The 72,089-nt window shown below is 37.8% G+C and overlaps 6 protein-coding genes across 7 annotated transcripts; 3 read left to right on the forward strand and 3 right to left on the reverse strand.

Annotated features, from left to right (window-relative positions):
- Positions 1-9,280: 9,280 nt before the first annotated feature.
- Positions 9,281-14,008, reverse strand: LOC113522406 (nucleic acid dioxygenase ALKBH1). Its single transcript, XM_052894407.1, has 4 exons — positions 13,371-14,008; positions 11,775-12,107; positions 10,512-10,705; positions 9,281-9,650 (listed from the first exon to the last, which is right to left on the reverse strand). The coding sequence occupies exons 1-4, from the start codon at positions 13,518-13,520 to the stop codon at positions 9,317-9,319; spliced, it is 1,011 nt and encodes a 336-aa protein (XP_052750367.1). The 5' UTR covers positions 13,521-14,008; the 3' UTR covers positions 9,281-9,316.
- A 4,464-nt stretch (positions 14,009-18,472) lies between these two features.
- On the forward strand, positions 18,473-21,423 carry LOC113512715 (N-alpha-acetyltransferase 38-B, NatC auxiliary subunit). Its single transcript, XM_052894409.1, has 3 exons — positions 18,473-18,825; positions 20,035-20,167; positions 21,212-21,423. Exons 1-3 carry the CDS (start codon positions 18,781-18,783, stop codon positions 21,355-21,357), a joined length of 324 nt encoding a protein of 107 aa, XP_052750369.1. The 5' UTR covers positions 18,473-18,780; the 3' UTR covers positions 21,358-21,423.
- Positions 21,424-21,708: 285 nt separating this feature from the next.
- Positions 21,709-30,655, reverse strand: LOC113514833 (uncharacterized). The gene is made up of 7 exons (XM_052894406.1): positions 30,524-30,655; positions 30,367-30,451; positions 27,888-30,092; positions 27,611-27,752; positions 26,735-26,925; positions 24,216-24,457; positions 21,709-23,406 (listed from the first exon to the last, which is right to left on the reverse strand). The coding sequence occupies exons 1-7, from the start codon at positions 30,580-30,582 to the stop codon at positions 21,897-21,899; spliced, it is 4,434 nt and encodes a 1,477-aa protein (XP_052750366.1). The 5' UTR covers positions 30,583-30,655; the 3' UTR covers positions 21,709-21,896.
- Positions 30,575-31,861, reverse strand: LOC128200571 (cytochrome c oxidase assembly factor 6 homolog). 2 transcript variants are annotated; one of them, XM_052894411.1, is made up of 2 exons: positions 31,749-31,861; positions 30,575-30,911 (listed from the first exon to the last, which is right to left on the reverse strand). In XM_052894411.1, the coding sequence occupies exon 2, from the start codon at positions 30,880-30,882 to the stop codon at positions 30,634-30,636; it is 249 nt and encodes an 82-aa protein (XP_052750371.1). In that variant the 5' UTR covers positions 30,883-30,911; positions 31,749-31,861; the 3' UTR covers positions 30,575-30,633. The 2 variants fall into 2 exon arrangements, with proteins under 2 accessions (XP_052750371.1, XP_052750370.1); XM_052894410.1 differs by lacking the exon at positions 31,749-31,861 and adding an exon at positions 30,996-31,153.
- On the forward strand, positions 31,311-33,156 carry LOC113514832 (zinc finger protein 227-like). Its single transcript, XM_026898923.3, has one exon. It carries the CDS (start codon positions 31,610-31,612, stop codon positions 32,990-32,992), a length of 1,383 nt encoding a protein of 460 aa, XP_026754724.3. The 5' UTR covers positions 31,311-31,609; the 3' UTR covers positions 32,993-33,156.
- Positions 33,157-34,098: 942 nt separating this feature from the next.
- On the forward strand, positions 34,099-41,137 carry LOC113513598 (uncharacterized). The gene is made up of 2 exons (XM_052894408.1): positions 34,099-34,346; positions 38,333-41,137. Exons 1-2 carry the CDS (start codon positions 34,338-34,340, stop codon positions 39,230-39,232), a joined length of 909 nt encoding a protein of 302 aa, XP_052750368.1. The 5' UTR covers positions 34,099-34,337; the 3' UTR covers positions 39,233-41,137.
- The last annotated feature ends 30,952 nt before the right edge of the window (positions 41,138-72,089 follow it).

A 72,089-nucleotide genomic window follows, 5' to 3' on the forward strand; every position in this document is an offset into this window, starting at 1 on the left:
ACACTTTAAAAAATTACAAATATGATACTACAATTTATCATCTTATCATCTCCAAATGATATCCACGATTGGTTTGCAAAAAGTGCATCAATAGCAACTTAAGCGATCAGCAGACAATAAAATACAGTCCTCGAATAGCTATGATGCTAGTGATCAATGTGGCAGTTTTTCTTAGAGCCTTCTTTGGCTCGTTTTGCGCTCGCAGTGCTTATTAGGCCCATTATGACAAGACGTCCGCCACCCTATGCCTTATTAAGGCGTTGCGTCAACAAACTATATTTTCAAGTCGCGTTTACACAGATCAAGTAGGTATTATTGCTTAAACAATAACAAGTCGATTTAATTTATTGAAAAATCAAATTTAATGCGCATACTATTATGTGGCAATAATTGACAAAACAATTATTATTATGTCTAGTAACGCACATTAATAATCTTTCTTTTTATAACCTCTTAAAAACTTTCTGCTTATCTCGTAAATTACAGAGAGCAATTTTTTAATGAGTAAAAATAGAATGATAACCCCGCCCCCTCCCCCGCGCTATTAATATACACCGACGAGGCACCAGGAGAAGATGATAGATGAGAATGAATGCAATTCAGTTGGTCCACCACAATGAATTCGACAAGAATTAACCACGATGGTTTCCAGAAGGAACCGCGTGGATATCGACCTGATAAAGTTTATTCCTAGCAATTGTTTAGATTCCATTGCTAACAATCCCTTCCCCCTCTTCCTCCTGGATTGAACATTAGTACCTATCATTCTCTTTCTGTTTACATCTTATCCCAATTGGAAATAAGCTATCTATAATTTTCTAAATCATCTATAGGTATATAACTATAATTATAACCGCCTATAATTGTCTATGGTTTAGAAATAAATATTATATTAATATCAGTTGAAATTCATCTTTAATTAATTTTTAACACACCTAATTATTTTACAATTGTTTATTCCGAAGTTGGCGAGGACTAAGTTGTTGGACGTCTGTCGAGAAGTTTGAAATTATTTTCAAAGCTGCAGACTTAAACCATAGATTTACAGTTACTGTCTACTTGTTTCTTAATTTGTATTCGATAAAATATCCCGCTTTAGTAGGTAATCATTCAAAATAAATGTCTGTGTAATAAATAGAGTACTGACGTCAAACATATTTGTCGCCTGTCAACTACTTTGACACAAGGGTGGGGTGTTATTATTACGGCGGAGCAGTAACCCTTTGTTAGCAATAGATCGTTTTAGGTCGATCTCCACGTTGTCCCCCTGAAAACCATCATGGTTCTTGATGAATTCTTCACGATGAGCCACCTTAACTGCTTTCCTACTCAAGTATCATCATTCACCAATATCTCACGGGCTATACCGATATCGCAGGCGGGTATACTATTCCATTTTCATCCCATAAAAAATCTATATTGATCTTGTCAAGTTTTTTTTCTTTATAACACAGGATGGTAAGTGACTACCACCGCCCATGAGCACCCACAACACCAGAGGTATTGCAGGCGTACTAAAAAGGAAAGGCCTTTTAAAAAGGAATATGCTCTTTTATTGAAGGTTACAATGTCGTATCAGTTAGGAAATACTGCTGCTGGTAGTTGATTCCAATGTTTGGTTGTGCGTGGAAAAAAGTGCCTTGATATACGCGTGGAGGAGCGCCCTCATCGAAATGGTTGAGATGGAACTTTAGTTTGTAACGAGCTGTATGGTGGTGAAAATCAGCAGCCAGTATCAATTCAAACAATTCCTCAGAGCATTTCGTATGATATATACGATAAAAATACATAATATTGCATAAAAGACTTTGAAATGGGTCAAATCGGTAAACCAACTTGACCCGTGTAAACGCGGCCTTATTCCCTAACAAAAACACCTCATGCAATTCAATAGATACTTAATCAGAGGCGACTATGTGATACGAGTAGTTCATTTTTATCTTATTACCAAGCCAATAAAGTCGGTAATTGAATGATATTACCCATGGGGTCTAAATTCTCCATATTATGTGACAACTATGTCGGTTCACAGTATATTTTATCAGATTATATGGAGCTGATTGCTTTGTTCTATCTATTCCTTCTTTGCAACGGATAGTATATCAAAAATAACTGCCTAGTCAATTAAATATAGACGTAATATATCTATATCATTAAGGCATTATCTTTACGAGGTAAGCAGAGAAAGTTGGAGTATCAATAACAAAAAAAAAATTACTGGATACAGAAATATAAAAACTTAGTCTTCAGAAATGGCAACACATGAGCGGTACCTACCATTTGGTACTGGAGCGTGTTTTTTTTATATGAGGTGAAAACCAAGCATACGGTCCACCTGATGGTATGCGGTTTAGCGACATTCTGCACGCGTTGCCGACCCTGAAGAATGACAGCAGGTCAGTTGGCCCATCATGGCAAATTCATTACCACGATGATTTTAAGGAGGACTACGTGAAAATCGACCTGACTAGATATATACTAACAATGGGGACTAACTAAAAATTACAGCATTGCTAAAAATCACTTCCCCCCTGTTGAATATTATTGCCACTTCTTCCTTCATAGGATTAACAACTTGTTTGCAATTTGCAGTATGTAATTAGAAATTACGAGTAACAGGTATAAATTCTTTTTCTAGTTGTATAAATGCATGGGTTTGGTATGAATTCAGGATGGTGCCAGCGAAGGTGGGCAACACACGACTGCAGCTTGAATGTCTCAAGTTCGAATCCCAGTTTGAACTACTGAATTTTCTGTTAATGTTTCGGTGATTTAAAAATTATTGTAAGTTATTTCGTATTTTGTGTTCGAGTTACCTGCACAAGGAAGATGGCCTAGAAACTCTTTACACCAGATGGCACCACTGTCATACAAACACCGCATAATAGGCTCACGCCTTTTTTTAAAGAAAATATTATTTTTAATGTTTTAGATCCATTTACAACAAAAAAGAAAAAGTCTTCAAAAAAGAAGATTCTTAATTCGATTGAATTTTTTATGTTTGTTACATCGTAACGCCATCATTTATAAACCTATTTAGAAAGTTCCTTTTTTATCTGAAAGAATATATTTTCAGATCAGTACCATAGAAATTTTGTCAAAAACGGTTCAGTAGACAATTTTAAATCACAATTTTATATAACACAGTAACCATTCTAATGTTTTCGAACCAATTAGGTTTTGCCTTTTTGGACTTTTTTTGTGGAACTCCTAAATATTCTATATCCTATATTATTAACAATAAAATATTAAATAATAATAATAAATGTAAATGTAAAAACAAACACAATGTATTTTATTTATTTATTTTTATTTATTTATTTATTCATTAGTACAAATATGTGTACATGGCGGACTTAATGCTAAAAGCATTCTCTCCCAGTCAACCATATTAACTATATTTTAACTATATTTCTCTTTATTTTTTATTTTTCTCTACGGAATTTCGCTGCTGGCTTTTGGCCACAATAGAATATGTTTTGCTCTTTTGAGAGCAAAGCAAAAGGCGGAGTTGTGACCATTTTGTGTTATTGTGGCACACACATGAAAGGGAAAATTGTTACTTATTTTATGCATTTTGTTTTTTTTTTTATTTTTTATATATGTATTCTTTTATCTTTTTTCACTGTGAATATATATCTGTTATTGTATGTGCGCTGTAAGTAATGCAAATAAATTATCTATCTATCTATGGTTTTCAAATTAGTATAAAATAATACAAAATACATGTCTAAACTAACATTTGAAGGTCGAAACCTCCTACCGCGCAAAAACCCCATTAAAACGACAAGTTTTTCAATAAGGGTTTTAGCAATCGCTATAAACGAAGGCTGTCAACGGTCTCCATTGAAATCGGTCTCCTTTAATTTTGAATCCAATAAATCTCGTAATCCGCCAGCGGAATTTATATCGCCCATTTAACGTCAATAAAAGAGACAACGAAGCTTTTTGCTTTACGCTGAACCGCTAAACGTCGCCGCTCATTTTACATACAAACCGAAGTGATGGCGGGAAAGGGATTGTTGGTAATGGGGTCAAGTAGCCTCATTACTAGCAATATACCCTATCAGGTCGACCTCCACTTGGTTCCCCCTGGAAACAATCGTAGTTAATTCTATTTGAATTCGGGCTAACCGAACTGCTTTCATCCTCACCTGTCATCACTCACTGGTGCCTCGCCCGTGTATACCGATAGCGCGGGTGAGGATACCATTCGGTATTAGTTGATTAATAAAAAAATACCATATTTCAGTAACATATCCTAAATTTTGTATAAATCTGTTCAACCGTTTATGCGTCATTTATATCACATTTATTCAAATTCCGAAAATGCGATTTTAATAGGAAAGTAATTAGTCGAAACAATTGTATCAAACACCTACTAACTTTCTAAGATAATTTGACAATTTAAAAACGACAAAATTGAAATTGATTGACTGTTAAAAATGGCGCCAAATATATTTTTTACCTAGAACAGCAAATTCATTAGATCCGGCACTAAATCCAGGCATTTGTAAATCCAAATTGAAAATAAAAAATTTCACGCAAGAACTCTATCGTAGCGTTTTGAGTAATCTTCGAAAAATAATAGAATTGTAATACTAAAAAGCATAGTCCAAAACAGTAAAGACTACAGAAAACGGAACGGCAAAATTGTAAAACATTGGACGCCGATTCCACACACATTTGTACGTAAGATCAGACTTTAATGATGGTGATATCAGTCAGATTAACTGTCCACTGCTGAACTTAGGCCTCCCCCTTAGGGGGATTTTCCGTAGGGCGTAATTCCCACGCTTGGTTGGCGAGATGGAAACCGCAGTTAAGTGATGTTTTAAGAAGGACGCTGATGCCTACCTCTCGGCTATTAAGTTCCCTTAATCGCCTCTTACAACAACCATAGGAAAGGAAGCCGTGACCCATTCTATGCTGTGATCACACCGCTTTATCTGACTCTAAAACAATATATACCCCACGAAGCTCCATCGCAACATCTTGACGAATAATCACCGAAACGTATTTGAATCGAAATGCCAAATGCCATTTCCATTGAGGAAATGCCAAAATGGCGCTTTGTCGTCAGCTATTCGACGCGGATTGAAAGCCTGGATTCGATATCGTATGGAGCAGCTAACTGCCGCTCTGAATGAATGCCTCCCGATACAAAAGCGCCCGTACTCGAGCCTTCATCTACGCGTTGCTATATGAATGATTTGTAGAATTTTAGTTAAAGTAGATACCTGGTACAGGTGAGGCGAGCAATATTAGTAAATTTATAAGACAATCAGGGCCCGAAATAATTGAATGAATGGTTTATTTTCTCTTCACAAAAGGTAGAATAAAGTAACAACATGAGGTACAATTTGATATGAAGACCAATTTTGTGAGAGACTGGTGCTTGCGGCAGGTTTAGAAGAACCTGTGTTACAAGTCACCAGTTATGTAAGTTCTAACCATCAGTATTCAAATATACTTGTTTACAAGCACTTATAATTATTTATCTTGCATGATTCTACTGGGTTCGGAATATTGTTATCTAATGATAAGAGTCCGCAAGAAACTCAACAGTTTCTCATTATTATTTATTATTACCAGAGGGAGACTTTGTACAAAAGTCGTTTGCTTCGGTACCTTTGTTCCATTCGTGTTTCAATCGTAAAGCAGTTGTTTGCATGGCTGTGTTTCGATTTGAAGGGTGGGATATGGCGTGAATTTACAGGGTACAGAGGAATAACACCTGAGTCCTCAGGAATGGCAACGCATGGAGAGTATCATGGGCAAAACAATATACTATGTTATGTCCATGGTACTGCTCATGTCTATAGGCGGCGGTTACCACTTTCCATCAGGTGGGCCGTCAGCTTGTTTGCCATTCTAAGTTGTATAAAAAAAAAGATAATATATTTGCTGAAAATCAGGGTATACGGATGCTAGTAATAATATGCCATTAATACGCGTGTTTTTTTTGTTTTGTTTACAAAGTCTTCCTCTGGTAAATAGAAGTATCATCGAATTTATAACTATGCATTGAAATCGTTTACTTGCAATAAAAAATAGACGTCTGATTCTATCTACACCCTTTCACTTGATACCTAATATCACCTGAATAGAAAAGAACTATACAGAACTTTTGAACGTTTGTTTATACACTTACACGAGAAAACTGTGCCTAATTGGGTTCGTTGAACAAATTTGAATTGAACTTATTTTAAGCATTAAGTAGATAGACAGAATTCGAGTCAATATTGGGCAAATTTAATGGATTGTTAAATCAAGTATTTGGTGTCTAATCTCGTTTTAATATTACCTACAACAGACTTAACGTTTATTAAGCATGTAAATATTCAATTAGACTTAAAAAAAAACTACCTAGATAGGTAGAGTAAAGATAGGTGCCTAATTTTTTTATAAAAATGTTTTAATAAAAACAGTGACAATCAATTGACAATAGGTAGGGATATTTTGCTCCATAAAAATATTTCAGTCATAAAAAGATATGAGTTTTAACGAGAAATTGCGTTTACAAGATTTTGATTCATAACAAGCAATTTAAAAACGGTATGTCTGACGGTCACAAAATGAATATAGAACCAACGCTTAAGTGAATCCTTTCAGTTACAATATAACTACTGAAGGGGGAAAGAGATTGTTAGTAATGGAGACTAAAAATCCCATTGCTAGCAATATACCTAACCAGGTCGACCTCCACGCGGTTCCCCCTGGAAACTGTCATGATTAATTCTTCATGATGAATTCATCATGATGGGCTAACTGGCCTGTTTTCATTCTCATCTATCACCCTTCACTGGTGCTCCGCCAGCGTATCCCGTTAGCGCAGGCGGGGTTACCATACCATTTTCATCCAACAAATATGACTACTGAACGACGACAAAAATACTACGCGACATTAACAACTATAAATTCGAAAGACGAATGACATTTCAAAATGGCGGCATTAGTTCCAGTTTTGGCCTTTCACACGCACAACGGCCCAAATGAGAGGCTAAGTGCGGAAAACAGAGTCTTTCTTACATCCAGTTTTGGCCACCGGGTCAGATAAGTTTGTAGCACTGTACAAAAAAGTATTGTACAAAAGATTCAAAATTGACGACGTAACCGCGACCACAGCCACAAAAAATACAGACGAATTCCAAAACATGCTTCTTCCACTCATACTCGATCCCCTTGCATTGCGTAGATAGGTATGTTGTCTCGCATTCCGTTTTTTATCGCATATATTACGGGGAGCGTTCAGAGGAATTGTTCAGGTTAATGTCAGGTGTTGAATTTCATTACTGTACAAGGATTCGCCATCTGGATGAGTGTGGGGGGTCCTTGTTCGCGCATTACTGTAGGCATTTTCTTCCACGCACAACCAAATTATGTAACCAACTCCCAGTAGCGGTATTTCCGAACAGATACATGACAAAGGAGCGTATTCCTTTCTAAATGTTCATGTTTTTATTCACTTGAAGACTATTTTAATGTAAAATTCTAAGAACAAGTTCCAAATGAAATATTTGCACGCTACATGGTTGAATGCAAAGTCTTTTCTTTAATATTAAATACTTCTAATCCGAAACACGTAGTCAGGCAAATAAAATTATCATTTTTTTTTTATACAACTTAGAATGGCAAACAAGCTGACGGCCCACCTGATGGAAAGTGGTAACCGTCGCCTATAGACATGAGCAGTACCATGGACATAACAGAGTATACTGTTTCGCCCATGCCACCCCCCATGCGTTGTCATTCCTGAGGACTCAGGTGTTATTCCTCCATACCGTGTAAATTCACGCCATATCCTACCCTTCAAACCGAAACACAGCCATGCAAACACAACTGCTTCACGGTTGAAACACGAATGAGACAGAGGAGCAAGCAATCGACTTTTGTACAAACTCTCCCTCATTCATTCATTCATTAAAAAGCTGGTAATACACTTGCAATTTCTCTGATGACGTTCCAAATGCCTTTGGGCTGCGGTAATCACTTACCATAAGGAAAACCGCATGCTCGTTTGTCCATGTTATAAAAAAAAGATGTCACTTAAAAAGAACCTTCGTGGTGATAAAACAACTAAATGTTTTAGACATTGCCAACTTTTCAACCTCCCATGTTTGGCATTTTCAAATTTAAATTATGAAAATAATATAAAAATTATAAGTTTATATTTTAATTATATTAGTTTATAAATTAAATGATGGTGCTCAAACGGCGGACGGCGTGCGGGGGGTGCTACAAGCCGCCTGAACGACGGTTGGCATCGTTCGAGCCGCAAGGACAGTACCAGTGCTACGCGGAAAGTTACGTCAAGTGCTTCTGGGGTCTCTGTGACCAGCACAAGAGCGTTGATGACTTCGCACCGAAGGCCAAAAATAATGGTTAGACATGAAAAGTATAAATATTCGTGAGTGAAAGAGTTAGAACACAATTTGTCGTCCCTCGGTTTGAGCTATAAGAGGCAACTAAAAGAACAAAGCATACCGGGCTGACCTTAAGAGTGGGCAGTCCAGCGACACCACGTTCCATGGGAGCACTCATGTCATAAGAGGCTAGAAGGTATAAGGGTTACGTCAAATTGTACGTTACTAGTTTCGACTCAAAAATAAAAACATTTCGTCTGAATTGTGGAGCTGTGCCACCAAGAAAAACGGTTGCCAACTAGGTACTTTTGAATCCGGTTGTATTATGTTTGTTACCTCCTAACTCCGTCAACTATAAATCGATTAAAAAAAAATCTTTCTTATCTAAAAGTATATACTTTCAGATTAGTTAGCAGTTTAATTTTTAAAATCAAATTAGTTTTGCCATAATTGAACGCGGTCTTTTTATGTAACAAGTTTTTTTTAATAGATAGTATGGTACGCAATATAGACTAATTGACTCATTACTAGCAAGACCTGTCAGGTCGACATCCACGCTTTCTGCCTGGAAACCATTATGATTAATACTTATTGCATTCGTCACGATGGGCTAACTGATCTGACCTTTTCATCCTCACCTATCACCTCTCACTGGTACCCCGCCAGTGTATACCGATAGCGCAGGCGGGGTTACCATGCTATTTTCACCCATTAAAAAAAATCTTGTGTGGTATACTAATCGATTGCTACATATGAACTATATATGTAAATATGTAATACATTTCACATTACCTTCTGTACATTTCAGTTGTAACACAACAGCCTAGACAGCAAGAGCTACCATTCAAGAACAACGCAATGGCCAAAGATATTTTTGTACTAAATTAAACAGTGTCAAGAAAGCAACGACAGTATTGTTTATATAAAATTTATTAACAATAGATAGAATATCAATCTTTCAAATTACATTGCGTTTCATATAATACTTGTCGTACATTCATATTTATTCTTGACTCTTTTATATAATTTTCGAATATACTCCATTCATTTAATTTAAAAGGTGGACTCCTTCGAGTATCTTTCATATACATTATGTCCAACTGATCATCAAATGCTTCATCATTCCAAGGTGTTGGTGCGTATGGCAATATCTTGGGTACAGCGTGGTAGCACAGTCTCGCTTCCTTGGACATCACCATGACGTCGCCACTGTTGAGGAGGATAGCTGATGGTACGGTCGTCTTGTCTCTACCACCAATTAGAAATATTGCTGACTGGCCAAAACTGAAATAAAATAATTAGAATCCTTACTAAAATTATAAATGCAAAAACAAGTTTGTAAATTATCCATTGGCGCCTTAACAAGTCAAACCGCGACCTCCACGCGGTTCCACTTGGAAACTATCGTGTTTAATTCTCGTGGAATTCTTCACGATGGAGAATGACTTGCTTTCGCCTTCACCTATCATCGCTTACTGGTGTCCCGCCAGCGTATACCGATAGCGCGGGCGAGGTTACCATTCCATTATCACCCATTAAAAAAAAAAAAGAAAAATATATATATAGGACTTTATTTTCAATCGACTTCAAAAAGGATATTTTCAATTCTATTGTATGTTTTTAGGTTTGTAACCTAAATACTCCATCAGTTGTAAACCGATTTGGATAATTCTTTTTTTATCTGAAAAATCTACTCCTTACAGATTGGTCCCATGGAAATTTAAAACAAATCCATTTACATGTTTAGTATTTAAATCAAAATAGTTTTGCCACAATTGAAGTAGGTTTTCTTTATGGGACACAATTTCAAAGTCTATAAAATTTCATAAACATTACCAGAGGGAGACTTTGTACAAAAGTTGTTTGCTTGGGTACCTCTGTCCCATTCGTGTTTCAACCGTAAAGCAGTTGTGTTTGCATGGCTGTGTTTCGGTTTGAAGGGTGGTATATAGCAGTTAATTTACAGGGTACAGAGGAATAACACCTGAGCCCTCAGGAATGGCAACGCATGGGGAGTATCGTGGGCGAAACAGTATACTCTGTTATGTCCATGGTACTGCTCACGTCTATAGGCGACGGTTACCACTTTCCATCAGGTGAGCCGTCAGCTTGTTTGCCATTCTGAGTTGTATAAAAAAAAAATACCTGAATGAAAATAATGGCGCCTCCAAATTGACCTCTGAGTGGTCAGTGTGAGCAGACAGGGTGGAGTTCATGTGGTAGTAGTTCACAATAGCTGCTTCTGCTCTGAACTCCTCATAGCCGAGGTACCTGGCCACTACGTCACACAGCGCTGACAACTCCTCGGGGAACACACTCTTATTATCATCACTGTATACCTGGAATAAACCATATTTCGAAATAAAAAATATTTTCAGACCACAGATCTTTATAATCTGTATCGTTCTTTGACGGAAATAATAAAGAGTTTTCATTCATTCATTCACAGATCCAACTAACAAATAACAGACTTGGGGGGAAAGGGATTGTTAGTAATGGAGACTGAGAATACCATTGCTAACAATACCCAACCAGGTCGACCTCCTCACGGTTCCCCCTGGAAACTATCATGGTTAATTCCTGATGAATTCCTCATGATAGGCTAACTGGCCTGTTTTCATTCTCATCTATCACCCTTCACTGGTGCTCTGCCAGCGTATACCGTTAGCGCAGGCGGGGTTACCATACCATTTTCACCCATAAAAAAAAAATAACAGATTTAAAATTATGTACTTTTTTTTATGCAATATGGAACAACGAGACCATAGCTCATCTGATAAGTGCCAACTGTTGCCTATAGACATTTTTAACTCCATATGTACTCATGCATTGCTATTCCTGAGGAACAAGATGGTAAAGTTTTATTGTTAACAATTTCGTAAGCACACATTATATTTTAACTTAATAACTACTAATGTAACTTACATGTAATTAGACCGAAAAAGCTAGACTAATTTCAGAATATTTGAAAAATAGTAAACCTCCAAAGTGCGTAATCTCACTACCATATTAAACTAATAGCTATGCAAACACAACTAATAATGGAGCTGCTAGATACTAGCTGCTAGCTAGTAAATCCCCAGTACTAGCAATGTCAATTTCTTTTATACCACTGAGGTGGCAAACAAGCATACAGCCCTTTTGATGGTAAGTGGTTACCGTAGCCTATGAACACCTGCAATACCAAAGGTATTACGTATGCGTTGCTGACCCTGAAGATACCTCTTTAAGCAAATATTCATCTCAAACAAACATTATGGCCTATCAGATACTAGACAGTCACCTCTAGACATGTAGTATAGATGAACATAGAAACATGTTACGAGCAGCAATGAACATCAATAGGTTAGTTTCATTTAATAACTAAAGCTGTAGTATGTAACAAAAAAGATAATATTAACATTTTACTTTGGTGTCCCAGTTGTGATGATAACCCAATGTGGTCCACCTCAGCTTCTTCATCAACTGCTTATCACATCTCCCGTGACGATGACAAGCCTCCCACCAGTCTTCTACATTTGTTTCCATGTCTATATTCCTTTTATTAGGTTTTCTAGGGTACACCTGTAAACATTTTTGTATCCAATATCTCTGGCCATTACTTGTGAATGGATTCCTTATTAAAAATAAACCAGGGTGCTCCTTGAAGGAGTATAATTGCCAACTCTTGAGCTCTCTGAGTCCTAATTGTTTGGCCCTTTCATCTTCCTGTACTGCATTCTTTTGTGTTAATAATAAAATCTGGAAATGTGATAAAATGTATCAATTAATAAAAAGCACATTAGTATATTTTCATCATCATCATAACAGCCCTTAACTGTCCATTGCTGAACATAAGCTTCCCCCTTGGGGGGGTTCTGTCCATAGTTGCCATGCTTGACAGGTGAATTGGCAATTGCAATTAGGCTTTAAAGATGTTTAAGTGGAATGCTGCCGCCCATCCCGCATCCTCATTTAGTCGCCTCTTACAACACCCATGGGAAAGGAAGGGGTGGCCTATTCAATGCTGGGTCACACAGCAATATATTTTATAGTATATTTTAGTCCTTACTAATAAATGTGCAAATGTTTATTTTACCTCTTAGCATTTCAATAAATCACCTGATTACTTAAAAAAAATTTTTTTTATACAACTTAGAATGGCAAACAAGGGGACGGCCCACCTGATGGAAAGTGATAACCGTCGCCTATAGACATGAGCAGTACCATGGACATAACAGAGTATACTGTTTCGCCCATGATACCCCCATGCGTTGCCATTCCTGAGGACTCAGGTGTTATTCCTCTGTACCCTGTAAATTCATGCCATATCCCACCCTTCAAACCGAAACACAGCCATGCAAACACAACTGCTTCATGGTTGAAACATGAATGGGACAGAGATACCCAAGCAAACAACTTTTGTACAAAGTCTCCCTCTAGTAAAGTGAAAGTGAAGTATTAAAAAAAATTCATGATTTTTTTTTAATACTTCAAATTTTATGTTGCTTAGTATGACAGATCTTAAATGAAAAATTAAAGCCAAATCATTATATAATATGATTAAAACATATCACACTGACCCCAATATTTGGCATAAGAGCAGGAAGATATTAATGACTTAGAATGGCAAACAAGCCGATGGCCTACCTAATATAAAGTGGTAACCATTGCATATGAATAACACCATAGGTGTCATAGAATACTCTGTGATACCCATGGAACCCCTCTTGTATTGCCATTCTTGAGGACTATGGTGTTATGCTTCCATAATCAGTTTCACTGCCATATCCCACCCTTCAAAGATAAACACAGAATTTTGGCAGACAAATATTATTTTGGAAAGAAAAAGACAAACTACATTTTATCTCATTCAAAATCTGTCAATCACATAAAGATTAAAAAGTTTGTTAATAAAAAAGTACTATTTTATGGATTAGCCTCTAGCAATTTATTCTCAAACTGATAGCTGTATATTGATATAAAAAAAAAAAATACTACCAATACTTTAAAATATAATCTTACCTTATCAGTATTATTGATATCCTCAATATTTATTACTTCAGCCAGTAATGGTGGTGGCTTATTAGATTTGTAATATTTAAATGTTTTCATAAATTGATCTTCCGTTTTATCCCAAAGGGTATCGACTGACGGAGGTACTTCATTTATCATAGTGATTTTAGGCAGAGTGCATACACACAAAATAAACTTTGGTCAGTATGTATTGTATCTACCTAACCTTAACCACAACATGACCACTATTGACTTCATCACACTTGATTAACATAACTCTATACAAAAGAAACAAGACAAACAGCCACCAGACGTAATAAGGTTACGGTAGCCAGAACACAAACTAAATAAAAAACATATAAAGTAAATAAAGAATAAATAGAAGTTGGCAGAAACAATAATCATAAAATGAACTCGGAATTAGATAAAATTACAGAACAGAATCCAAAATGCAGAAATACAGAAACCCAAAATAAAATGTAGATGACAACCAAGAGGAATAAAAAATTGAAACTTTAAAATTGAAATACAGTAAAAATCTTTGTTTACGTGAAACACACGGATAGAGAGAATATATCGAAAAAGTTACCATACAGTACTATAAAAGTAAGAACATGATTGTTGGAATGACGTTTTTCTATGATACTATGTTACCAAACGGTATTCCAACACAGCAGGCGATCATAGCCTTCTTAAATAGATGCCATAACGGTTAATGTTATGGCACCATTTCAAAAATAGGGCTTTACTTATAAATATATTGTTTTAAATATTAATTAACTAATATGTTTTTAATCAATTATGCAGTAATAAAAAAATATAAATATAGTTGTGTTTAATGTGATGACAAAGAATAATTTAAACATAATTTTTAATAAACTTGAATAGTGACTAAAGATTCATTATAATTAATTTAGTTAGATTTAACTATAGTGAAAACGGCAATGGTAGAAGAGGAGGGCAGCGACAATAATAAATAATATTAAGAGAGAGGCTTACCAGTATATTTTCTTAGACGTACACACTTCATACAATGTAACAACAATATGTCAATCAAATAGAAAAACAAAATAAGTATCAAAAAGACATATTCATAATATAAAAATATAATGCTAAAAAGGTAAATTATATAAAAAGAGGTCTGTCGCCAACATGGCACGCCCCGGTGCAGAGCACCAATCTAAGGAGGCGACAAAAGCAATATCACCATGTCAATCGGACTTCCATCTTGTTGTTGTGGTGACGGTACAAATCTGTGTCGGTATGGGGCGAACAGCTTCAGTCGACGGAGTATCCAACAGCAAATGAAACACTGTGAGAGCTGGCGGCTTCTCAAAATCTGCTGGGACTGGACGTGGATTTATTAGCACCTCTGCTTCTAGTAGTAGAATTAGGTGTACTTCTTCCGTTGGTGCTTTCTGTAGCAAAGTTATGGAAAAAGTATCCTTGATAAATCTGAAAAGACGTCCCCAGGAGCCACTCATTGATAGTGCTGTTGGACTCAATCATCATTCATCAATCTTGTTGTTGGCTGTAAAAACAAAGACCTTGGCAAGTTGGTTCGCTGCACCGACAAAAACCGTTAACCGTTTCGGAAACAATCTTCGACGATAAATCTTCTAAGATTATGTCGACAGCATCCACTGAAAGGCATCTCATGATTTCCAGGTAAACAGCTCGGGCGGTGAAACATGTAAACACAGCTACCTAGCACGTTTCTCGCTTGCATCTAATAGTAACCTCCACCGGGGCAAAGTTATAGAGACCGGTAAAAAAGAACGCCGATGATGCGATAACTTATCACCGAGAAGGTCACCAAATTGTGTCGCAGACGGGAGAAGCTTTATAACTATGCAAAAAACTACATTATTTGGCAACAGACCTGATGTTAGAACACTGCATGGGAGGTTCTAAAATTATACCTACAATATTAAACATTAACAAAATATTAAACATTTACAATAAAATATTAAACATTTACAATAAAATTATACAAATTCTTCGATTCAAATGGATAGAATCATCCTCTCCCAACATCAAGATTAGGTTTTTAAGCCTTCTTGATTGGTTGAGAAAAGACCTGCTGTAAAAAAGTGCTTTTCAGCCTCCAAAATTTCTTTATTTAAAAGAGGAGACAAAATTTCGGAAGAATCCTCGAAGGCGGCGCTTTATAATTTTTAAATTTGGAGGCTTTTCTAATAAAAAATTAAAATTCTTGGCAATAATGTGCACGAACAGTTGTCCTAATCAACAGAATTCATCGATCGAAATGATTAGGATTCGCGACCACCGGAGATGTTAGTGTCGTTGGCTTGTAGTGCCAATGACATCTATATCAAAAAACTTTCGATGGTGTGCTTCCACGATATAAGTTGAAAATCGAGTAGCCATGTTAGCCGTCTGTAGCTCCAATTGTCTACGTGTGCCACAGTCATAGAGGCAAGTTCACCCTCTACTTTTTTCTTACCTCTTGGTGGCATCGAAAGGCATTGGATAAAATTAGGTCGGCTACGAGGCAACTCGTGATAAAAATTTCCACTAAAATAAATATTATTTTTAACCCAATGCCATCTATCGTTTACAGCAGAAATTTTGAATAGGTCAGTAGCTACGATAGATGACACTACCTTACCTTTTGGGAAGATGGTGGTATAACATACGCCATTGTTGACGTATTTGAACAACTCTGGGGAGGTGAGGAACTTCACAGAATCTAATATATTTATGGGGTGGACACAATTGTGTACCGCACAAGCTAACTGGTGTAGTTCCTTACCACCGTCAGATGCAAGCAGCTTGGTCAAGCCTTTCGGTTGTGATACTAGTTGACGTATCAGAAGGTCAGGCTGGCCAAATTGCTCTTGCAGAGCCGCCATGATCTCTTCTGGGTCTTGTGACAAAGCCAGAAGAGAAATAACAGCGTCACGAGCGGCTCCAGGAAGAGCAGAGAGAGAGCTCGACGAAGCAACAGCGTCTGGCTGCTGCGTTCCATAGCCGTAGTGCTGAGAGGATGTCATGCCGTGGACATTTGAAGTTTCAAGGGTAGTTAGGGCCGGCGCGGTAACAGGCGCACACTCGCGCACCGCGGCTGATACGCCGGCGGTGCCGGGCGAGTATTCATGCGCGCGCTCGGCCAATTTCAGTACCGTATGCGCCTCCAATGCCGACTGAACAGGCGCGAAAGAGGGCACGTGCTCGCGCGTTGCGACACCAGCCATACCGGTGGCACAAACGCCAGGCGAGACCACGGGCTCGCGTTCTGTGGCCAGCACCAAGTTGACCTGTCTCTCAGAGAAAGAATTGTTAGTGTAGGTCACCAATTTTTCTAGTCTAGAGTTTCTAGATGATTGTGAGTGTGTACTGGCGGCCTCATCAATAGCCGCTAATTTAGCCTCTAGTTCTAGAGTCGCTACAATACGCTCCCGCTCAGCTGCAGCGCGTTCCCGCTCAGCTGCAGCGCGTTCCCGCTCAGTTGCGGCGCGGTCAAGATCGGCCTCTAATTCGGCTAAGCGACGTGCATGTAATGCTTTCGCGGCAAGTCGTTGCGTTTGAATAGAGGTTGATGAGCGATGTGGACTATAACGCGAACTAGGAATATTAATATTATGAGAAACGCCGGCGGATACCTCTGAAGGAGGAACGATTAAATCCGCTGGGGCGCTTTGTGCCGCTGCCATACCTCTTATGAGAACCATTTGAAAAAATTTTTATAATTTCGAATTTTTTTTAAATATATATCTAATAATTTTACCGGGAGAAGGACCAATGAAAGCGGCAATGGTAGAAGAGGAGGGCAGCGACAATAGTAAATAATATTAAGAGAGGCTTACCAATATATTTTCTTAGATACCAATTACCAATATATTTATATTTTCACACTTCATACAATATAACAACAATATGTCAATCAAATAGAAAAACAAAATAAGTATCAAAAAGACATATTCATAATATAAAAATATAATGCTAAAAAGGTAAATTATATAAAAAGAGGTCTGTCGCCAACATATAGTTTGTGAACAACTAGGTATAATAAGTCAAACTTAAGCTCCCGATAGTGTCAAATAAATTTACCACTTCAGTAGGAATGATAGGGAACTTTGATAAATTGTCTGATAAGGTCAACAAACAAAAAAAAATTTATTGAAATATATACATAATTAAGAATGCCATTTAGTGACTAATTTGAAAACGAAAATTTCAATATAAAATACTTTTCTGAAACAGATTGCATATACTTGTATTATCTAATTATTTATTCCATATTACCACATTTGATGAACTTGTAATATTATTTTAGTTAATTTGTAAAATTGACTAAAATTCTTCAGTGTTATTTCTACCATGATTCGCACTATTTATTGAGATGAACTAAACTTGAATTATAAGTTATGATATATTACAAAGATAAATAGTACTGGAAATTATGTATGAATAATTAATTGCATTTGAAGTATACAGTTTCTCGGTAAAATATCACTTCTTAAAGCAATTTTAGTCATATTATACATGTAATTGTAATAATAATATAACTACAAATATATGCATTTATATAATAGCCCTGTTTGTCGTTAACAGAGGAGGACTTTGCACAAAAATCGTTTACTTGAGTAATTCTGTCCCATTCGTGTTTTTACCGTGAAGCAATTGTGTTTGCATGTCTGTGTCCCGGTTTTAAGGATGGGATATAGCAGTGAATTTACAGGGTACGGAGATAATGCCTTAGTCCCCAAGAATGGCAACGCACGGGGGTGTATCATGGGCGAAATAGTATATTGTTATGTCTATGATACTATTCATGTCTATGATACGAAGGTTACCACTTTACATCAGGTGAGCCTTCAGCTTATTTGCTGTTATTAGTTTTTTTTTTAATTGATGATAATGGAATGGTAACCCCGCCTGCGCTAACAGTATACGCTGGGGGGGTACCAGTGTGAGAAGTACAACAATATGGATAATTACTCATTTATTTATATTAGTGTCATTGTATTGTTACTTCAAAAAGGTAACATGCATTATTTTTTCCAGGTTTCGCGGATATAAGGCCATTACCAATTCTTACAACTATCTTATGACTGTGACAGCTACATGACAATATTGATGTCACTGTCAATGAAGTCAGTCTTGAATGTATACTTGATTAAAAATTACGTATAAATGACAAATTGTTAAATTAATTTTATTGGTATTTATTGATTTTATTGTTATTCTGTGATTTTATTTCAATTGCAATAAATATTGTAAAATTGTAATACTGAAATGCTTATATAAATTGCAAATTAATATAAATCTGTCAAAATATAAAATATAAATCGAAATAAAGAAGTATGTATCACGAAGCTTAATCAACTCGACATTTCATATACTTTTATTGTATTAAAAACAAAATATTATCTTAGCCACGGTAAATATTAAAATGACTGACACTGGATCCGAACAACCGCAGCCCGATACGGTAAAGGTAAGATTAAAAAAAAACTGCTAATAAATCTACAGCCTGTCCTATTCGTAAACACACTAGCTTATCTGACAAAATAGTCATAGTAATGTACTAATGCAACCACTGTACAGCAGCAAAAAGAATATTTTTTATTGAAATCCATATGAATTTTAGTTTTTATTTTTGTTAATAAATTAATTAAATTATATGTACAATACATCAATAAATTAAAGTTAATATACATTTCCTGTGGCCGGTCGTAAAACTAAAAACCAAGTCTTTTTGTAATATGGACAAAATCATATTACGCCGACCCCAAATTATTGGGATAAGGGTAAAGAAGATAATATAAAATACAATTCCTTAAATACTAATACTAAATATAAGTAATCTCCCAACGCACCACATTGAGGCAGCGTACCCAAGATACTGGCAGCATTATTCCATTTTTAAGCTTCCATCGCGTGTGCAGGCTAAATGGCCACTTTTTAAAATGTGAAAATGTCCACCCATGCGACGCCGGGACGGGCCGCTAGTATTATATAATTATATGTATTGATAATAAAATCCTAACTAGTCGCTGTCTGTACATAGAAGATATATAAGAAAATCTTTTATAGGGTGGCTTTATGAACACAATAGAACCCAAAACAAAGATTTTTAGAATTTTTGTTTTTGTCTGTATGATTGTGCATGCTAATCTCAGAAACAGCTTAACCAATTTGAATGCAGTTTTTACAATTTTTTTTTATACAACGTAGAATAGCAAACAAGCTGGTAACCGTCGCCTATAGACAGGAGCAGTACCATGGACATAACAGAGTATACTGTTTTGCCCATGATACCCCTCATGCGTTGCCATTCCTGAGGACTCAGGTGTTATTCCTCTGTACCCAGTAAATTCACGCCATATCCCATCCTTCAAATCAAAACACAGCTATGCAAACACAACTGCTTCACGGTTGAAACACGAATGGGACAGAGATACCCAAGCAATTGACTTTTGTACAAAGTCTCCCTCTGATAAATAAATAAATATGTTGTATGTAAATATGTTGCAATTTGCTCCACTTAACATTTAGTGTTTGTTTTATTTCAATCGGTTCATATATAAAAAAAATTATATCAATCTGAAGAATGCCCACACGTATGAAGCTGGGGCGGGTTGCTAGTGATAAATATAAATGTAGTATCTTTGTTATTAAGGTGTGTATTTAATTATATTTTTAGGATATAGACATCACAGATGGGAAAGCCAAGCTGAGGAAATGGTTGAATGTGAACTTTAGAATTGAAATGACAGATGGCCGCGTACTTATCGGTGTATTCCTATGTACTGATAGAGACGCTAATGTTATTTTAGGTGAGTATTTATATATGCTTTTCAATGATGTATAATATGAATAAAGGATGAAGTAAGATGTAAGGATAAAGGACATTGTCACTTGATTTCTTCATATCCTTTCAATTTCCTCATTTTATAATGAAACTTTTTTCTGTGATAAACAAAATAGTAAAAAATATAAATCACTGGTTGCGAAGAGTACTTACCCACTGAACTGATATGTTTTCTAATCCATACATACATGCAGAAGAATAATTATTTTTTTTATGGCTGAAAATAGAATGGTAACTCTGCCTGCGTTATTTGTATATGCTGACGAGGCAACAGTAATTGCTCCACTCCAGATTCATTTACTAACACCCCCATTTCCCTAGAAAAATAGGTTATTGTCCATAGCAGTTGAATATGTATATTTATTTTGATTAGGTTCTTTATTTTGTGATTAAATAATTGATATTTAATATAACCATTACTGGACCAAGTATATAGATATTGTAACTACAATATATAGGTATTGCTATATATTACCTACTCCCAAATATTAATACTATTATTACATATAGCCTCCATAGAATAAATAAATAAATATATACGGACAAATCACATAGATTGAGCTAGCCCCAAAGTAAGTTCGAGACTTGTGTTATGGGATACTAACTCAACGATACTATATTTATAATACATACATACATATATAGATAAACATCCAAGACCCAGGCCAATCAGGAAAAGATCGTTTTCCATCATGACCTGGCCGGGGATCGAACCCGGGGCCTCCACGTCGCAGGCAGGCGTGTTGACTGCTGCGCCACGGAGGACGACATGATGAATGATCTAACACTTTGAAGACAAGGGGAGAGGATTGTTAGTAGTTCTGACTAGCAATCCCATTGCTAGCAATATATGGTATATTATCAGATCATCTTCCATGTGATCACTCCTGGAAACCACTTAATTATTTATGTCTTTGTATATTTTTTAAGTTATAACCATCTTAGCTTATTTAATTAAATTAATGGTACATCAACTCAATACTAGCTCATTATTAAAACTGTTTTTTAGGTGCCTGTTCAGAGTACCTCAAGAGCAGTGGTGGTGAAACTGAGGAGCCGCGCGTGTTAGGCCTGGTCATGGTGCCCGGGCGACACATAGTCTCCATACAGATAGACGACACCAACCCACCACAGAAGTTTTACTATGACGAATGATGTCCACTGCACACTGACATTGTGTAATCATTGTAAATATAATAAATATAGTTATTGTATATAATATTATGTACTTTATGTATGTTACCATACCATACCAGCCGTTTACTGTCTACTGTTGAACATAGGGATGTTTTGCCTCTAGTTGCCATGCTTAACCCGCCTGGGGTTAGCAACCACAGTTACGCTTTGATGGCGTTTTGTGGTGAAGCCCATCCCTCAACCATTAAATCCCTTTAATCATCTCTTATGACATTCACGGGAAAGGAAGAGATAGCCGATTCTATGCTAGGACCACACCGCAAATTACATAAAATTTTTACATATTTTGTACAGTAAAAAAACTTTTGTATGGTATTGATCGATTTTTATTGATAATTAATTTATTATTCGCCATGCTGATGTTTATTATAGTGATCTTGATTACCCAAATCCCTTCTCTGACATAATTTGCAAAATTAACATATAACTAAAACGTCTAAATCATGTTCATTTACAAGTACTATTGAAATAAAACTCTCAGGAGAGTGCTTAATAAATTATAATGCATCCTTCTTCAATTTTTCAATTAACTCCAGCAACACATCCACTTCCATGTAGATATTTTTCGAATCATTAGTAAATGGATTGTATTCGTCACATCCTTTACACTTTGAATCCAATGATGTAACTAATAAATCCTGAACTAGAGTTTGTATACTATTTTCTGGAGTAACAAAGATTGACTGCAAAAACTCGCGTGTTACAATTTTCTGCAGTACTATATAGGGCTGTAATATAACTTTCTCTTTTTTTATATTTCTATAAAACGATGCACATAAACATCGAATATCCTCGTCCTCATCTTGCAAAAGTGTTACAGCAGATTTTATACTATTAATTTTAACTATATCTGACAGTGTATTAAACGAATTAGCCAGTTCATTGTTAGCCAACGTTGCAATGTATCTCATATCCACATCTGTAGTTTCGGGGTCACTCAAAGAGTAAATAATCTTCGATAAATACAACAAACTATGTGCTTCTATAGTTCTAGACATTCTTGCAACAAAAGGCAACATGTACCTCAATTTATAAGGCACCCCATTAATTCGTATATGTTCTATAATTTCTTTTATTTCATTAAATGCAGTAAACTCAATTTTCAAAGATATTTCATAAAGTATCTTCCAAATAGTACTTATAGTAAATTTTTTCCTGAATACTAACAACATATGAGCTATTGTCAGAAGAATGCCTTTATCTTTTGAAATGTCGTAATTATTTTTTATTTTATGTAATATAATTTTACAGTAATATTCACAATCCGCTTGTTCTTGAATAATTTCTAAAGTTTCAGTTACTCCATTCCAATCCATTGTTTCTATGTATTTCTCAACGCGCCTATTGGCCCACGACGACGCTCCCGGTTTATGCGAATTATTCGCCACTTCTAATAACGTCTCCCTTATATCTTTCAGTTGTAAATTGTCACTAGTAAACAAATCTTCAAACAGCTGTCGACACAAATATGAATGCCTATCATCCATTATAATACTAAATTTTCTTTTTAAATTCACGAAATACGTCTGTTTTGAACAATCCGTTTTATAATACGTCAACAAGATTAGATTTCCATGTAGAACATTTTCTGATGTGTATTCTTGATTAATAACAACTGTATATACATTTTCAAATGGGTAAATATTATAAATGCATTTAGCGCTCAAACGGCGAACAATATACAGGGGACTCCCTAATAAGGACACGAGATTCGTAAGTAAACTCTCGTCGGCTTCCTTCCTCGACTCTGAATCATAAGCAAAGTTATATCTCCTCGCAATATTGGCTAGTACATTTAATATGGGGACGAGATTAGAATGCGCAAGTACCAGGTCGGGCTTGTTGCAGTGTTGTAAGCTCTGTTCGATATGTGTCCACAAGTTGGGAGAATGTGTGCGAAATTCATCGCAGGCCACCGTGGAAACCGTCTCGTCTTCCGATCCTGATGCTTTCTTCTGTCCTATCAATTTGGGTATTAACGCACCGTACAACTGAAGGGCTGCGTTTCTGTAAAATATTAAAGTAAGAAGTTAGTAAAGATTAATAATAGACTTTTTATTCCTATCTCGCAGACAAAATCGCCGGTAAAAGCTAGTTAATATTTCTTTTTTTTTTATGGGTGAAAATGATATGGTAACCTGCCTAACCTATGGTGGCCTGCGCTAACGGTATACGCTGGCGAAGCACCAGTGAAGGGTAATAAATGAGAATGAAAACAGGCCAGTTAGCCCATCTTGATGAATTCATCTGGAATTAACTATGATAGTTTCCAGGGGGAACCGCGAGGAGGTCGACCTGTTTGAGTATATGTTATGTTAGCAATGGGATTCTCAGTCTCCATTACTAACAATCCCTTTCCCCCCAGCTAGTTAATAATATAAATGCACAGAATACTGTTTAGGCGATAAAACTACTGAAAACATTGAGTAATAAAATTTGGTACATAAGTAGGTTATAGCCTAAGTTAGCATATAGGATATTTGGTGTTGATTTGAGATGAAGACAGCTGCCTCCGACATACACGAAGAAAGAAGGGGCGGTCTAGTCTATGCCCGTACCAGATGGCTTATTTATTTATTCATTAGTACATATATGTGTACATGGTGGACTTAATGCTAAAAGCATTCTCTCCCAGTCAACCATAGGGAAGTGTCAGAATACTCGAATGCGGTACTAGTAATTATTGATATACATACATACTAATATTACATATATAACAAATATACTTACACATATATAAAATATACTATATTATACACGAAATTGAGAATAATATAAAGTATTCACTGCTTATTTTATTATAAGTATAAAATTACCTTATCTGCCAATAAGCACTGGTCAAATTACTGAACGCCAGTTCCGCCAATTTCGCGGAATAATGCATCATATCTGAGGCCAAGCTGCTATCAGTGACTACTCTTGTCAAAAAGTGTACATAGATAGCTTTAGGCAGGTCCCTTTGATTGTCTATATCTGTCTCTTCGTTCTCTGTAGTTGGTACATCCTCAAGATTGTTGCATATTTCTAGAAGCGTTTCCATAAAATAATGGAATAATGGCTGGAAAGATAAATTTTTATTATTCCATACGCTACTACAATAATATAGAAGACACTCTGAATGAGAGCGGTAGGCTGACCCTAGCAGTAGGCTGGCCATAATACCACACAGGATTCTTATATATGTACTAGGCAAAATGTGTATTATTCAAATTGTATCAAAGACAATAAATACCTCTGACAACCCCATTAAAGATTAGGTACTGTCGTCAGTATATTTTTACATACATACATATCTGTCACGCCTGTCTCCCATTAGGGTAGGCAGAAACAATGGAATGCCAAATGCTTCGATTCAAACAAACCTCTTTCGTTTCTTCCACATTCATCAATCTTTTCATACACGCTCGCCGGTTACGGGTACTTTTAATTTGGCCCTTCTTCAGCACGTCGCCTATTTGGTATATTTTTAATTCTCCTTATATGCTTTATTGGTCTATCCATATACAGGGTGGCCCAAAAGTCCTTAGAAAAGTAAAATTTGAATTAAACGAAAACGGCGCGCGTGAGCGGTGCAGGGGAAGCGGGGGCAGTAACTTCGGTTTCTGGGAATTTAGTCGCGATGGAGCGTTTCACCGGAGCGGACCGTGCGTTTTGTGTGCGCGAGTTTTATCAAAACAACAATTCGGCAACCGTTGCGAGGCGTAAATTTCGAGAACACAAAGGTTTACACAACTTTGATGACACCCCAGCTCTCCAAACGATTAAGAATTGGGTTGCTAAGTTCGAGGAGACCGGTTCGACGTTAGATAAACCGCGGTTGGGTCGCCCAAGGACATCACGTACGGAACAAAACATCAACACAGTGGAACAATCTATTCGTGAAAATCCTACACAGTCAACTCGTAAGCGTTCCAGTGCATTAAACGTATCCAGGATATCGTTACAACGGATTTTGAAGAAAGATTTACTTATGCACCCTTACAAAATTCAGTTGGTGCAAGAATTAAAAGAAACTGTTGCTATTCAGAGAGTGAATTATGCTAATGAAATGTTTAATCGGTTTACTTCGTTCAATAACATAATGTTCTCTGATGAGGCACACTTCCACATTAACGGACATGTTAGTAAACAAAATTGCCGCTATTGGAGCCCGATTAATCCAATACTTAAGCACCAGAAGCCCTTACATAGCCCTAAAGTTACAGTTTGGGCCGTTATGTCAGCCCATGGCATCATAGGGCCTTACTTTTTTGAGGACGGCAGAAGGCGTGCTTTTACTGTTACTTCGGAGCGATATGTGGCCATGATCGAGGAGTTTTTCACACAAAAATTGCAAAACTTTCCAGGCTTTAATGCCCGAACATGGTTTCAACAGAATGGAGCAACTTCCCACACCTCCAATACTGCTATGCCCGTTATCCGTCAACTTATTCCAAACAAAGTTATCTCTAAGAGAGGAGACATTTCCTGGCCACCACGTAGCCCGGATCTGACTCCAATGGATTTTTTTTTGTGGGGCTACCTTAAGGCTAAAGTGTACGACTCTAACTCGCGGTCAATTAATGACCTAAAAGAAAACATCCGCAGAGAAATGGCAAGCATTTCAGCAGTGACGTGCCGCGCAGTCATCGACAATTTCAGAAGGCGTTTGCAAGAGTGCCGTGACTGTAACGGATTACATTTGGACGACGTTATTTACAAAAAATAATTCCCGTTTTTCTAGCTATATTTACAAATAAAAATATTATTCATAGTGTAATTAGTTTTATTTTAATTAATTTTTTTCATTACTAAGGACTTATGGGCCACCCTGTACTATTCACCTACAGCAGACTATATAATTTTGCCTTAGACAATTGCTAATTAATCATGGTATACAAATATAAAATTATTTTGTATATAAATGGAAAACTTCCTGCTTCTACATTCTTGGAGATCTTTAATGTTTGGATATCTTCTGGGTAACCCTTTCAAACCCAAGACTTTTTTTTCTTTCCGATTAAATATATTTTCGTATTTTGGAGCCAAGCCATCTTACCGGCACGCACGAGACTACTGCACCACCTAACGACTAAAATGATTTCTTATTGGCTGGTTTAGAATCTCACTATCATGTTATTTCAGCTTCGTGCGTAAAAATGAATTGCGCGCGGTTTTAGAATTTTTTAAAGTTACAACTTACACCCGTATCGTTCAGGTCTGAAAGGGGTAAGCGTATTTCATCTTGGGTCCTGTTGTTACTTTGCATTAGGTGAGGCAGGGCCAAGAACAAGTCAATTGTTTAATGAAAAAGAAAACTAAAGTCTATTTAAATCTATTGTTTTTTTTTTTTTACCTTGCCCTTTTTCATGTCGCTGGAAACGATTCTGTGAACCATTATGGAGAGGCCTGCGCCTCGTCTGGTCACAGAGGACTTGGCGCCCGCCTCTGATATTAACTCCGCCAGTTTGCATCTCAACAAAGAGTGTGGTAGCCGTGCAACCTCTGCTTCTTCAGGTAAAGATGTCAAGTATTGGATTGCTCGACCTGAAACAGGTTAGATATCTAAATTAAAATTTTAGAAGAAGTAGAAAATAAATACTAAGGTTGAAAAATCTCATTAGACACTGCAAACTAAACAAGCATATGGGCCAACTAGGCTTATGCCCAAAAACTGTTTGCAGATTTTGTCATAATGAAGAAGTAACGCCGCAGCACTGAATATGTGGCTGTAGCCCACTCATACATAAACGATATATCTCCTTTGGAAAACACACTATATCCCGAGGAGATAAAAAACATCGCTAAAGACATCTTAAAATTTCTATCATTGATAGGAATTAGCAGCGAACTTTAAAAAAAAGGGCGAGCACAAAAAATCATAAAAAGGTCGCCGTGTCACACATTTTTCTGCCTGAAAAAGTCGGCCTTTTAATAATAATAATAATACGTTGACAAAGAATAGTTTGTATAAACTGTGCATGATGATTTACGCCACATAATTATACAAATTATTCCGTTCTCGAGCTAGGATACCATTTGAAAAGAGAAACATGTAATATCTATTTAAAATTTCGTAAATTGGTCTGACCAGGACGGGAATACGCATGCTTGGAGCATTATGGCTAAGAGCACCTATCACTGTATGATTATAAAAAAATCTCTATGGGTTTCTGATTGCGACGCCTATTCTATTACACTATATAGTAATGTTATCAGTGACCATATGTACCTAGTGCAGCGCCGGCCGCTTCGATGGCACCCTTGTGACGGGATGTCTCTAAAACATGTATTATTATCTTTAGACATTTCTCGCATATCCCAATATCTTTCTCATTGAAACGTATCAACAGTGACGCTAAATCGCAACATGCCTAAAAAACCATAAATCCATTATTACTCAGCAAAAAATAAATTACACTTGTTAATGATAGATGAGGAAATAAAAAACCAAAGTGATATCAAACCAGAAACATTATCTAATTATATTGATTAAATTTCTTTGTTACCTTCACATTTAGCCAAAGGCAGTTGAGCACAATTTGATGTAACCCAGAGATTTTAGTGTGATCAACAGCATCAAGAGGATCGTAACCAGATGAAGTGATCATGTTTTGCACCATATCATTCATCTTCGAGAAATCTGAACTTGTCAATGCTTGCTGTTCCCAAGCAAAATGATTGGAAATTCCTTCTAAAGTTTCTAAAAGTTGTAGTATATTGTTGTATGGCACAGCAATTGGATGTGTTTTACTAACACATACATCTAAGACCACATACAGAATACTTATAAGAGAATGCAACTGTTTGCCGTTCTCTATTGACTTAACAATGCTTGTTTTTAAGCTATATTCAGTTATAAGGTCATTGTATGCAAAAAAGAAAATATCTTCAACAGTCTTAAAGTTTGTACCAATAGTTTTCTCATTCTCTCTTTCTTTTAGAAGTATATTAGCAATGAGTTTAAACATACTTTGGCTACAACTGATTTGATAGAAAAATTTGCTTCTCATAGCTGTTTGTGCATCATCTACCAAACTGCTCCATAACCGAGGTCCTTTGATTTCTTCATTGTAATGATACAATAATAGTTGCAACACATTTTCTCTAACATCATCAGCTGGATCTCTCAAGAGAGTTAACAATTTCAAAATAAAATCCTGTCCGTGCAGCATCCATTTTCCTTCATCCTTCAATAGCTGTAACATTGTCCTATAAGATGGTTTAACCTGCTGCTGTTTCTTCTTTGGTAGCTCACTCAAACAACTCAGTACTATTTGACATATTTTGATACTTGAAATTTTCCTTTGATAGTTACCATTAAAATTCAGTGAATTAATGATAAACTGTTGGATATTTGTGAAGAAATTCAACAAATATTTCATATTACTGTTTTGTTCACTTTTATGAATATTTATAAATATGGTATGTAACCAAGTCAAGAATGATTTCAAACTGCTCAGCATACTCAATCTTAATACAGTACTATCAGAGTTTATATTATTATGTATATATTTTAAAATTAAATCATATTCAAATTGTTTTGGTAATAATTTGCTGTGAGATATACAAACAATTTCAAATGCCAGCATTCTAACATAAGGATTACAGTGTTCAATACCATGCAACACCATAAATTCTGTAGTTTTGAATTCAACTGTGTTCCAATTTTTAGTTACAAGGCTTAACTTATTAGCTTGCTTCAGTAAATGTAAACTACCATACAACTTTTTTTCTAAATCTTGGTACTGATCCAATCCATCAAGTATAACTTTTAATAATGATGGAAATTTCTTTAATGTTGCTATACACCAGTAATTACTAAAGTTTTCAATTGCTTTAGGTATTGAGCCAGTCAATATCTCTAGTATATCACACAGGAATATTTTACACCATTGGTCTTCTGCTATTAATTGATTTAATATGGCAAAGTACATATCAGCACCGGCCGATACTAAGCCAGGTTTGTGTAGGCTGTTAATGAGTCCATTTCTCCAATTGTTAACAACAAAAGCAGCTGTAATATCTCCTTTATATTTCACTATTATTTCTGAAAGCATCAAATATTTAGCTTTACTCCAATAAAAGTTACCAATCTCCTGAGCTATTAAGTGGTATAGGTCATCATTAAGAATTCGAATTAAAGTTTGGAATATTCCTTTGTTTAAATCTCTCACACCAGTTATAGGATTCTCCCAGTTATGGTTGACCAAGTTCAGCAACCTTATTAGATTGCTTTCATTATACATATACTTTTCCATATCTGTACCTAAAACTTTCTTGAATGAGTTAATTGTTTTGAAAACTAAAAATGTGTATTTTGAGTATTCATATGCCATAGACATTAATAGATCAAAAGTAGTTTGAAAGACATTCTCTATGATTTCAATGCTACCTGTTCTTTTGTAGGTTACAAAAGAAGATTGGAACATTCCATACATTAGAGATACTACAAGAGATGATCTTAAATTATTTTTGCAATTTCTTTCTCTCAAATGTAATCTGTTAATTATCAGAGAATTTATTTCTTGTAAGTAATCTTGTCTTTCCATTAAGGCAAGAACAGCATAGAAGCATGTGGCACAAAGTAATTGGTCATCAAATTTTACTAAACCAACATGTAAATGTGTCCACAACAATTTTGTTATTTTGTCCCACACATGTTCATGTGAGTTTGGGTGGGTTGAGTATTTTCTGGCCAATGTTAAAATTTCCTGTAAGTAATAAATACACTTGTTAACACTTAACTGTAAATTAATTGTAACCTTTTTGGATAATAATGGTTTAACTAATTGTAAAGGCAAACATACTTACTCATAATATTTAAAAATAAAAACAATCAAAATTAACTTTGTCTTGTTACATTGTTGATGGACAATGTAACAAGATGAAGCCTTAGCTTATACCTTCGCCATGTAGGCAAAATAAAAAAATAAAACGAGTATTTAGGAAGCAATATAATTTATGAAATAAAAAATCAATATGTACCTGTATAATGTCTGATGACAATGTATTTGTGGGTACATCAAGTTTCATTAAAATAACACTGAATTCATCCATGATTTTAAATTTCCTGAAATGAAAATAATAATAAAACCAACGAGAAAAGGTTATCTGATAAATACAATTTAAAATATCTATTTACCTATTGAGCCCGATAAGTTCAGTTATGGTAAAGAAGGTAAATAAAACCCAATTAAACATTAATATTAATTTACTAATATTTACAATGCATTACTACTTAGGTAACAAACATTATTGAGTGTCTTTAATTGGCTCATAGCCTTCTTTCTGTATTTTTTCTTTATAAACATTAAAGTCCCTTTTCCTGTCGAAATGCAACACCCACTGTGTCGGGCAGGATTTCTCGAAAGCCCTCCTAAATTCAAGGCAAGCTTTAGGCCGTATTGTGCTATCTTTAATATTTTCTTTATCTAGACATTCCCAATAACGATCTCTCGAATCCCAACAAGCTTTTCTTTGTTCTTTATTTGGATATGACATCTTTAACGCCTATTCGTCAGTAAAAAGACCTAAAATGAAAATAAATTTACGTGTCTAACCTTGGATATATTATTTAGCCTATTATCATTTTTAATAAATTAAAAATAACTTACTCTACGTGCAATATCCTAACTATACACAATTATATTAAGAAACTGAAACTAAATTTCTCAGTTATTAAAATAAATATTTTATAATTTACAGGATATTTTAAATTTTATCCAAAAATTCGAAACAATTTAAACAGATGCATGGACAGGATAATTCATTTATAACCTCAAAGTTATTGACATTGACAATTATTTTCTTTAAATCAAGAGATGACAAAAGTGTCTGTACAAAGTCTTTGCCTATTATATATCTCTTAAATTAATATTTTAATTTGATAGTTTCGCGTAATTACTATCATCCACTAAATTTTTAATAATATTTAATGTATTACAAATTTAGTTTATATTGGTCCTTAGAATCACAGAAAAGTGAACAATGACAATGGCATGATATTGACATTTCATTAAATGTCACGATAGCATATACCTCTACAAAACAAAATACTTTTCTGTTTTGTCTTAGATTCGTAATGATTTTTTATTATTCTTTATAATTTATTAAATTAGTTTGTAACAAATTTGCTTTAATTTTCAATGTTAAATATTACACTACAGTGTAATATTGAACTAGAAGTTTAGATTTCAACACTATTCATTGATTTGTATAAAACTCCAAAATGGACTTGAAACTGTGCAGAATTTGTTTAAAAGAAAACGGTAGGATCTCATTATTTGAAAAGTGTGAAAATGCTATGATATACAGTGCTAAAATAATGCAATGTGTTAATATAAACATAACTGAAGGTGATGGTTTACCAAACTCCATGTGTGATAGCTGCGCCAACGAACTGGATGTGTCGTACAGATTCGTGCGAAAGTGTGAGGCATCCGACCGAGCTCTCCACTGCCTGTCTGTCATTGAAGTAAAACTGGAAGAGATCAAAAGCGAAGATATTAATAATGAATTAAATCTCAGCGTGGATAGTGATGTATATTTGGACGATTTTACGAAACTCGATACGCCGGAACCAGAGTCAGATGAAAGTCAGCATCAAATAAAACACAAAAGAAAAAAACGTACTAAGAATGGACCAATACAGTGTGTCGTATGTGGCATGATGAAGATCTCCCATTCAGCTATGGAGATACATATGAGATCACATACTGGTGAGAAGCCATACCCATGCCAAATTTGTAAAGCCATGTTTAAAACTAAAGGCTCCTTAAAAAGACACAACGAAACCAGGCATTTGGATAGGGAAAGAAAATTCACATGTGAAACTTGTGGCAATAGTTTTTATAGGAAAAATGATATTATTATACATATGAGAGTGCATACTGATGAGAGGCCATACTCTTGCACGTTTTGCACTAAAAAATTTAGACAAATTGCGTCACTGAATCGTCATAAACGAATACACACTGGCGAAAAGCCATACTCTTGTCCGATTTGTGCTAAGAAATTCTCAGACTCGTCTCTCGTGAACAAACATCTGACTGTGCATACAGATGAGAAGAAACATACCTGCCACCTGTGCAGCAAGTCTGTAAAGAGCAAAAGTGCACTCAGGACTCATTTGAGTCTCCATTCTAATGAAAAACAGAACATTTGCAACTTTTGTGGCTTAGCTTTTTCAATGAAAGGCAACCTACAAACACATATACGAAGGATCCATTCAGAGAAATCGGGTGAATGTTCAGTATGCTTTAAAACATTCTCCGACTTGGAAGTTCACATGCGAAAGCACACTGGAGAGAAGCCGTTCATTTGCAAACTGTGTAACCAGGGATTTGCTACTAAAAGAAGCCTGTCACATCACAAGGCCTTCAAACATGAGAATGCCAGTAAATATAAATGTTCTATAGGAGACTGTAGTAGGACTTTCCCAACTGTTATGATGCTAGAGTTCCACCTTCTCAAACAGCACACAAATAATACTCCGTATGTGTGCCAACATTGTTCTAGAGGCTTTTTTCGTACCAGTGATCTGTCTCGACATCTTAAAGTTAGCCATATGGATACCCTAGCAAAGATTCCATTAAAATTAAATGGCACTTAATTTATTGTATTTATTTAATAAATATATTAAAAAAATTGTATTAAGGAATATAATATTATATAAAGTCATAGTATATGTAATTGGAGAGAGTTATAAAACTGTTTAGTTTTAAGTTATGCTGTACTAGTCATCATTAAAATAAATTTTTCAAGTTTTATATTTTTCATATGCTTAATTTATTACAATTCTTATTTAAAAGAACTATGCCATTTTCAACCTTAAAATCACCAGAAAATATGCAATCAATGAAACATGAATCAAGCATTGGAAATTAAATAATTGTGAAATATTATAATACTAAACAATAAGTTAGCATATCTTTATATTGTCTATGGATAAATGAAATATAATTGAATCCATATTTGTATTAATTTAAAATTAACATACTGAATATTATGACATTTTTTAAACTGGTTTACTAAAACATAATACAAATCAAAATAGTAATTCTTATAAACAATACAAAATTGATTTATATTTTAACATAATTAACCTTAATCATAATTATTATGCTTTATATATTTATAAATACATACATACATAAATTCATACATTTATGGATTGAGCCATATTCTAAAGTCTCTATTATCAGGTCTTTTAGAGAGATGTGAAAGGTTTTTTCAGGCTTGTCAATGCTCACAACCTGATTCAGTTGCATAATGGTGGGTCAAAATTTTTTTTATTAAAGAATGAAAATGGAATGGTTGCCCCGCCTGCGTTATCGGTATACGCTGACAGGGCACCAGTAAAGGATGATAGGTAAGGATGAAGGTACTTATTTATTATCAGGCGGACCGTATCCTTGTTTGCTGCCATCATGAAAAAAAATGAGTACTTACCTATCACTTGGTTAATATAACATATGGCTTCACACAACTTCCCGAACAGACCCCCATCCTGTCCGATTGGGGAGGCGAACCCCAAAATCAACGGCGCGGAAATCCTCGCCGGCTATAGTTTCAAAAGCGCGCGTCTGTCCGCCACAGACAAAGCAGCACGCCGTCGATAAAGCTGCACCAGGTGAGGTGTTATGCTCCTTTCTCTTTTCTATAGGTAACAATATTGTAATGAGGCTGTCTCACTCTCGCGCCAATTAGGCGAGCGAGGTGAGGTGAGCGATACGCGGCCGCGACTCGCGAGTGTACGTCGCGTCTATAGTACAGTGCTGAGGACGTTAGCCCGCGATCGTTCGCCGCAGCGGACGTCTCGTCACGCTCGCACAATCGTTCCACAACCGTGGCAGGTGTCAGTGTCGTCATGTCCAAACCGTGAAACAGTTCTTCGTGTGTGCTTCACTGTTACTTCCTTCCTTTTCGGATATCGGATTGTTCTTCGTGTTTCCAGTATGGGCGAAGTGAGTACCGTTCGTTTTATTATCCGCTTGGATTTATTTGGCCGGAATGCGAACGCGCGACCGTGCTCCAGTTTGCCGGGCAGACGGAGGCTCGCGCTTGGTCCTGTGGTTGTGCCGCCGAGTTCGTAGGTCGTCGGCATAGGATACAGTTGGCCGATTCTCGCAGTGCGGCTGCGGTGGCGTCTGACCGCGCCGCGGGTCGGCGCCATTCACGAATCTCCGGATTAATTAGCACTTTCGTACGCGAGAATAATGGTGCGAGTTTGGAAATGTATGCCGAGGTGCTCTGTAGAAAGCTCAAGAGGCCCCAAATAGAGGTTCGATCGGCCGCATCGTTAAATGGACACGAGATTAGCGGTATACTGTTATACCTACATCTGATAACAATAGTCGATAGTTATTATCTTCGATATTGTTTTTCTGTTTGTTCCTATTCTATCGAACGTTCCTGCAATAATAGGCTATCTGCCTTATCTCGGTCATTATTAGATAGGAACCTAATAGGAATTAACAAAGTTAAAACCAACCTTATTGGAATCATACCTTATAATAGTTTTAATCTTTGCTACAATTATAATCGAGCCCTATCTATGTTACCTACACAGATATATTTAATATCTAGAAGGGTAGATTCACAATACTAAAACAAGTAGGTATCTAGTAAGTTATTACCTATCTATTTATTATCCAATTTTTAATATTACTTACCTAATTTTAATCAGATTGGTCTACTAGTTGTCTTCCATAAGCATAATTTACATCTTTTATAGAAGAGGTAGTGAATAGCAATGAAGCATACGATCAGCCTAATGTTAAGCGGCTATTGTTACCTTAACACGTGAACACAACACCAAATACATCATTCGTAATTTGACCCTCGTGACATCAAAATTTTTAAATACACTAGATACTTATTTATACCCTTTAATTTCCCTTGACAATATGTCACCTTTTAAACCGGAATACCAGAAGAACCGGAATACTTGTAAGTCAGCTGTCTGGTGGCAGAAATAGGTAAGGCAGGCAGCCAAATAACTTATATTACTTAATACTCCAACTGGAGTTCAATGCTCCATATATGTACTTAGTGGAGAGTCGTCTCTCAAGAATCTCCGTCAGTTATTGTCAATTATTACGAGTATTTAAGTTTACATATTTTTCGGACCTTTTTTTAATGGATGATAATGGACGGCGTTACCGTCTGTGCTACTGGTATAGGTTGGCGGGACACCAGTGATGGATGATAGGTGAGGATAAAAAGTATGGCCTGCCTATCGTGTAAATACACCTACGATTCAGCACAATGGTTCCCAGAGGGAACCGCGTGGAGATCAACCGGACAGGGTATATTGCAAGCAATGGAATGGCTAGTCTACATTACTGGGGGGAAGGGATTGTTAGCAATGAAGTTTGACAGACCCATTGCAAGCAGTATGCCCTATTATGTCGACCTCCACGTGGTTCCCCCTGGAAACCATCGTGAACAATTCTTGTTGAATTCGTCACGATGGGCTAACTGACCTGCTTCATACTCACTTTTCATCCTTCATTGGTGCTGCGCCGGTGTATACCGATAGCGCGAATGGGGTTACCATTCCATTATCATCCATTAAAAAGAAAGTGTGCATTACTAACAATCCCATACCCCCTATTCTTCGAGCTGTATTGGTTACATTTGTGGATATCCACACCAGATTCTATAGCTCTGACAGTTTAACTTGAATCATAAGGCTAGAAAAGTAGAACCACAGTATAAGTAATTTGTATAGTAGAACTATATTTCGATTCCGTAAGTATTAGGTGTCAGTATTCATATTTTAGTGTTTATTTTACACTACACTAGAATACGCACTGATAATCCTATTAAACTAATACATTCCATATATTTATTACCAGTCTTACATAAGCAGTTTGTAAAGTGGTACACTTAAATACTGGCCTAAATAGGTTGCTATTTCTGGCATGAAGCAGCAATACCGATTTTATCATCTATGTATGGTAAATACATGCGTTAGGGATAACTGTTTGTCCATGACCTGTGTAATCATTGATAGATATTCTTTATATTTTTTTTAATTCAATTTATTTATTGCATTCTACAATATTATTATGGAAGATGTTAATAATTGATACAGTACATCGTAGACCTTGTCGGACACAGCAATTTGAAGCGAGGAGGGCGCCGATCCTTAAATTTTCATAAAGATTTCAATAATTAATTCAATTTCATCAATGTAATTAAATTCTAATTAATATCCAAATTTATTTAATGATTTTAACGATTTTTTTTTATTTCCATATGTTTTATTTTAAACTACATTAAATTTTAATGCAATTTAATGTAGTTGTTCATATTTTCCGAATACTAGTCAGATTTTTTTTATATAATTTAGATTCAATTGTTACCTGTAATTGAGTACCTGTGTCCCATTTGTGTTTCTATATTTGTATTTGTATGACTGTATTTCAATTTGACATGGCAGTGAAAATATAGGGTACAAAGGCATAACTCATTAGTCCCCAGGAATAGTAAGGTATGATGGGTATCATATGCGACACGGTATACTCTGTAACATGCATGGTACTGTTCATATTTATAAGCGACAATTATAAATTCCCATCAGGTGGGCTGTCAGCTTGTTTGCCATTCTAAATTACGTAAAATAAACTCAAATTTTAATATAATTATCTGAATATAAGGTCCATTACATAGGATCAGTACCAGTAGATACTAAAAATGGTACTAAACACTAGGTATTGCATAATAAAACATGGTTACATTTTTTATTACGCATAAAAATTTTTACACAAGGTTCGAGTCCTTTATGATTCTCTCTGACTGTACCCATACGGAACGTCGCATGTATACAGTATATGAGTACGGTTCAAGAGAGTGGGTACAAGTGTAAATTGCTTTCTTTTCTAATCTATAGCAGGCGGACAGCCCACTTCAAAATTGGAAACTATCGCTTATAAACATGGATATCTTTGAAGGGTCCTTAATTTCCATGGTGCCCCTAATATGTGTGTAGTAGTTGTTCCTTACATGTTCTCACAACTAAAGACTAACATGTTATGGCTCCGTATTCAGTAATTTCACTGTAATGTCCCATTTTTTAAAATGAAACACAACTACGCAATCACAGCTGTTTTGGTGACTCAAACTTTGTCACGAAGCGAAACTAAATGGTAAACAGCATACGGCTAGAGTGACGTTACAATTAGAGTCACTTATCGTAGAACTACTGTGAACAGGTAGAAAAATAATCAGTTATTCTCTACAAGCATTGCCAATAGGAATATACGATTTGGAGTGGCAACCAAGCACGGTGTATTCAATGGAAAGTGGTAACCGCTGCCTATCTCAGGTCGTAACGCATGTTTTGTCCGTGTACAGCAGCAGTTTCTCGTTAAGATGTCGTGTATATGACCTCCTCGATGAAATGTACAGCTATTAGCTCACAGCATGTTCTAGATTCATGCCTAACATACTTCAAATTGCTGTAACGTAACACTTTATTAATTGCAATTGTGAATATTTGTCAATGAAGGACCATGGTGTTCTACTTCTTGCCTTCTGTATTTTTACTGCCATATCTTACCTTTCAAATCGAAATATAGTTACGACTCGTAGATATTATATACTGCAAAATTCTAATATATATCGAAATATCTTTATAAACAATGTAATAAGTCACCCTTTCGAGGAGAAAATAGTAAAATCTATAATATCAAAAAACATTTTTACTTCATTTTTCTATTTTATAAGTTAATTAAGCTATTTATTTTTAGTTGCTTTAGGCGCGTGGAAATTTTTCTATATTGTAGTAAATAAGAAATCCTAAGTTTTCATTTTAGCGTAATCTTCTGTTGTATTATAGCTACGTATAATATTTCAAATTTGATGACATAATTTTCAGAAAAATAGAATTACCACTAAATTGCAATTTGATTATAATAACAACCAATAATTTCGTCTGTTTCAGTCAATGCTGAAAGAAGATCCCCTCTCGAGGATCCAGAGAGAAATTATAGAAGTGACGGAGAGGGAGAAAGAATTTAAAGAAGGTCACTTTAGAATAAACAGACTGCTATCAGAATCTACCATAGATGTTAACCACCAAAACGGCCACGTCAATGGGGACGTTGAAAATAAATCGCCAAGGACTCTGAATAGAGCGGTATCTACCTCCCATCTCTTGGGTCCTATAGGACCCCCGACACCACCGGTAACTTCCATCTTTACCACTAATGGTTACACGAGGCGGTTTACACCGCAGACTGGCACCAAAGGCATCATGCAGCGGTTTATTGCCAATAAAGGTAAAATGCCGGTCAGCTCTCCCGTAATACCGACGACGCCGACTGTCAACAGAACGTCACCAGTTTTCATTAATCCCGTACCTATTACTCCAATTATATCTCCAGCAATACCTCCAGTTGCTATAACACGAACACCAGAAAAACCTATTAGGAAAGGTTACGTGCCCGTCGAGGAGAAGATTCAAAAAGAATTGAAGGAAATGAAGGACAGAGAACATGAATTAAAACGCATGAGGAAGAAACATAAACCTTTCGACCTCGAGTTGAGTGATAACGAGACCAGTTCGGAATCAGACGATGACGACATTCCGTTGCCAGGTAAACTTAAAGCAACAAAGTCGATAGGAGAGCTGTATGAAGCACTCAACGAGGAGGTACGATCACCATCACCGTCGAGGAATAGCTCGGGCCATGATTCTTTAGGCAGTCTGAAGCCGGCGAAATCGTTGGCCGAACTCTGCGACATCGAGCCGGGTCAAGAATTCCTCGCTCCTAGTTCCACGCGCCTTATCGCGCAGTGGGAGTCGATTATTCAACAAAAGCAAGAGGCCGGAGCGGCTTAAATAGTATGTGTTTAAAATAGAAGGCTTGTGGGTTAAATTGTGTTATTTAGGCGTGTAACGCCAAATAAGTTTCTGTGGACGATTACCAACATGGTTATCAACATTATGCATCAGTTACGAAGTGTATCGAGTGCAAGGCCGAATAAGTGTCGCCGTATTCGGTATGTTACGTGAGAAATACGATATTTGTGGTAGGTAGGTAGCTAATGTAGTAGATGTAGGCTGCAAAGTGAGTGCACCCTCGGCTCGTTTTACAGACTGTCACACCCGAAACATCTGCGTAGTATCGTTGCGCAAACGTTGAAATTAATCGAACGCCTCGGCGCGCTAGGTTTTACCGATCGATTTCTTTCGTCGGCTGATCGGTTGTGGAGCAATTAATTTTCTCCAGATTGTGAACAATGCAAATGATGGTTATCCGTAACAGCAATTATCTTGTGCATGCACGCTGTTGGAAAGCGGTCGATACATGATGCGAACTCGTCTCCCAAGTGTGAGTAAAATAGTTTCTTCCTATTGTTTAGCGCGTACTCTACGCTACTGAAAAACTGTTTTATTTTTTTATTTTATGGGAGCGCCGCTTTCCCGAAGCAATACGGCACTGAGCGGGCCCGTGCATATCACACTTATTATGTTATTGCAAAAATGTAGCTTTTTCTCGGTATTGTGAGAAAATGCACAATATTCAATATTAGAGTACAAAAAAGAGATAAAGGAATCGACATCAGCGCTCACTGCCGTGTTGTAGTATGATCACAATCGTGTCACGTACAGTTTCTGCCTTCCCTATGACTAGCGAGGGTTTACTATAAGGCCATGAACTTACTTTGCTGTTCTGTTGTTGTTTTTCACTGTGCCTATTATATACGAAGACGGTTATGTAATATATTCTATATAAATAGACACATTATGTTAAATCAAGGGTCGTGATTTGAATTTAGAGCATTTATATTCGAGTATGTATTCACAGTACACTTTCCTTCATAGGTAGCGTTTTACGCCTCGTGACTAATGTTTATAAATACGCAAGTAATAAAATTAATTTCTATCCTAAATAATACTTTCACGTAATGTTTATGTAATTAGCTATTCACTGTGATGAATGTTGAATGATATAATCGTGGAACGCTGCGCGTTAGGGCAGGGTGCTGGAAAGGTTTACCTCGCTGGATTCGGATCTTAAAGGTGATAATCATGTACTTAACGATTGTACTTCAATTGTGAATAAAAGTGGCAACTATGCAAGTATAGATGTATCAGCTAACACTACACATGTCAAACGAATTGTGCCTTTTCTTAGATTTGTACCTACATTTAGAAATTAGCAAAATAATGACAAATATATATGGTATATATAAAGATGTTACTCATTACAACAATCGTTTGTCATGAACTGTTTTTGATAGTGAATGCGTTCCACCACTTACGTATCGTAATAATATATTAGTCAAATTAATTTAATATTAAATAGAGATAGAGAAATTTTTACATTAATTATTGAGATTGATAGTGTTAATTGTTGCAATATTTTTTACCTACGTGTTTAAGTTTGTTTTTATCTAAAAGTGCCAGGAGGTTCGTAAAATTTAACTAATTTATTTTGATGGGACTTAACGTACCGGGGCAGGGACTGAGTAACATTCCTATTTACTTACATATTATATTATACATATACATGTTTGCCTAATGTATTACATACTTTCAAATAAATATTGTGATATGAATTTGCCTTAAAATATTGTTATGTAACATTTTGTAATATTTAAAATGGAAATCTATATATATTATATCTATATTATGTACTTAGAATACAGGAGTTTACTTACTGTATGCCGATGCCTAGTAAATGAGATGTTAAATTATTTAAGATTTACGCAATAAATGAAATACAATCAGATTTGAGTATTCGAAGTTATTTTATTTCAGATTTCAAACAATTACGACCCGTGTGAATTTAGAATAAAAAGTGTCTTATATGTTAAATACAGAGCCATCCATTTATATATCAAATGTTTTTACTAACTTATATATACATAGGTATATAACATTATATTATGTAGAAATACAGATAGGTTATTTTACATTAATCATTCTGATAAGACACCTTGTTGATTATACTAATTTTTATATATTTGTGGTAGTGTTTAGATGCAGTGACCTTTGTTCAACAAACAAATTCGGTCAAATGTTCAATTTAAAAATTGTATTTGGCAAAACTGCCTGTACTAAACAAAGAACGAGTTAGGTAGATTAAAATTTAGGCCAGCTCCACTTGTCTCTACCAATGGTCCCCCTGGAAAACTGGGGGGTAAACGTCAGAAGTGAGATCCATATTAAACTTATATCAACGCCATTGGGTACGTCTTATCATTCTGCCATAATTTTTTTTCCTTAACCCTCGATTTATTAAGAATGTTCATGACTTACTTATCGAAGTGTAGCAATGTTGCAATTGTCTGTCAAATATCAGAAACAATTTAACGTTTTTCAATGTTTTGACTGATTATTTTAGCAGTGCAAAAAAGGGGTAAAGCGGTTTCTTCAGGGTCGGCAACGCGCGCGTAATGCCCCTGGTATTGCAGGCGTTCATAGGCTACGGTAACCGCTTACCATCAGGTGACCCATGTGCTTGTTTGCCATCTGAGTGGTAAAAAAAGTTACTAAAATTAGCGTAAACTAAATGATTAATCATGCAATAGTATTCTTATTACGTTATCAATAAAAATTTTTGTTTTGATGGCAAAATGTAATGTGAAATTGAAATGTGATTGCGACGTTGCGTCACTTTCTTGTGGACGCTCTTAATTTATGTCATAGACAACGTGGAATATAATTATTATAAAAAAAAAACAATACTATACCGTCATATAAAACTTTTTATTATAATTCCTTTACTATCTTAGATTATAAACAAAAATGAAATATTTTTTTACTGAAAACCATGTTTTTGACGTTACACGTCCTTTTAAAATCATATAAAAATTTACATACACGTACTTTATTCTGTCTGTATCATCGAATTTGATTAGTTATTGTACAAAATAAATAAGGACTCCATATTGTAAGAATAAATATATAAAATAATATCGCAAACATCTGATATCTGGGTATTTAGGCAACACGTATGCAGACACGTGGTTAATTACTTATATGAAATACCAGCACATTCGATAAATAACCGCACCGATATCTGATAACTTGATATTTATTGTACCTATAATAATTATAATATGTTTTTTACTCACGATTTCCGGTGAATGTGGCTTTTACATACATTAAACTGTAGCTAACTGTAAAAATCATGAATGACATAAAATAAAATTAAAATAAAACACAAAATCGTGAGACGTTTACAATAACGGGATTAACAAATGCACGTTCATTTTCACCATATTAAATCCCATCGCTGGACACAGGAGCCTTTTTTTATACAACTTAGAATGGCAAACAAGCTGACGGCCCATCTGATGGAAAGTGGTAACCGTCGCCTATAGACTTGAACAGTACCATGGACATAACAGAGTATACTGTTTCGCCCATGATACCCGCCATGCGTTGCCATTCCTAGGAACTCAGATGTTATTCCTCTGTACCCTGTAAATTCACGCCATATCCCACCCTTCAAACCGAAACACAGCCATGCAAACACAACTGCTTCACGGTTGAAACACGAATGGGACAGAGGTCAATCACAAGCAATCGACTTTTGTACAAAATCTCCCTCTAGTAGCCATTTCAAAAGATACATAGAATATAGCCCAGTATCACGGTGGGCGGCTTAGTATAAGGTTTTATTTTATATTTCCTTTCATACATACATCAGCCTTTAAACGTCCACTGCTGAACATAAGCCTCCCCCTTAGGGGGTTTTGCCACGCTTGGCAGGCAGATTGGCAACTATAACTAGGTTTTAGAGATATTTTAAGAAAGACGCTGCTGTCCATCCCTCGTCTTCCCTTAGTCGGTTCCCACGGCGCCTACGGGAAAAGAAGGGGTGTTCTATTTTATGCCGGAACTACACGGATATATATTTTATACATACATTGGTGTATAAACATAGTGATAGCTCACTGAAAAGTAGTAAACGGTGTATAGATACAACCAGCACCACAAACGTCACAGAATATACTGTGACACCTATGATACTCGTCATGTCATGCTATTCCTGATGTTTAACATGTTATAAGCCAGCACTCAGTAATTTCACTGCCGTATGTCAGAGTTTATTAATTTATGACCCTATGCAGGCACCATTTTATCACGTTATCTTTTAAACTAACAAATCGTGGGGGTTGCTATCTGAAGTCTCAACAGTGACTTCTTAACGAATCTCGCAGTATGTTTATGTTTTATCGCCTTGTTAGGTGTGATTTATGAAGGTAGTAACATGATTTTTGAATAATTTAAAAAAGGAACTTCCTCGTAATTTTTGCTATATATGTATAAATAAATATTTTATACAACAAGGCTGGTAATCGAATATAAATTCCGACTGATGGTAAACGATTAACGCAGTCCTGCCTAAGAGCTTGCAACACGAGGAGCATCTCTCATGTTTCAAATGAGGAAATTTACATATATTTATTTATTTAAACATTAATGCACAGTAAAATTCTATGTACATATGGCGGACTTAACACCGGACGGTGTTCTCTACCAGTCAACCATTGTGCAAACCGAGAAATAAGTAGGCGGTGCATTATTGAATAGGGGGAAAATGAAGCAATATTTGATATTGTCATATATAATAAACATATAAAATAATATATGAAAATAAACAAAAAAAATGTCGTAATTAACGCGAGTATAGTCACCGAATACAGGTTAAAAAATTTGCAAAATGATATAATTTTCTTACGACCAAAACATTAAAGGCGAACGACTTCTCACGATCAATTCGTAATTAATACAATGACTTTCCATAAAATAATGACTGTAATCCTATTATTGATTATTGTGATGCTCGTAAAGTGTTTATTAGACAATATAATTGCATCAGCAGCGTGATAATAGTTCGCAAACCGGCCATTGTGGACCCGTCAATGGGTGTTTCGAAACCGGTGGCGGGCCATTGTTCCTACGCTGCATAACTGGACTGCGGATTGCGGACATAATTCCGCATTGATATTATAATATACAATAACTGAGACAATGCTATTTTAAATTATTGCCATATTTACGCGTGCTTTTTTTTTTTATACCACTGTGGTGGCAAACAAGCATACGGCCCACCTGACGGTAAGTGGTTACCGTAGCCTATGAACACCTGCAATACCAGAGGTATGACGCGTGCGTTGCCGACCCTGAAGAAACCTCTTTACTCCCCTTTTGAAGAACCCCATGCTGTAGTCTCTTGGGAAAAAAACGGCAGGGAGCTCATTTCCACAATCTGAGTGTTCGTGGGAGGAAACATCTCTGAAACGGCGAAGTACGCGACCATTGAGTACTGTACTGTGACAAATCTCATTATTAGATACTGGAAATATGTTTAAAAATAAAATTTAACGCAGTATTGTATTAGTTAAAACCTTTTTTTTTCTACTATTACATTCGATTTCCTAATATCTATAACCTGCAATAATATCTTTATATCATTAATAGGTTGTGGTTTCTGGAATATAATTAAATATACTAAAAATTTAACCAAAACTAAGAACGATTTTGATCATTCTTTTTTTAATTACAACCATGTGTCGGTACTATTTTATTGCTCACATATTATTTTTGTCACCATTAATTATCGCAATTTTTTTGCGTATGTGCGTGTGTGTGTGTGTGTTTTACCGATTTTAGCAGGCCCTTTCTGCCTACCATACCAAAATTTACAATTAGTGTGATTGTATTACTTGCCTATTGATATTGCCTTATTATAAAAAAAAATGACTGCATAACCTTTATTTGGATGCTTTTTTATGCAATTTAGAATGGCAAACAAGCTGAGGGCCTACTTGATGAAAGTTGTATTCGTCGCCCATAGACATGTACAGTACCATAGACATAACAAACAGACATAACATTCTATATCGCCTATGATACCCTTCATGCGTTGCCATTCCTGAGAATTAAGGTGTTATCCTTCTGTACCCTATTATTTCACTGCCATATCCCACCCTTCAAACCGAAACACAGCCATGCAAACACAACTATTTCACGGCAGAAACACGAAAAAATATAAAAAGTAATTTAATCACTATAATAACACGGCCTTTAAATTGAAATTTCATTGATAAGTACTATTTAGCAGCATATTTGTAGAGAAATTGGTTTTAGGCCGTAGGCTTCAATTATTATCGCTTGATAGGTCGGTAATCTAATGTCATTAAGTCTTATAGTAAACTATTGTACAGTGTGGCGTTATAGGAAGCTAACTACAAGCACATTATATATTATTACAATCAATTTTCTGATGGCAAAGTTTGGAATCGGTCTTTAAATTCCTAAATTCAGTACCATGTCGTAATAACATATTAACGTAACGGACACAAGTTTCTCTCTGTATCAGTTGTGGATATCATAGCCTATGATTACCATGGCACTAGACAGGCGGCTAAATATATATATATGCTTGTATTTTTAACTCTTTCTTGCCTGGCAAATCATGCTTTATTCCCTTTGTTACTTCTTACAATATCCTAACGATATGCGGATTCTAATAGCAATGCAACTAAGGCTTCTACGTTTCGGGAGCAGCTGTTCCCTAAGAAAAATGACCTAATGATGCAGAAAACTTAAAAAAAAAAACTATTCTTATCCTGTCACTACAGGAAGTTTTTTTTTATACAACTTAGAATGGCAAACAAGCTGACGGCCCACCTGATGGAAAGTGGTAACCGTCGCCTATAAACATGAGCAGTACCATGGACATAACATAACAGAGTATACTGTTTCGCCCATGATACCCCCATGTCTCATCTGAGGACTCAGAAGTATAGTAATACTTCGTTAATATCAAAATTTATTTACGTTTACATGAAAACCTCATATTGATTTGCAAAATATCAGCCAGTAAAAGCAAAGCGTAATATAGTGTAGTCCACATTTAAAAAAAAACAGGGTATTCTAGTTAAAATATATTATTTCTTTATAAATAATTGAACGCAATAAAACATTTTGTCTTAACTTTGTCAATAGTGCTTAAAAAGACATTTGTGAGAACAAATACCTACTTTTTTTGCACTATTTACTCAGATAAATCAGTAATTACGCCGTCTCAGTTATGTCTGTCAGTTAATCATATTGACCGAGATTGACCATCGTCGTTGGCAATAAGTTTGTTTTTTATGCAACTTAGAATGGCGAACAAGCTGACGGCCCATCCGATGTAAAGTGGTAACCGTTGCCTATAGACATGAGCAGTACCATGGACATAACAGAGTATATTTCGTCCATGATACCCTCCATGCGTAGCCAATCCTGAGGGCTCAGGTGTTATTCCTCTGCACCCTGTAAATTCACTGCTGTATCCCACCTATTAAACCGAAACACAGCCATGCAAACACAACTGCTTTACGGTAGAAACACGAATGGTACAGAGGTGCCCAAGCAAAAGACTTTTATATAAAGACTCTCAAGTAATTTACGCAAGTAATGTGTAACATTTGTTATATGATATCACTATAATAAATTACAAGGTGGAGAGATGTCCTTAGTTGGAGTGTGTCAACTACATGCAACTATAATAGGTGCTGCGCTGAATGTCAAGTTCGCAGTCGCACCGGTTCGCCTTGGAGCTCCGGTCGACGGTCCCGCCACTTGAGCACTCTTGTCTCCATAACGTTCTGTGTAATATAACAGTATAAGTCGGTTAATAATTGTTATATTCCAAGATATGATTGTGTAATAGCTACATTAACTCTTTAGGTCATTGAAACTTAAACAAATTTAGTTAAATTTGTTTCCATCCTACTGCATTTGCATACTGTATACTGTATAGCCAAACTGTTTCGACTAACTGCAGCTGAACTTTAGTTAGATACTAATTGCTTATTGTGTAGTAATTTACAAACATTTATGTATATGCGATATTATATATACGTATGTACAGCTAACCTATTTTTTCAGTGAAATAGCAATTGCTATATTTTTAACAATTTGCTATTCTTTTAAACTGTTAGCACTTTTATTTATATGTTGGTATTTATTTATTCAATCGTAATTTGAAACACACATTGCACCATAAAGCAGCGATGCTGTGTTTCTTTTTGTAAAATAATTTCAGATAGGAAGTTGCGAGATTTTTCTACATCTGTCTGTGTTTATATAAATTGTCACTTAACATTTTTAGCAAGACAATCATCATCTCATTCATCTCAAAAATCTGTTTTTAATATATTTAGGTACCTTGTACTTGTTCCCTTTCATGTGTTCGCAAAGGACCAATTGATCTTTTTAAAAAAACAATTGTTGTTCCTCTTATACACTCCGTCTTAATGAGTAATATTAAAGGGAAAAGGGATTGTTAGTAATGGGGATTATCAGCTCTATTACTAGCAGTATACCCTATCAGGTCGACCTCCACGCGGTTCCCCCTGGAAACCATCGTGGTTAAACCTTGTGGAATTTATCACGATGGGCTAACTGACCTGCTTTCATTCTCACCTATTATCCCTCACTGGTGCCCCGCCAGCGTTTACTGATAGCGCAGACTATCATTTAATTATCATTTCATAAAAAAAAATATTATTAACGTTTTAGAAATCAATAAGAAAAAAGTATCACTTCTTCACAATTTCTTCCAGGGTGATGTCTGCGCTCCCCCGAATCCTGTGCAGAGAAGATGCAATTGTTTTGCACAAATGTCCTTTCCAGTTTATATTTTGTTTTTTTTTTTTTTTTTTTACAACACTGAATAACAAGGAAACTTATGACCCATCCGATGGAAAGTGGTAGCCGGTGCATGGACACGTAGACAGTGCCACGATCACGATAAAGACGTGAATTCGAATCCGATCGATTATGGGTTTTCATAATGTGTAGGCAGTAGCGTCTCTCTTAAAATATCTCTAAAGACTGACTGCGGTTGCCATTTCACCTGCCAAGCGTGGCAACTACTGGCAAAACCCCTCAAAGGGGAGACTTATGATCAGCAGTGGACGGTTGAAGGCTGATATGATGATGATACCCGAATGCAGGGTATCATCCAATATACGTAATATTGAAATATTTCCAAATATTTGTAATAATGGACATAACAAAATGAGATTTCGTCATCGGATTGCACCGCCTTAGCGTCAGGCGCATTGATTAATTTATTTCATCACACAATTGCATCTAAATTATGACACTGGAGTTGGCGTGGTCACGATAGCGATCGTGTTCGATAAGCATCGATAAGATATACTGGATAAAAGAGTTTCATTATCAATTCCTAATATATATGACATTATAATGTATAGATAATAGAACAAAAGTTAAGCAATCATACTTTTTTTTATATACAACTTAGAATGGCAAACAAGCAGACGGCCCACCTGATGGAAAGTGGTAACCGTCGCCTATAGACATGAGCAGTACCATGGACATAACAGAGTACACTGTTTCGCCCATGATACCCCCCATGCGTTGCCATTCCCGAGGACTCAGGTGTTATTCCTCTGTACCCAGTAAATTCACGCCATATCCCACCCTTCAAACCGAAACACAGCCATGCAAACATAATTGCTTGACGGTAGAAACACGAATGGAACAGAGGAATACTCTATGTTTACCTACACTACACTACTAAAAATTAGGGGACTATGGGAAGAAGAAAAGGCGATAAACAAACTAAAGTCCACTTTGTAGAAAATGAAATGACCATTTGCCAATATTAGCCGATTTTAATAATTCTTTTCACAATCTTGGGAAGAATCACAAAAGTTGGGAGTTTTCTAAATCGGCTCGAGTCTGTGTGTTTTGGTTAGTACCTCCAAATGTTTGTTACATAGTTTCTCATATTACAAAGTATCCTAGCTTGAGGAGCAGGTAATCAGTATAACTTTGCGGAAAAAGGAACGTAAATAGACAATAGTATTTTTTCTCATTCTTAATAATTCGAAGGCAAAAGACATAATTGTTCAATCGGCTTTAATACAGTTATTCTATATACATAAGTAGCTATAGAATATGCATGTGTATATATAATATATTTCTGTATCGGGTTGCGTAATACAGCACTTACACTGTTACTTATTTGACACAAATATCCGATAACTGGCGTCCGCGAGTTCGCAACACACGGCTCAAGGCCCGGCAAGATCCGTATTTAGCATAAAATTTGCAATCCGAGTCACTTCGTGCACCGTCCCGTTATCGTCTCCGATGAGGAATATAAAATATACATTCTTGGACACGAATACCGTACTGTTGATAGTAAACAAGCTGACGGGACAGCCCACCTATTGGTAAGTAATCGTTGCCTATAGACAACAGCGCCGCGGACATCACAAATGGTACCTCAGTAAATAAATCAGGTAAATTAGGGTGACTTCTATTCGACTCCCCGTGGAAACTCTCTCTCTCCCCATCGTCACTATTTTTATCGTTTAATTCGTCACGATGGGATAACTGACTTGTCTTCACCCTCATCTCTCATCCTTCACTGGTGCCCCGCCCGTTTATACTGATAGCACAGGCGGGGCACCATTCCATTATATATATTCTTTATTGCACTAAAACATACAGTAACAACAATAAGTTAATAACAATGTTAGCAAAGGCGAACTTATCTCTAAAAGAGATCTCTTCCAGTCAACCTAACAGTGGCATAGGAAGTAGTGAGTGGGCAGTAGTAGTGCAAAACGGAAATTAAAATAAATATTTACATAAATAATAAATCATTATACCCATAATATATCCATAATATAATAAACTGTTATCATCCATTAAAATCAAAAACGCCTCATGCAGTTCTTATTCGTTTCCCCATTTGAGACAAATATTATATCAATACAATATCTAACTCAAGAGGGGACAACATTTTTTTATCTTAAAGTTGTCTGAAAGATACATATTTTAGCCATAAGACTGTCCATTATTGCATGTTTATCTTTCAAGTGCAAGAAATCGATTATTTTCATAAATAATAAAAACTTTACAAGAAAATAGACGAAGGATGTTTGATATGTATTTAAAACGTTCGTGTATGCACGTATTTATCGGAATAAATCACGTTATTAACACTACAAACGATTTTGAAACTCAGGACCGAACTCAAATGGTAAGGTATCTGACATGAATAGCATAGAGAACTTTTTTTTAGTTCTATCGCTGTGCGGGAAAGGCAAAAGGACGGTACTCACACAGCCTATATCTATTGCTGCCATAGACGTAATTGGAACTACTCACGTACTGTTGTTGCTGTAATTTTACATTCCTCTGTTTTCTTGTAGATATATTTAAATATCTTAAAGATTATATAGCTTTAAAAGAATTGTAGATTTTAGCTATTTTTTTTTTATTTTCTAAACAAATTGGATTATGTTTAAATATGTATTACAATTTTACACCGAAGATTGACAAATACGAGTAAATTTAAAATAACTCTTTTCGCTTAATCAAAACTTCTTATTCTCATTTCAGGATGACGGCTTGGTCATTTAAATTAAACGTGGGTATTCTACCCACGAAATCCCAATAATTTTAACTACGAAAGAGAAACGTTATCGATTCAAACAAACGATATTCTGATTTCAAGCTTTCTCCAACATCGATTTATCATTAACTCTATTACTCAGCTTCGAGTTGAGTTAAATTGTTGTACAAAAAAACTTAGACATGATGATGACTGACATGACTATAGTTCCTTACGGGGTAGTCAGAGGCGCTGATCGACTGTTACCCATGGCAAACAAGCTGACGGCGCACCTGATGAAAAGTGGTAACCGTCGCCTATAGACATGAGCAGTACCATGGACATAACAGAGTACTGTTTCGCCCGTGATACCCCCATGCGTTGTCATTCCTGAGGACTCAGGTGTTATTCCTCTGTATCCAGTAAATTCACGCCATATCCCACCCTTCAAATCGAAACACAGCCATGCAAACACAACTGCTTTACGGTTGAAACATGAATGGACAGAGGTACCCAAGCAATCGACTTTTGTACAAAATGTACTACTATCAATCTGGATATCATTTTGAAAATAAAATGTCACAATTCAATAATTATATTAAACAGTAATTGAATGTACATTGTTCCTGCTTATAATTACAGACAGTTATTGGTGTAATAAAGAGCAATTAGACAGCGGCAGCCTGTCACCCGTCGGAGCATCGTGTGGGCCGGTAACGATCATGCAATACTTTCTTGTCACTACCAATTTAATTTTACATACTTGTATGTTACTTGTATGATTATCAATTAATTCGAGCTGGCCACGCACACGTGACACTCCTAGCTCTATATGTATTTAAAAAAAACAAACGGAATTTTGTTTGAATCGAAGCATTTGGCGTTCCATTGTTTCTGCCTACTCTAATGGGAGACAGGCGTGACAGATATGTATGTATGTTTGGAATTTTGTGCCTCCAGTGAAATTGTTTATAACTACTCTTTTCCTTTGGTTGCTTGGAAGAGGTCGCTCTTAGTGATAAGGCTGGCCATTATTTTCTTAGTGTAATTTTTTTTGTAATTGTTTGTATTTATAATAAGTTTACCATTGTAATCTTATGAAGGAAATAATAAAGAGTATTTATCTATTTATATATCTGTCTAGAGGCATCCATAAGCACCGTTTACCGTCAGACGCATGTTTATTCGACACATTTGTAATAAAAAAAAAAATAAGAAAAATTATAAAAAAGTAAAAAAAAACAAGAAACAGTAGGACTTTATCCTTACCTCGTGGAAAAGCCACATACTCGCACAAAACGGTACACGTCATCATTCTTAGTATGAGCTGCTAAAGAGAGAAACATTTCCTGCTTCCGTGAGAAATACAACTTTGGAATCTTGAAGTCAATAGTAAATTATATCGGTTTTATAAGTAAGCATGCTTCATCTTAAATAGATAAATACTCTTTATTGTTTCCTCCATAATATTACATTAATAAACTTATTATAAATACAAACAATTACAAGAAATATTACAGTCATATAAAATATTTTACTACCAATAAACACTTGCTATAATTTATAGCAAGCCTGGACTTTGAAATGCAGTTTTATATATATAAAAATTTATTTAAATTATTTTTGAGACTTAACAAGAGACGATTATAAATATAATAATAATACTTTTATACATTTTATTTCAATTTATTTCTATTTATTGCCAATATTTAGGCATAAGTGCACCACGGTGTGGTCACGGCAGGATTAAAGAGTGACTAAAATTAGAGATTTAAATTTGTGGAAAAATGAAAAAAAAAATTAACAAAATGTATATACATTTACTTATTACTTACTAAAATTGTTAAACAACATTCTACGTATTACGCATAAGGAACATTGCGTGGGAGGGTCGCGCAGCCGCGCGGTCGCGCATTTCTCGAATTCGCGTCATGGCATTACGAGTTTATTTGTGCGCTTGCACATTGACGTATAGAAATGCAATAAGTGAGAATGATTCTCCTTTGATAGATTTATTTGTCAGAACATTGTTTTTGCAAATATTAATTTGTTGTGAAATACAAATGTTCGCCTTATATAGACTATAAGGTGAACATTTGTACTTCAAATGAATTCAAGCATGCAAATTCCTTATTGATTAGGTACAAGTTATTATACTTGACATTACATTAATTATTAATTCGATTAATAATAATAAAATCATAATAGTATGTTCAAAAATCAATCAGTAACAATAAATTAAATTCAAAACCTGAATTACAAATAAATGTATCGATTTATTTGTAATTCAGGTTCTTAAAAGCAAATAAAATTTAAACCGCTACTATGTAAGTGTAAATGTAAGAAAAATGTTTGTACTTTATTATAGTATACTGTGTTATGTCCATGATACTGCTCATGTCTATAGGCGACGGTTACCACTTTCCATCAGGTGGATCGTCAGCTTGTTTGCCATTCTAAGTTGTATAAAAAAAAGACTTTATTATACAATCACGCGTAATTGCCTTAGACCTCAGGAATGGCACCGCGTGAGAGACTAAGGCGTTGCTTCTCTATGCACTATAATTTCAAACCGAAACAGTCATGCAAGTATAATTGCTTTTTGATGGAAATAAAAGCGTGACAAAGATAGTCATACAGGCAAAATTTGTGTAAAGTTTCCCTCCGATTTTTTTTTTTTTATACAACTTAGAATGGCAAACAAGCTGACGGCCCACCTGATGGAAAGTTGTAACCGTCGCCTATAGACATGAGCAGTACCATGGACATAACAGAGTATACTGTTTCGCCCATGATACCGCCCATGCGTTGCCATTCCCGAGAACTCAGATGTTATTCCTCTGTACCCTGTAAATTCACGCCATATCTCACCCTTCAAACCGAAACACAGCCATGCAAACACAACTGGTTTACGGTTGAAACACGAATGGGACAGAGGTACCCAAGCAATCGACTTTTGTACAAAGTCTCCCTCTGGTACAGTTAGTAGGATGACGCAGCGTAAATGTCTTCATGTTTGATTAAATTATCTTCGTCAGATATATTAAATAAATATCGTATTAAACTGGACTATAAAAATCCATTGTAAAACGGAAAGACGAGACGCTGTGACTGACGTAAGCACTGTACTCTCCCCGAAGAACTCTTCTTAAATATTCCTGTTGACGTCGAATTGTTGCAAATGACAAACATAGTAGGTAAGTGCATTACATTTTTGTTATGTAGGTTTACATTAGTAAATGAGTCTAATATGAGTCTTTAAAAATGAACATGTTTTAAAAATAAATATCGTAATAAAACAAAACGTTAACTGATATACAATATGAGTCATATCAGTAGATAAGATTGTCTTGTGAAAGGAAAATATAGTTAGGTACTTAGTATGTTAGTTTTAGTAATTCAATCGATAGTATATTTTAAAATAGAGACTGATTAATTCATGGATACTTGTACATGTGAATAATTGAACGTACAGATACCTAATTTACTTTCTTTGATTGTATACTAGCGTACACTACAAGAACCGACCTAATTGTTCTGACACGACCTTGCCCCGCCTAATGCTTAGCCTAGTTGAAGAATAAAGCATTTACAGGGGGTCCCTGTAAAATGAGAACAGTATAAAAATCATATATGTTTATGTCTTGATATCCCAAAAAAGAAATGCATTTATTTATTTATATTTATCAACTAAGGGAGCTCGACTGTTTCCCAATTCGCTCCCTTAGCAATCATAATTTATACAAATATAATATAATTTATATTGGGTTTTTTCCAAATAATGTATACCAGAGGGAGACTTTTCCGATTGCTTGGGTACCTCTGTCCCATTCGTGTTTCAACCGTGAAGCATATGGCTGTGGTATGGATATGGTATCAGAGGAAGTGAGTCCTCAGGAATGGCAAGGTATCATGGGCGAAACAGTATACTCTGTTATGTCCATGGATGTCATGTCTATAGGCGACGGTTACCACTTTCCATCAGGTGGGCCGGCTTGTTTGCCATTCTAAGTTCTATATATATAAAAAAAAATATTATATATATATATATATATATACGAATGGTATCAACGAGTGACGACAGGTAAGGAACTGAGGACGTAGTCAGACAACAGTTGGCTTACGTAACAAAATTATCAAAAATTTGTTACGATGGTTTCCAGAGAGGATTTCGACTAAAAACTCGACCTCCAAGCAGTTCCCAACAATTCTCTCTCCTATTTTTGTTTACAAGAATATTATGGACTATTCCTATCTTATTTGGTCCGTAGTATTCGTAATATTTGGTCATACGCTCTGAGCACAGACCAATTAATTATACTCGTATGTTGCTAAACAAATTTAGTAAAAATAGAAAACAAAGAAGGTCACTCATAATAAAATTAAATAGATACTGCCTTAGTAGGTGTACAGCATCCCACACTTTACCCTTCTCTTAATAAATTACGACATAAAAAATATAATACTGCCCAGATTGTGTTCCAAGACCTTCTGCCGACCGATATCTGCACAGATCAACTAGGTGCATCATAATTGGCTATTGTTTTAACCGACTTGAGATAATAGACCATAGCGGCATTGTCTATAGTGGGCCAAAAGGTAAAAAAAAATCTTTACTGACACTTAATCTAGCGAATCTGTATAGCGGATCAAAGTAGTTTTTTTCTTTAAAGCATTATCTTACGAATATAATAAAATTGTAACGAGACCTTGTCTGTTTATGGAAGATATTATTAAAAATTAATATGAGGGATCTTAATAAGAACAATAGAAGTTAAAACAATAATTTTTAGAAAATTTCATTATCATCCAGTAAAAAAAATATGCTTACCACTGCGTCACAAAGATTGTAAAATGTATGATTATAAAGCGTCTATCATAAATTGGATCGAATAGAACAGAGCATGGAAGCAAATTAACTAGTATGACCAGCAAAAAAAAAAAAAATAGGATCTTCATCGTGTCTCCAATCAAAAAAAAATGAAGAAGTTTATAATTACTTCTTTCCATCCAAAGGTTGTCTGGAACCATTGTTTTCTCACTGTGATTATTTCTTGTAATTGTTTATATTTACCATAAGTTTACTATAGTAATCTTTTAGAGGAAACGATAAAGAGTATCTATCTATCTATTAGCACACGTCCTGCGACCATTACACTCAGAACAAGCAAGGAGACGATGAGCTAGACGCCCGTATCCGCTCACACGACGGATAAGCTTGCCTTACATCTATGGAATCAGCGTGTGTAACGAATTATTTCCGACAATATGATTTTGGAGGGGGGAAAGGGATTGTTAGCAATGGAGTTTGACTGCTAGCAATATGCCTTATTAGGTCGACCTCCACGTGGTTCCCCCTGGAAACCATCGTGAACAATTCTTGTTGAATTCGTCACGATGGGCTAACTGACCTACTTCATCCTCACTTATCATCCTTCACTGGTGCTCCGCCGGTGTATAACAATAGCGCGGGTGGGGTTACCATTCCATTATCATCCATTAAAAAAAAATATATGATTTTGGATGATAAAAATAACAAAAGAGTATCAATTCGCAAACACTGAAAGAAGTATGTAATTAGCTGCATTTCGATTTAGAACATAGTTTAGTTTGTTAAGTTGTTTAATATTTCTCGATAGTTGATTAAAATTGTTTTGTTTAATCAACTATCGACATTAGTACTGGTATGCGTGCGACGGCTAACACTCTATGATTGACCACTATTATTACCAGAAGTACCTACGACAATCTTCCATATATTTTTTTTAATGGGTGAAAATGGTATGGTAACCCCGCCTGCGCTAACGGGATACGCTGGCGGTGCACCAGTGAAGGGTGATAGATGAGAATGAAAACAGGCCAGTTAGCCCATTATGATGAATTCATCAGGAATTAACCATGATAGTTGCCAGGGGGAACCGCGAGGAGGTCGACCTGGTTGGGTATATTGCTAGCAATCAGATTCTCAGTCTCCATCACTAACAATCCCTTTCCCCCCAATCTTCCATATTAGGTTTCCGTACTGAGTAATTTTTTGCAATATAGTCGGATTTATTCTATATACTGGTTCGATTTAAACCTCGACTATCTAGGTTTAGTCTGGGTATTAACGAGTCTTTTGTAATAACATTATACGTTTGTATGTTACGCGACATTTTCACCAATTATGAACCGATTTTAATTATACTTAATTTTTCATTTTTATTTATTTTATATTTAATTTTTTTTTCAATTGGCTGTGTAGTCAGTCAGCGCCTGCTATTAGTCTGTAATAGGTATGTTTTATCGTTGAACGTGAATTGATCTGTAACGGTCGTAACGAATGCCTTGTAGCTAATCTGTAAATGCCTAGGTGTTGTAATCTTTATAAATAACCAACAAATTTACAAGTTTTTTTAACTGAATCCTTTGTATGCAAAGTGCATACTTTACGAGTATATATACAACCAAAGATTAATAGGAACACAAAATTCATTTTAATCGACTTCAAATCATTTATGATTATTATAAAAACAAAAACTGACTTTCTAACTCTATTAATAATTATAAAATTAGTATAGGATGTAATTACGCTAAATAAAAAAAGTAGTTTAAAAAAAATGTGACATAGATATCTCGTACAGATATTACGTTAAAAAAATACAGTAAAATTAAAAACTGACGTTTCTCAATACTCTTACTACGTTTAAAACCTCCTTTTTTACTCGATTAAAAAGAAAGAAGAATCTTCTCTATTCTCCTTTCTATTTCGCATCTAAATGTTTACAAAATAAGCAGTTAAAATATAACGATTTTAAAAATCTTGTAAGGAAGTCTCTTTGAAGATAATAAAAATATTTCGACGTTTCTCTATATTGTTTTTTTTATAACCACAATGGTGGCAAACAAGCATACAGCCTGTATGATGGTAAACAGACACTGTAGCATATGGACGCCTGCAACACTGGGGGTATTACATGCGTGTTGCTGACCCTAAAGAAATCTTAATATACCCTTTTTGAAGAACCCTTATTATTTCAGCCATACATAAAGGAATAAAAGAAAAGTGCCACTAATAATTCCTTTACTTGAACTTCTAATTGCATTGTTTCAATACGGGTAAAGAAAATTATATCTATTCATCCTATCTTGTCTTGTTTTAATAACCCATTCTCTCACTGGGCACCACTATCTCCTATGAGAAAAGGACATTCATACTAACTAAACTAAATCATTACGATTACTAACAATATAACCAGCTACGTTGACCTCCATGCCATTCCGGGTGGAAAGGAATAGGTCGACCTCCACGCGGTTTACCCGCGAAATCACCTTGGTTAATTTTTGTCCTCCTGGAAACCATACTGCTGAATTGAATGAATTGATCGAATGAAATCTCGATGGGCTAACTAACTTGCTTGTATCTATATATATATATATATATATATATATATATATATATATATATATATATATATATATATATAACAATAAAATATATATAAAATACAGTGTTTTTTATGAATAATGATAATGAAATTGTTCGCGACATTATAATCATTTATATATGTAATTTATAGTTGTTAAGTCCGTAGTTTTAATCGTTTTGTATACTGTTATTTTACATAGATTTTACATAGATTTAAGATACCTATAGTGTAAGTTAAATAAAGTATTCTTTGTGTGTTGTTATTATTACCTGCGAATAGAAATAGAAATTGTAAAACGAATAGAAATACGCAAATTGTAATAAATAAATAGACGCTATATGGTACCGTTCTAAAGAGATACGCGTCTCTTTCACTCTCGCCCCGTCCCGCTCGCACAGACTCGCTAACGCGAGTTAGAAATGTTATCGTGCGACCGGGCGGGTATAAAGATAGGCCGCCTCCCGTCGAGCGGCATTAGCGGATACCATGCATACCGACAAGACGAGATTACGGACGGCCAGAAGGCATATCGCGGGTTGGCTGTCCTGGTGAAAAGGAACGTAGTGCATCAACCGCTCCCCCGGGTGAATCTCACATCCATGTACGCACTCGGTGTCGAGCTATGCGTAGATAGAAGCCCCATCCGTGTGTTTGCAGTATACAAACCACCACAGAACAGGATTGCAGCTGCAGACGTCGCCGTCATCTTCGATTCGCAGCTGCCCACTGTCGCCGCAGGCGATTGGAACTGCAAACACACGGCCTGGAACTCCAACAACGACACGCCAGAAGGAAAAGCACTACTAGGGATAGCTGAGAGAATGGATATCACCGTGCTCGGCCCTGAGGTTCCAACTCACTATCCCTACATTTCAGCACATGCTCCAGATGTATTGGACTTCGCCTTATACAAAGGACTAGACAGCCAACCGACGCAGGAAGTTCTCCTCGAGGACATCCAATCCGACCACCTGCCGGTGTGCATGGTTATTCCACAAACACCGACATTCCTGACGCCGCGCCTCCCACGCCGTCGGATCGACTGGGTGAAATTCAGGGACTCGATGGAGCACAACACGCCCATGATGGCAGTCTCAACCTCGTCTGAAGTCGAAGAACTCGCCGCTAACCTGTCAGTCTCCATACAGCACGCCATGGACATCGCAGCGCAGCCGGGACCTGTAACAAGGACCCGCGAGTGGATCCCGGCTGCCACCAGGATGAAACTAGAAGCGAAGCGCCGATTGCGTAGGGACTGGCAGTCGACACGTTGCCCCACCCTCAAGACGAGGTTGAACAAACTCGCCGAAGATATCAGGCGAGACATTGAGTCCCACAGGAAGGAAAGCTGGGATCGATTACTGGAAGACGCCGGCGACGACTGGAATAGCATCCATCGCCTATGCCGCCGGCTGTCCCAATCCCAGCCCCCGGTCCGACCACTACTGGCGAGCGATGGGACGCCGAGATACCGTGCAGCAGACCGTGCGGAAATCCTAGCCGAACACCTAGAACGCCAGTTCCAGCCGAACCCGGTTACCGATACCGAACATGCTGCCATGGTAGTCAAATACGTTGAAAACTACCTGGCTCCGCCACTAGCGCCACACGAAGACCCGGTGGTGTTTACGCCGGGACAAGTGCAGCGTGAATTAAGAAAAACGAAGCCTCGGAAGGCCCCCGGCAGCGATAATATCACGAATACGGCATTGCACCACCTGCCGCCGCGCACTATAGCGGCAGTTACACGCCTGTACAATGGTATTATGCGCACAGGGCATTTCCCAAACACATGGAAGATAGGCAAAGTTATCACGCTGCCTAAGCCCGGTAAGAACGTATTGAAACCGGAATCGTACCGGCCAATCACGTTGTTGCAGCATGTATCGAAGGTGTTTGAGAGACTACTTCTCAAACACATAAACACATACATCAAGCCCAGAGAAGAGCAATACGGGTTCAGAGCTGAGCACTCCACCACCCTGCAGCTGATCAGGATACTGCACGCGTTCACAACGGCCATCAACAAGAAGGAAGTCGCCGTAGCAGTATTCCTCGACATGGAGAAAGCTTTTAACAGGGTCTGGCACGACGGTCTGCTGTACAAGTTGGCCACCCAGACAGAAATGCCAAGAAGGCTCATCCAAGTGGTGGCCTCATTTCTCAGGAATCGTCGGTTCATGGTGGCGGTTGAACAAACCTGTTCGGGTGAGCGTCCCATCCGAGCGGGCGTCCCGCAAGGCAGCTGCTTATCGCCTGTGCTTTATGCGCAGTACACCGACGACATCCCAACCACGGAGCAGACTACACTGGCGCTCTACGCCGACGATGCAGCCTACGCCGCGACGTCGCTCAACAATAAGCACGCGGCGTCAAAACTCCAAACCGTATTAGATGCCCTGCCAGAATGGCTGGGAAAATGGCGCCTGTCGGTGAACGTGCGCAAGACACAGGCGATCACAGCCAACATGAAAAGGACGCCACCACAGCTACGCCTGCTCGGTTCCCCGATCGAGTGGTCCCGCACCGCCACCTACTTAGGGGTGGAAATCGACCGCCGGTTAACTTTCGGAACGCACGTCAAGAAGGTTCGCCAGAAGGCTAGAACAGCCAGGCACCTGCTGCGTCCGGTACTCGTCGGAAAGCTCCCTCTCCAGATGAAGACGGGAATTTATAAAACGTACATCCGCCCGCGTCTAACTTATGCCGCGCCGGCGCGGTACGCATTCGTCAGCAAGACAAACAGAAGAGCACTAGAAGCACAACAGCACCTGACGTTGCGTACCCTGACCGGTGCGCATAAGTTCGTCAGAAACGCCACCCTGGAGAGGGACCTCAAAATCCAGCCACTGGACGCACACGTGAAAGAACTAGCGACTAGACTGTTCCAACGCGCGGACGCATCAAAATGGGACCACCTCAGAGGCATAGCGCCTCTGCACGCTAGACCGCCGGAGATGAAGCCATACGCGCGCGAACTCACCCGCTCGCGCGAAGCAGAAGAAAAAGACACGGTCCCATAGTGTAGAAGCGCGTGGCGCCGTCGTCATGGGCCGCTCTTGCGCTGGCAGTTTGCCGGGCCTCCCCCCATGGGGTCTCACCTGGCAGGCGAAGACCGCGCCGACCGGCCCAGACGGCGCCAACAGTCTACAAGTGAACCTTAGTGCGTTCCTATGAAAACCACCGGCAAGTACCACCCCCAACTACCCTGCACATGGTAATGTGCGGCGAGAGACACCAGCAGAAGGGGGCCAACGCCCCGGGCTGCTATACCCCCCACGTCCCCTTTATACGGCTACGTGCGGAGAATACCTACCTTGTCGAGCGGCATTCGCTTCCGAGCAGCGACACACTACACTCGAGAAGAAATAGGACAAGAAGAAAAATACTCTCTTCAGACGGTACCGGAGGCTTCAGAATAGTAATCGCTGTGTTTCACTCCAGCCTGAACCAACGCCCCTACAGTCCACGCTCACCGTACGGCAGTCCATACCGTACATCGTGGTCCTTCGAGAAGCCGGATTGCTGGAGGAACACCGTTGGTACATCGAGAAGCTGGATTGCTGGAGGAAGACCATTCTGAAGCCGGATCGCTGAAATGCCGACTACGAGAAACATGAAGTCGTCGCAGCAGAAAATCGCCGTCACCGAAGCCACAACGTCCGCCGCCACGTCGACTACGGCCGCCGGAACGCTGTCCGTCGCTGCCACGCCGTCCGTTGCTGCCACCACGTCGTCTGCGGCTGTCAGAATGTCTTCTGTCGCTGCCACGTCGTCTACCGCCGCCACCACATCGACTACGAACACGTCCGGCGATACGACGACCACAGGAGCCACGGAGACTACCGAAGCTACAGGAACGACAGAGGAGACAGCAAGGAAGAAGGAACCGAAGCACGGCACGGCACGCACGGTTCGCACCACGGTCTCACAGAAGAAGAAGGCTCTGGCCAAGGCACGGGAGGAGCTACTTCGAAAGGAGGTGGAATTGGCTGCTGCACGTGTCGCCGCCCTGGAAGCCGAATCAGAGGACGACGAGGAAATAGAAGACGACGACGCTACCGTCAGAAGAGAACGAACGTCGGATTGGGTTCATCGAAGCACGCTGGCACTCACGATGGAGCCGCATGTACCAGAGATAGAAGAAGTCACCGGCAAGCGTCAGGGGTTCGTCCCATCGAAACCCGTTGAAGAGGATTCGAGAGCGCCGCCGCCACAGCCGAGCAGCGACGCACTTCATCGGGACCACGCACGCCACGTTGACCCACATGCCGCCATTCCTACGATAGCAGCAGCGATGCAGTCGATGAAGAAAGAAGAACCGGTGCTGAAGGTGGGCATCGATTGCTATGAGTTTGCGATCGCCATGCAGATGGCCGCTCGCAACATACTGCCCTCCACAGCGTCAAGAGTCACCGAGTTGCCAGTCTTCAATGGATCGTCGAGCGAGTGGTTACCATGGAAGATGGCCTATGAAGAAAGCGCAAGTCAACACACAGAACAAGAGAACCTAGCAAGACTGCGCAGAAGTTTGAAGGGGGCCGCAAAGGACGCGGCACGCTCCCTATTCGTCGGGTCTACGACCGCAGAAGAAGTGATGAAGATGTTAGCCGCGAGGTTCGGCCGCCCTGGAGCACTCGTCACAGCCGAACTGAACAAACTCCGCGCGCTACCACGACTCTCGGACAACGCAAGAGACGTCTGCCTCTTCGCAAGTAAGGTGCAGAACGTCGTCGCCACGATACGAGCGCTGAACAAGAGTCACTACCTCTACAACGAAGAAATAGTAAGAAACGTCACAGAGAAGATGCCGTCGGTACTACGCTTCAAGTACTACGATTTCGCCAACGACCAACCGGAGGGACAACCGGACCTCATAACATTCTCTCAGTTCCTGCAAAGGACCGCCGCACGATGTGGAAACTTCGCCCCCGCCGAGGAGATACCGTCCGAAGACCGGCGGGAGTCCGCTCCTAGGAAGACGGCGAAGACATACACGACGCAGGAGAAACCCGCTACACCACCGTGCCCGATGTGTCGACGAGAGGGACACGCTCCATCGGACTGCAAGACGATGAAGGAAGCGGACACATCGGCGAGGTGGGAGCTAGCAAAGACTCATAGGCTGTGTTTCCGCTGCCTCAAAGTGAGAAGATTTCGCCACGCCTGCAAGAGCAAGAGATGTGGAGTGGATAAGTGCACGCAGACTCATCACCCTCTGCTGCACACCACGCGACAACAGCCGGAGAATGAAGTGACAACGCACGTCGTCGAGGACAAGTCCGCCGCAGTCGCCGCATCGGCAAGGGAAAACGACAAGATCGCGTTCCTGAAGATCCTGCCGATACGAGTCACCGGTCCCACGGGAACGTGCGACACCTACGCGCTACTGGACGACGGGTCGACTTGCACCATCATCGAGACGACGGTGGCGGAGCGAATCGGTGCTACGGGTCCCCCCGCACCCTTCTACATGGAAGGTGTGGCCGGGGCACGGATCAACGCAGCTCAATCGACGCGTGTTCACTTCAAGATCCGCGGGCGGAATTCGCAAGAATACACAGTGGGGGCACGGACGATGGACAGACTGCAGTTATCACCGCAGTCGGTACCACGCAGCGTCATCAAGGGCTGTCCACATCTACAAGACATAGAGAGGGAGTTGGTCTACGAAGAGGGCAAACCGACGGTACTGTTGGGGCAAGACAACTGGCACCTACTGCTGGCCCACGAAGTCAGAAGAGGATCCGACACGCAGCCGGTTGCATCACTCACCGATCTGGGATGGGTACTGCACGGTACAAGTCGCGGCAGGGCAAGACAGCAGGTGCACAGAATCAGCCACATAGTGACGACACACGAAGAGGAACAATCGATGGAAGAAATGATGAAGCAACATTTCGCGCTCGAATCGCTGATCCCCAGCGATTCGAGCACCGAAGAGGTCCTACAACGAAGAGGAACGTCGCGCCCTACGCATTTTAGAAGAGAAAACTCGTCCGTTACCGGCGGGAGGATACGAGACGGGGTTACTGTGGAAGAAGGACGACCCTGTGCCGCCGGACAACTATGAATCGGCAATGCGACGTCTCCAACTGGTCGAAAGGAAACTCGACAAAAACGAAGAACAGTGGCCGCGTGAAGATAGTTCAAGCGATGGTAGTCAAGCGGAAACGGGAGAAGAACGCGTACACAAGCTACAGAACGCGACGCAGTTGTCTATAGCATTACCCGATCCGTCACGTTTTTCTAATTGGTTGAAACTTGTTCGCAGTTCAGCACGGGTATTGCAGTTCATCGACCTCCTGCGACCGACCAGTCAACGCTGTGCCGCCATCCGAAAAAGAAACAAGAAGAAAGAGAGCGCCGACCCCACTTGGACCCGCACGAAGAAAGTCGATAGAGAGAAGATGAAGATGAAAATCAAGAACAGCAATAGTCCATCTGTGTGTTTCATCCCCATAGACACACACTACCTAGATCGCGCGCGACGGCTATGGATTCGCGCGATGCAACAAGAAGCGTTCGGCGACGAAATCGCAGCATTGAAACATGGGAAACAGCTGCCGTCATCCAGTCGACTCATACAGCTGTCGGTCGTCATAGACAACGACGACATTCTGCGACTTCGATCGAGAATAGCAGCCGCCGCCGATCTGTCAGCCGAGCAACGAGAGCCCCCATCGTCGACGGAAACCACACCTGGGTGCGCCTATACATCGCATGGGTGCATCGGAAACTTCACCACGGCGGCTTCGAGATCACCACGAACGAGGTGCGACAACACTTGTGGGTGTTGCGCCTACGACACGCCGTCCGCAGTGAACTGAAGAGGTGTCAGCTGTGCCGCCTACGAAGAGCAAGACCGGCGCAGCCATCAACGGGCAACCATCCACAGAACAGGCTGGCGCATCATCAGCGACCGTTCACGTTCACCGGCCTAGACTACTTCGGGCCTATGACCGTGACAGTGGGCCGCACTCACCAGAAGCGGTACGGAGTGCTCTTCACCTGCTTAACGACGCGCGCAGTCCACCTGGAAATCGCCGGCAGCCTCAGCACGGACTCCGCCATAATGGCCCTGCGGCGCTTCATAAGCCGCAGAGGGTGTCCCACGGAATTATGGTCCGACCAAGGCACCAACCTCAAAGGTGCTGACGTCGAACTGAAGAAAGCAGCCGAGGAAGCCATCCAAGAAGAGTCATCAGTCCATTTCATCCGGTGGCGCTACATTCCCCGAGCGCACCCTTCATGGGAGGTGCGTGGGAACGGTTGGTGCGTAGCGTGAAGACCGCACTAGCCGCCACGTTGAACGAACGGGCGCCCAAGGAAGAGGTCCTCCACACTCTACTGGTCGAAGTCGAGCACACCCTCAACAGCCGACCGCTAACCCACGTGTCGACATCGGCAGACGACGACAGCGCCCTAACCCCCAATCACTTCGTATTGGGCGGTCCATCGCGCGTCCCACTGCCAGGCAGCTTCACAGAGAGCGACGCGGCGGGACACAAGGAGTGGCGTGCCAGCCAGAGGCTAGCTGACTGCTTCTGGAACCGGTGGGTGAAGGAGTACCTACCCGAGTTGCAACACCGGCGGGAGCCCCGAGCTACACACGGAGCCATCAAAATGGACGACCTGGTCCTAATAGCTGATGGGACCTTGCCTCGCAACACGTGGCCGCGAGGCGTGGTGGTGGCGACCTACCCTGGACCAGACGGCGAGATCCGAGCAGTCGACGTGCGGACGAACAAGGGCATCCTACGGCGACCCACTAAGAAGTTGATCATACTGCCCACATCGACATCGAGCGACGCGAACACGAGTTAACTCCAGCTACGAGAGCTGCGGCGGGAGATTATGTTCGCGACATTATAATCATTTATATATGTAATTTATAGTTGTTAAGTCCGTAGTTTTAATCGTTTTGTATACTGTTATTTTACATAGATTTTACATAGATTTAAGATACCTATAGTGTAAGTTAAATAAAGTATTCTTTGTGTGTTGTTATTATTACCTGCGAATAGAAATAGAAATTGTAAAACGAATAGAAATACGCAAATTGTAATAAATAAATAGACGCTATATGGTACCGTTCTAAAGAGATACGCGTCTCTTTCACTCTCGCCCCGTCCCGCTCGCACAGACTCGCTAACGCGAGTTAGAAATGTTATCGTGCGACCGGGCGGGTATAAAGATAGGCCGCCTCCCGTCGAGCGGCATTCGCTTCCGAGCAGCGACACACTACACTCGAGAAGAAATAGGACAAGAAGAAAAATACTCTCTTCAGACGGTACCGGAGGCTTCAGAATAGTAATCGCTGTGTTTCACTCCAGCCTGAACCAACGCCCCTACAGTCCACGCTCACCGTACGGCAGTCCATACCGTACAGAAATAGTAGTATCCGAGATACAAATATATTTGAATTAGAATAGTATACATTTTCTACGTGTTTGTATGTGTACGAGATGTGTAGTCGGATACCGGCAACACGCGATCCCATCCCAAACATTCCACGCCCGATTTCGTCAAAGCTCGGTTTGCACAGGTGCGGTATTTGGGCCACACTTCCTCAGTAAACGCAGCCAAATATTCCAAAACTGCCGCAGCTTTCGAAACGGTCCCGCGCCGCGGCGGCGAACCGGCGAAAGGAGATAAGTCTACTTTCCTTTAAACTGATTCATTCTTCATTCGATGCTCTACAACTCTACTATAATTAATGACGGTTTCGCTAAACAACCAACGTGTAATGGCCACTTCGAATCACGCGTTCCTTTGTTCGTTAGTTTGAACGTTACACGCTTTTTAACATTTTATTCAATGTTATTGTATTATGTTGAATCTTGTGTCTGTTTGCAAATAAATTTTGCAGAGCAAAGATAAACTGCGGCTTTAGTCGTCACTAAACACATTAATTTTACTCCGTCAAAAAAACTACCGCGCTTTTAATATTTAATATATATATATATATATATATGTGTGTGTGTGTGTGTGTATACATCATATATTTGAAGGGTGGGTGGCGTGAATTTACAGGGTACAGAGGAATACCATCTGAGTCAGGAATAGCAAAGCATGGGAGGTATTATGGGCGAAACAATATACTCTGTTATGTCCATGATACAGTTCATGTCTATAGGCGACAGTTACCACTTCCGATCAGGTGGACCGTCAACTTATTTGCCATTCTAAGTTGCATAAAAAAAAAAAGAAATGTTCAACAGTGGACAATTAACGACTGAATTGATAAAAGAAATACGGCAATTTCGATTCTAATTATGATTGATTCTATCGGTTTAGAATTGACGATCGCATAATAATATAGTGGCAAAAACATTAGACGAATTCTGAACCTTCTTATATATATATACCGGGAGAACCGCGAGGAGGTCGACCTGGTTGGGTATATTGCTAGCAATGGGATTCTTAGTCTCCATTACTAACAATCCCTTGACCCCCACAGTATATATTAAAATTACGTGTTCGCTCTATGTTTGAAGGATTCGAGATCTAATATTTTAAAATTAGCTGATAATCTATTGCAGGAACGGTACAAGAAAAAAAACGTATACAAGGTGAATAAAATACAAATAAAATAACCATTATACAAATTGTAAATTTGTATTTGTCGTTTAAAATTATACCCACAACTAAAATGTCAGTACATTGGGAGGAAAGGGATTGTTAGTAATGGAGACTAAAAATCCCATTGCTAGCAATATACTCGACCAGAGGGCCTACCATGAAATATTTTCCGAAATTTCGGGCACGAACGAAACTGAAATCTGATGTTAAAATTACGTTATACATGCCGTTTAAAGTTGTTAAAAATGTTAAAATATCATTCCCCTGCACTATTAGGATAGGATTTATGATGTACGAAATGTTAAGCTCCATTTACTGAGCCGATTTCGGTGCGAACAAAAACACGAAATTGAGCCCGAAAATTCGGAATTTCATTTTATGGTAGACCACCAGGTCGACCTCCTCGTGGTTTCCCCTGGAAACTATCATGGTTAATTCCTGATGAATTTATCACGATGACTCAAGCCGCATACATATATAAACACGTAGATTTATTTTAATTACGTTGACAACATCACGTCGCGATGTCGTCGTAAGCGCTCCACTAATATGAGTCGAGACGGCAAACCACGACGATTACAAAGCATCTAACGGTTTATCTACAAACCGAGCTCGGTACGGTGACACGTGAGAGGCTGGCGACCACATCACTACACCACATACGCACACGCTGCGCCTTCTGTAGGTCATGGAACTCAGATTTGAAGATCATCACGATAAATTAGATTCCCTTTCTGTTACGCGCTAACGGATGTTAACTATGTCATGTGAGTTTATATTTTCAACCGACTTTAAAATGATACATTTCTATCTATTTGTGCCCATTTGGCACCTATACGGGCTATTATAGGCCTTATAACCTATTAAATTGTTTAACTATTTTCCCGTTCTTCGTGGGAAATCGCCCCATTTGGGACCTATTGGCTGCACTATCCTATTAGTACAGCCGTAGTTATTCCATAAGATTTAATGTCCTACCTAATTCTTTTTTACTATTTTAACTATTTTCTACTATTTTAACTGAATTGACAGTTGTATTTTTATTATGTTTGTTACCTCATAACTCCGTCAATTATACAGTGACGTGGAAAATTATTTTTTTACCTGAAAGGATATATATACTTACAGGGTGGTTTCATAGAAATTTTATCAAAACAGGTTCAATAGTTTACTTTTTTAAATAAAAAAATTGGTTTTACTACAATGGAAGTTGTTTGTTTTTGTGGTATTTATTCGTATTAGCAGTTTCAGTACAAGATGTTGTTAAACTTTAGATAAATAATTTAAATTGCATCCATAGCTTTATAAACTGATGGCGACATTTACAAACAATCCCTTCAATCTCTTATTAAAAAATTTGATCAAGTTGCGCGTAATATACACACAAACAACGTATCTAGGTTAAATAAATTTTGAAATTGGTTTTCAAAATTTTTATAAACGTAATTGCCTTTGAAAGAAAAAGGTTGAAGTTTTACCAATTGATACTCCTTAGGATTCCTTATGTGGCAAATTTAACTGGAAACGCGCAGATGTGGGTTCAAATCATACCGGGCCATTTTCAACCAATTCCAAAAAAAAAAAATTATAATAGTATGCAATTTCTCAATTTTTTTTTTTTACAACACCTGATAGTAAGTGACTACCGCCGCCCATGATCACCCACGACACCAGCGGTTGAGATTGAATTGCCTGTTATTGCTTCATTTTAAACTCCTTTTAACAGCCCCATAAAAATATTGGATTACATGGATGAATAGTTTTTATATACATTTATATTTAGCTAAATGTCTGTGTATAATCTTTAATGTGTAGGTAGAGTAGATCTCAGTGAAGCAGACTGGCTCCGAGCTAAGAATCGTCGCTGTATTCGATGCGTGAAATCATCAAACCGATAGACTTTATTGAACCTCTCATAACACGTGCACCTTGGCCGTAAGATTGTATAATCCGATAAGAACACGTTATCAATCTCTGTATCTAAAAACAACTGACCGCATAGCTGGATAGGCAGCATATGTGCATTACAAGAATGGTACTATCAAACTATCAGATCGAATAAAAGAAAAATAGATAATTTCGTGTATGTATTCGGAGTAGTGGTCGAGACAGGGACAGAGATAGTCGGTAGACCACAGGGCCGTAGCTAGATCCGAGTTTAAGGTAGGGCAAAAGAACTTTTTAGTGGCGTGGAAGCCGTTATTAAGTGACTTCTAAAAACCGAATCTGTCTAATTTTCTTGGCGCTTTTCATTTTAAGGTAGGGCATTGGGCCTTTTCAGGTAGGGCGTTGGGCGTTTAAGGTAGGGCATTGAGTTTTTAAGGTAGGACATTGAGTTTTTAAGGTAGGGCATTGAGTTTTTTAAGGTAGAGCATTGCCCTTCAATGCCCCCCTTTAGCTACGGCCGGCTTTAGCATCAACCCGTTGCAGAGCGATTGAAACAGTGGATGAAGTTTACACAAAATTGTTACAACTGGCATGATAATAATTAGAAGTGTGTTCCACAACAAAAAAAACTAACTTAAATTAGGGCAAAACCAGTGATTTTGATTTATAGAATAAACCACTAAACCGATTTTGATAAAATTTCTATTGGACTAATCCGTAAGTATATCCTTTCAATTAAAAAAAGAATTTTCCAAATCGGTTTATAACTGACGGAGTTATAAGGTAACAAATATAAAAAAATACAACAAAATTGGGAACATTCTTTTTTTAAATTGATTGAAAACGAAACCTATGCCTATGTCCAGAAGCAGGTAGATTTGAACTAATTAAATAAGTAAATATATACAAATTACTTTTATAAAGTTTAAATATTCATAATCAAATTAAAAATATACAAAATTGACAGTTGCAATGTAAAAATGTGGAACGCTTCCCGATTTTGCGTTATAAACGTATTTATTTTATTATAAAAATCCATGTATTAAATATTTAAAATGAAACATGTTTTTTTATATCTGTCATTGGTACTCGTTTAGATAATAAAAAACCATATTTTATTTTAATAAAAAAATAACACTGTGTGTGTGTGTGCATGTCTTGTACAGTAGAGCGGCGTAACAACTTTTACCGAACGAAAGCTATCATATCGTAACGACCAAGTAATAAAAGCAGTTTTTACTCGCGTTACATATCAACTGGATCGCTTATCACCGAAATAATTTACAATGTCGGAAACAGCGTTTAACATATAGGTACAATGTATGTAATGTAATCACAATAAACTTATTTTTACGCTGGTTACGTGTGACCAGAAGTAGATTGTATAAACTTTCACATTTATTTCATTAATATTATATACATATACACATATAATAAAACTGTAGAGATCGAATGTCTGTACATAGAAAAAAAAAACGATAAAAACCAAGTCCCACCTGACTTGTCCCCCTATGTTAGAAATTAAATAGTACACATCCACATTTTTTTAATTTTTTTGTTTCTCCGTCTACTTGTTTGTTTGTACGGACTTATCTCCGAAACTGTTGGACCGATTTAAATGAAATTTTACATGGTGGCCGAAGAAACTGCGAGTGCTCTCCAGCCGTGACCATGACGTGCTGCATGTTAAAAAGTCTGTAATAAAAATTAGGTACGTAAGTAGTATAACAATTGCATCGTATTAAATTCCGATAGTGTATTTAAAATAATAATCTCTTTTCTATAAACAATATAGTACAATTTTTATTCTGAAATAATTGTACAATGGAAAATGAGGTATTTTTTTATATTTAGAATGGCAAACAAGCTGACGGCCCACCTGATGGAAAGTAGTAACCGTTGCCTATAAACATGTGCAGTACCATGGACATAACAGAGTATACCGTTTCGCCCATGATACCCCCCATACATTGTCATTCCTGAGGACTCAGGTGTTATTCCTTTGTACCCTGCCATATCCCACCCTTCAAACCGAAACACAGCCATGCAAACACAACTGCTTCGCAGTTAAAACACGAATGGTACAGAGGTATCCAAGCAAACGACTTTTGTACAAAGTTTGCCTCTAGTAAATTATAATCTGGTAAATATTCGAATTGCTTCATGACAAGACAAATTTTATCGGCGAATTCGATTATGGTAAAATTAAAATGAAACTACATATAAAACTATACGCATTTTAGAAAAGTTATTTTTTGTTAAAACATTTTCTATCCAGTTCAGAAAGAAATGTCAGCTGAGAAGAACGGGCAAAAAACTCAGTTGTATATATATATATATATATATATATATATATATATATATATATATATATATATTTTCTTAGATATATATAGAAAGTTTAAAACGATTCCGAAAAGACACT

This window comes from Galleria mellonella, unplaced genomic scaffold (assembly GCF_026898425.1).
Source record: "Galleria mellonella isolate WM207_F2 unplaced genomic scaffold, CSIRO_AGI_GalMel_v1 utg21, whole genome shotgun sequence".
NCBI classification, from domain to species: domain Eukaryota; kingdom Metazoa; phylum Arthropoda; class Insecta; order Lepidoptera; family Pyralidae; genus Galleria; species Galleria mellonella.

Coding starts and splice junctions, on each gene's coding strand:
- LOC113522406 (XM_052894407.1), bottom strand. CDS start 13,520: ATGATAAATGAAGTACCTCCGTCAGTCGATACCCTTTGGGATAAAACG. Junction 10,706..11,774: donor ATCACAACTGGGACACCAAA/GTAAAATGTTAA, acceptor GGTTTATTCCAG/GTATACAGTGATGATAATAA. Junction 9,651..10,511: donor GCGCCATTATTTTCATTCAG/GTATTTTTTTTT, acceptor ATTTTATTTCAG/TTTTGGCCAGTCAGCAATAT.
- LOC113514832 (XM_026898923.3), top strand. CDS start 31,610: ATGGACTTGAAACTGTGCAGAATTTGTTTAAAAGAAAACGGTAGGATC.
- LOC113514833 (XM_052894406.1), bottom strand. CDS start 30,582: ATGTTTAATTGGGTTTTATTTACCTTCTTTACCATAACTGAACTTATC. Junction 27,753..27,887: donor GCCTTTGGCTAAATGTGAAG/GTAACAAAGAAA, acceptor ATGGTTTTTTAG/GCATGTTGCGATTTAGCGTC. Junction 24,458..26,734: donor GCGACATGAAAAAGGGCAAG/GTAAAAAAAAAA, acceptor TTATCTTTCCAG/CCATTATTCCATTATTTTAT.
- LOC113512715 (XM_052894409.1), top strand. CDS start 18,781: ATGACTGACACTGGATCCGAACAACCGCAGCCCGATACGGTAAAG. Junction 18,826..20,034: donor CGCAGCCCGATACGGTAAAG/GTAAGATTAAAA, acceptor TTATATTTTTAG/GATATAGACATCACAGATGG. Junction 20,168..21,211: donor AGACGCTAATGTTATTTTAG/GTGAGTATTTAT, acceptor ACTGTTTTTTAG/GTGCCTGTTCAGAGTACCTC.
- LOC128200571 (XM_052894411.1), bottom strand. CDS start 30,882: ATGTCATATCCAAATAAAGAACAAAGAAAAGCTTGTTGGGATTCGAGA.